Source organism: Bufo gargarizans, chromosome 11 (assembly GCF_014858855.1).
Source record: "Bufo gargarizans isolate SCDJY-AF-19 chromosome 11, ASM1485885v1, whole genome shotgun sequence".
Taxonomy (NCBI): Eukaryota; Metazoa; Chordata; class Amphibia; order Anura; family Bufonidae; genus Bufo; species Bufo gargarizans.
This window is the reverse complement of record NC_058090.1, coordinates 51,686,365-51,747,312: the sequence shown is the minus strand read 5'-3', so window position 1 is coordinate 51,747,312 and position 60,948 is coordinate 51,686,365. Positions and strand designations below refer to the sequence as shown.

The following is a 60,948-nucleotide window of genomic DNA, read 5'->3' as shown; positions in this document are numbered from 1 at the left end:
AGAGCTGGGCCCTAGAGCAGAGGGGACGTCTACTGGTAAGTATAACATCTATTATTATAACACCTTTCCTGCTTGTTACTATATATTTTTTTTTATCTCAAACAACCCCTTTAAGTAGGCTATACATGTTTGAGCCTCCTCCGGCTTGACCACAGATAAAAGATCCATAGCAGGAGTATATGTGAGGAGGTAACGTGGTTAAAAATGCATTAGTCTGATAGTTATGTGCAGGGGCGGACTGGAAACTTAAATAGGCCCTGGAAAAATTACTAAAAGTGGCCCCGTTTTGTAGTTGGGTCCAAATTGATGAAGGCAGGGCCAGGAATACCATATTGTGGCACATTATGCCACCCCAACAGAACCAGATACCACAGTCCATCACAAAATTCTGCCAGCAGCTCAAAATACATCCCCAAAAACGTCCACTGGCCGGCTGTGAGGAGGGCAAAGGCGGCCCCCTGAGCATTGGCCTACCGGGAAATTTCCCTGTAAGATCTATGGCCAATCCGCCCCTGGTTATGTGTCAGACGCATTTTGTTCTTGAGACGGGAAGAAAGTAACTCCCACTTCCACACACTGCACCTTCACCATCACACAGAGCACCTATTTTCAGAGTGCCCCCATAATAAACACAGCCACATGTTCCCCTTTAAAAAGTATTGTGCCAGCCTGGGTCTCATACATATCATGCATTGTCACTATAAGCACCAATCATAGCCCTTCAGCCTGCAGCTTATGTATGACAGACACTTTTTATATTAATTATACAGTGCATTCATTTTCGATTTGAACAGGTTGGGGCATATTTCCCGACCTAAATATGGCGGCAGTATGACACTTCATCGGCCACGTGATGTGAGACCTCAGCTTGTGATTGGCGCATACTCCGCGCAGGATGATGACGCTCGGCTTACGCTGAATTGGCTGCGCCGCACGTTCCATTGAGTGACTGGGAAGTAGCGGCATCTTTGTGTAGTCATGTCTCGGGGGTCGAGCGCAGGTTTTGACCGGCACATCACCATCTTCTCCCCTGAAGGGAGACTCTATCAAGTGGGTGAGTAACCAGAGGCGGCTCCTTCTCTGTTCCGTCGTTACCGCTCCTGCACCCGCAGCTGCTGTGTCATGCTGGGCCCATGTCTAACGGAGTGGTCACCTTAGCCTACATGTGGGTGTATATGGAGAGGTATTACTACACAGCCCCTATGCAAAGTTACTAAAAAGCATGTGCCCATACACACCTGATTATAAAGCCGCATGTACTGGTCACCCAGCTTTCTCAGGCCCCCCCCATAGGCACTGCACCTGGTTATGTATTGTTAGTTGCCACTGCTCAATCTGCGCTGCAGAACTAGTCAGATCTGCATCTAGGAAAGCTGGGTGATGGGTTAGGCTGCTGTGACAGCTCACATGGAGGCGGTCACCCAGCTTTCCCAGAATCAGATATAACAGGACGCTTGCTAGGATAGGCAAACTCATGGATTCATATTTGCTGGAGATTTGCTTTGTCATGATGATTCAGTAAATTAGGAAATGCATATTGGGGTTAAATTAATATTGTGTCCACCACTGCTTGTAGGAGGGATGCGCGTAACACATGACAGCAGGATCGGACCACACACAGGGCATCACATGGGGCTGCAGAGAAGCTGTAAGGCTAGCTTCACACTAGTGTCGTGAGACCCGCTGGGCTGTTCTGACAGGGAATAGACTGCCGGGTCTCTCTGGATCTGGCATTGCAGGACACCACTGCATTCCTGTCCAACTCCATTACACTATAATGTGGACTTGTGGAGATCCGGTCACAACCCGGCAAATGTGCAGAGAATCGGTCGGACAAAAAACGCTGCCAGATCTCCACCGGTCACCATTATAGTATAATGGGGTAGGACTGCAACGCAGGTGCTTCGGGCAATGTCAGATCCAGAGAGACCTGGCAGGCTGTTCCCATCTCACAACACTAGTATGAAACTAGCTTAAAGGGGTTGTCCATGCTCTTACTATTGATGATTTATCCTCATGATAGGTCATTAAAGGGTTTCTGTCATGGTAAATAACTTTATGTAGCTGGCTGACAGCGATGTGCTAATGTCAGCAGTACATAACAGTATGCTTTATAACTGTCTGCCGCCGTTGTCTTAAAATAAAGACTTTTAAAATATGCTAATGAGCCTCTAGGTGCTATTAGGGTGTTGCTTCAGCACCTAGAGGCTCGGTCTACTCACCCTTTGGCACGCCCAGGTCCAGTTGATTGACTGGCGAGTTTTCCTCTTCGTCCAGTAAATCCTGTGCCGTCCTGTTTAGTATTCGGCGCAGTGAGTGAAGGAAGCACTCCGAGCGCGTCCTTTACTGCCTGCGCCGAATACTAAACGGGACGACACCTGTGCAGTGAGTGAGGCCGGCAGCAGGAGCGCGTCCTTCACTCACTGCGCCTGTGCCGAATACTAAACGGGACGGCACCTGCGCTGGCTTCACTCACTGCGCAGGTGCCGTAAACAGGACGGCGCAGGATATACGGGACACTGAGGAGAACTCAAAAGTCAATCAACTGGACCTGGGCGTGCCAAAGGGTGCGTAGACCGAGCCCCTAGGTGCTGAAGCAACCCCTAATAGCACCTAGAGGCTCATTAGCATATTTTAAAAGTCTTTATTTTAAGAGAACGGCGGCAGGCAGGGAGTTATAAAGCACACTGTTATGTACTGCTGACATTAGCACATCGCTGTCAGTCAGCTACAAAACATTATTTCTCATCACAGAAACCCTTTAATTTTAGATTAGCGGGAATCCGACACCCAGCACCACCGACGATAAGCTGTTTGAGGAGACGGCACGCGCAGTTTGTGCACATGCCGGCAAAGACCCTAGGCCGCAGCAGACAGGAAGAGAGACGGCATCTGCGCATTGTCTCCTCATGCAGCTGATCGGCTGGGGAGTCTGTCAGGCCTTTTTTTACCTGTATAACTAAGGTTAGTTTTACACTAGCAGCAAGGAACTCCGGCAGGCTGTTCCAGCGGGTGAACAGCCTGTCGGATCCGTGCTGCCGCTAGTGCACGCGTGCCCCCTGACTACCACTCCGGCCCGATTGACTATAATGGGTGCGGGCTGGAGTTTCTGCAGCACGGCAAACATCCCAAGACTCGGCCGCAATAAAAGTATGACATTTGAAAGTACCCTTACAGCATTGCCTTACAGAAGACTGCAAACTTACAAGTCTGTGTCTGTGTTCCATGTCCAGAAAAGTGCTTTTACTTTGCTGAAAAACAGCTCCCAAGTACCCAAAGCAAACCAGACTGAAGAGGGGTTGGTAGTTGGTAGAGATATGGGGCTGGTGTTGAAAGCTGGCATTTCAAGCTTTCAAACAATACATCGTTATATCCACTATTTCGGAAGATATTGCTGTTAGAAATCAAGTTGGAAGTGAAAGCAGTGAAATCTGTTATTACTTTTACTTTCGGCTGCATTCACTGCCATCCCAATTTCTAACAGCTATATCTTCCGTTGTAGTGGATACAATGCTGTGATAGCTCTAGCTACTACCAATCCAAAGATATGAGCAGCTATGGGCACTTTCACACACCGTCACAGGAGCTCAATACCGGAAAAGAACTGATCAGTTTTATCCTAATGCGATCTGAATGAAGAGCATTCCGTTTAGGATGCATCAGTTCAGTCCCTTTTAAGTTTTTTGGACTGAGAAAATACCGCAGCATGCTGCAGTTTTCTCTCCGGCCAAAAATACTGATCACTTGCCGGAATGCCGGATCCGGCATTAATTTACATTAAAGTGTATTAGTGCCGGATCAGACATTAAGTCTTCCGGCAAAACGGATCCGTCTCTCCTGCCTGCGCATGCGCAGATCTTTTAAAAATGCTAAAAAAATGTAATACCGGATGACACTGGAAAGACGGACCCGGTGTTTCAATGCATTTGTCAGACGGATCCAGATCCGTCTGACAAACGCCATCAGTTTGCGTCCCTATTGCCGGATCCGGCAGGCAGTTCCAGCGACGGAACTGCCTGCCAGAATTCTCTGCCGCGAGTGTAAAAGTACCCTAAAGCAGCCCCCCTCCTCTTTAGTCTGGTTTTCTTTGGGCACTTGGGAGCCGTTTTTAGTAAAATAAGTATTTTTCCTGCACAAGGAATAATGACACCCAGCTAATTTTGGAATGTGTCAGCAATCTTCTGTGGGGCAATGCTGTTAGTTGTATTGGTGAAAATGAGGTGACAGACTCCGTGTAATGACCATCAGTATGGCACAGGGTATGTGCATGTGGCGGATTTTTGTATTAGGGCTTTTTTACATGAACATGATCGATGGGCTGCGTGTCTGCCGGATCTCCGACCCCAGTCACCTGAACCAATGGTATTCTTTATATCTGATCACAGATCTCTTGTACTGAAATTGCATCGTCATGATATGAATTGACAGCATCATAAATCACTGATACATTCAGTTCAGAGGACGAGCTCTGACCTAGGAGATCCAGCAATCCCACTGCCCATTCCTCCCGGAGTGATCATGTTCGTGTAAAACAGCCCTCAGAATAATATGCAGCAGAAATGCGCAGATGAGTTTGCACATAACTGCCACCGGTCTGCATGTGCATTTGCCGCATTCAGTAGGGCTGATGAGGCCGCACACCACAGTTTCCAAGCAGAATACATGTGACAAAAAGTCCTGTTACTAATCTTATTCCCTAACATGGATTTTCAATCCCTAAACAGAAACTTTTGTGCCACAAGGGAATTCCATAGGGATTTCAGAGTATGATTTCTGCCAAAAGCCACTTTGTGCACAGCAGCACTAGAATAAAGGCTGATTGAGCAAGCTATTGTGGGGAGGAGCGGTCGCTATGCCATCGCTCGTCCCCAAGCTGTCTAAAGGTTTGCCGGCAGCAGATCGTAATTAGAAAGCATGATAAGCCGCCGGCAAACAATGATTTTTAAGTAGGGCTGCAGTTAACGATTATTTGAATAATCGATTAGTTGCCGATTAATTTCTACGATCGGGAAAAACGACAAAATTACAAAACAGAGAGGTTTATATGATCTTACTTGAAAAATTATGTTCAAAGGCCATATTAAAACAAATTGTGGACGACACTATTATGGGGGATCTGTGGACGACACTATTATGGGGGATCTGTGGACGACACTATTATGGGGGATCTGTGGACGGCGCAGTTATGGGGGATCTGTGGACGGCGCAGTTATGGGGGATCTGTGGACGGCGCAGTTATGGGGGATCTGTGGACGGCGCAGTTATGGGGGATCTGTGGACGGCGCAGTTATGGGGGATCTGTGGACGGCGCAGTTATGGGGGATCTGTGGACGGCGCAGTTATGGGGGATCTGTGGACGGCGCAGTTATGGGGGATCTGTGGACGGCGCAGTTATGGGGGATCTGTGGACGGCGCAGTTATGGGGGATCTGTGGACGGCGCAGTTATGGGGGATCTGTGGACGGCGCAGTTATGGGGGATCTGTGGACGGCGCAGTTATGGGGGATCTGTGGACGGCGCAGTTATGGGGGATCTGTGGACGGCGCAGTTATGGGGGATCTGTGGACGGCGCAGTTATGGGGGATCTGTGGACGGCGCAGTTATGGGGGATCTGTGGACGGCGCAGTTATGGGGGATCTGTGGACGGCGCAGTTATGGGGGATCTGTGGACGGCGCAGTTATGGGGGATCTGTGGACGGCGCAGTTATGGGGGATCTGTGGACGGCGCAGTTATGGGGGATCTGTGGACGGCGCAGTTATGGGGGATCTGTGGACGGCGCAGTTATGGGGGATCTGTGGACGGCGCAGTTATGGGGGATCTGTGGACGGCGCAGTTATGGGGGATCTGTGGACGGCGCAGTTATGGGGGATCTGTGGACGGCGCAGTTATGGGGGATCTGTGGACGGCGCAGTTATGGGGGATCTGTGGACGGCGCAGTTATGGGGGATCTGTGGACGGCGCAGTTATGGGGGATCTGTGGACGGCGCAGTTATGGGGGATCTGTGGACGGCGCAGTTATGGGGGATCTGTGGACGGCGCAGTTATGGGGGATCTGTGGACGGCGCAGTTATGGGGGATCTGTGGACGGCGCAGTTATGGGGGATCTGTGGACGGCGCAGTTATGGGGGATCTGTGGACGGCGCAGTTATGGGGGATCTGTGGACGGCGCAGTTATGGGGGATCTGTGGACGGCGCAGTTATGGGGGATCTGTGGACGGCGCAGTTATGGGGGATCTGTGGACGGCGCAGTTATGGGGGATCTGTGGACGGCGCAGTTATGGGGGATCTGTGGACGGCGCAGTTATGGGGGATCTGTGGACGGCGCAGTTATGGGGGATCTGTGGACGGCGCAGTTATGGGGGATCTGTGGACGGCGCAGTTATGGGGGATCTGTGGACGGCGCAGTTATGGGGGATCTGTGGACGGCGCAGTTATGGGGGATCTGTGGACGGCGCAGTTATGGGGGATCTGTGGACGGCGCAGTTATGGGGGATCTGTGGACGGCGCAGTTATGGGGGATCTGTGGACGGCGCAGTTATGGGGGATCTGTGGACGGCGCAGTTATGGGGGATCTGTGGACGGCGCAGTTATGGGGGATCTGTGGACGGCGCAGTTATGGGGGATCTGTGGACGGCGCAGTTATGGGGGATCTGTGGACGGCGCAGTTATGGGGGATCTGTGGACGGCGCAGTTATGGGGGATCTGTGGACGGCGCAGTTATGGGGGATCTGTGGACGGCGCAGTTATGGGGGATCTGTGGACGGCGCAGTTATGGGGGATCTGTGGACGGCGCAGTTATGGGGGATCTGTGGACGGCGCAGTTATGGGGGATCTGTGGACGGCGCAGTTATGGGGGATCTGTGGACGGCGCAGTTATGGGGGATCTGTGGACGGCGCAGTTATGGGGGATCTGTGGACGGCGCAGTTATGGGGGATCTGTGGACGGCGCAGTTATGGGGGATCTGTGGACGGCGCAGTTATGGGGGATCTGTGGACGGCGCAGTTATGGGGGATCTGTGGACGGCGCAGTTATGGGGGATCTGTGGACGGCGCAGTTATGGGGGATCTGTGGACGGCGCAGTTATGGGGGATCTGTGGACGGCGCAGTTATGGGGGATCTGTGGACGGCGCAGTTATGGGGGATCTGTGGACGGCGCAGTTATGGGGGATCTGTGGACGGCGCAGTTATGGGGGATCTGTGGACGGCGCAGTTATGGGGGATCTGTGGACGGCGCAGTTATGGGGGATCTGTGGACGGCGCAGTTATGGGGGATCTGTGGACGGCGCAGTTATGGGGGATCTGTGGACGGCGCAGTTATGGGGGATCTGTGGACGGCGCAGTTATGGGGGATCTGTGGACGGCGCAGTTATGGGGGATCTGTGGACGGCGCAGTTATGGGGGATCTGTGGACGGCGCAGTTATGGGGGATCTGTGGACGGCGCAGTTATGGGGGATCTGTGGACGGCGCAGTTATGGGGGATCTGTGGACGGCGCAGTTATGGGGGATCTGTGGACGGCGCAGTTATGGGGGATCTGTGGACGGCGCAGTTATGGGGGATCTGTGGACGGCGCAGTTATGGGGGATCTGTGGACGGCGCAGTTATGGGGGATCTGTGGACGGCGCAGTTATGGAGAGGGGGATATGTGCACTGTTATGGGCATAACAGTGCACAGATCCCTTTCCTCATAACAGTGCACAGATCCCTTTCCTCATAACAGTGCACAGATCCCTTTCCTCATAACAGTGCACAGATCCCTTTCCTCATAACAGTGCACAGATCCCTTTCCTCATAACAGTGCACAGATCCCTTTCCTCATAACAGTGCACAGATCCCTTTCCTCATAACAGTGCACAGATCCCTTTCCTCATAACAGTGCACAGATCCCTTTCCTCATAACAGTGCACAGATCCCTTTCCTCATAACAGTGCACAGATCCCTTTCCTCATAACAGTGCACAGATCCCTTTCCTCATAACAGTGCACAGATCCCTTTCCTCATAACAGTGCACAGATCCCTTTCCTCATAACAGTGCACAGATCCCTTTCCTCATAACAGTGCACAGATCCCTTTCCTCATAACAGTGCACAGATCCCTCTTCCCATAGCAGTGCACAGATCCCTCTTCCCATAGCAGTGCCATACACAGACCCCCCTTCCCATAGCAGTGCCATAGACAGATCCTCCCCCCCCCCCCCCTCCCCATAACAGCCCCGGCCCCGATGCTTGCATCTTTATTTTACCTTTTTACAATGACGCTCCCGCTCCTGTAACAGCCAGGCAGAGCGGACGGCGGCGTAACGTCACTCAATCATGTGACGCGCCTGCTCCGCCCACTTCATGAATGAAGGAGGCGGAGCAGGTGCGTCACGTGAGTGAGTGACGTAACGCCGCCGTCCGCTCTGCCTGGCTGTTACAGGAGCGGGAGCGTCATTGTAAAAAGGTAAAATAAAGATGCAGCGACCGCCCGAATAGCAACGAATCGGCGATTATTCGATAACTGGATTCGTCGACAACGAATCCAGTTATCGAATATAATCGATTACATCGATTAATCGTTGCAGCCCTATTTTTAAGTGTGCTTAAAAATTTACAATTGCCCGATGAGCGAGCGTTTGCTCGTTAATGGGGCAGTTGACGACAGTATTACAATACAAGATTATCACTAATGAACGTTCATACGAACACTCGTTGCCGATCATCTGCCCAAAAATTGGCAGGTGTAATACAGCCTTAAAGGCTACGTACACCTTCGGGGTAAATTTTTTTCATTATTGCATTTTACTCATTTTGGCGTAAAAAGAATTATTTTTTTAAATTGATCTTTATTAAGGTCAATTGGTCTTTTATTGAGTTGTTCTGTTGCAAAGGGTTAACTGTCTAGCTGTTTGAATTTTACTTTTCACTCGTCATCTAATAACCTCTAAATCTTTAATTTGCTAAAAGGTAATTAGCACTTATTTAAGCCACATTTTTAGCCTACATGCACACAAACGTGGTTTGGTTCCTCATCCGAGCCGCAGTTTTTGCGGCTCAGGTGCAGACCTATTCACTTTAATAGGCCGCAAAAGTTGCTCAGTTCCGTAGCCCTGCCCAAAAAATAGAACATGTCCAATTCTTGTCCGTTCTGCGGACAAGGATAGGCATTGTTATAATGCATCCTCCAACAAAAAAAAAAAATGTTTTTTTGTGGATCCGCAATTTGTGGACTGCAAAACACAAACGTTTGTGTGCATGTAGGCTTATCGGTAAGATAAGAACTGAGCTATAATGAGTGTTTATAATGTGCGGAGCGCAGAGCAGAGATAAGGAGCCTGTCAGCTCCCTGCCTGTGGGAAGAGAGAGAAAATTCAGATCCTGCTACTAGAGCATCACAGTTCAGTACAGAGAAAAGGACTCCATATTTTTAATGAAGACCAATTAAAAAATCATATTTTTACCTCAGGTGTATATAGACTTTAAGGTTTCTGATGACTGTATACACAGCCGCACCGCTGTATCTGTTAAGAGTGTTGATGGCTGGGGGTCTCGTCTTCCCTGAATGTGGCAGTTGTCACTCTTCAGGGCTGTTTTCTCCTGTAACTTGAAGACGATATGTGGCATAGGTACTATTAAAAAAATTGTCATAAATTAAATAAAACCTTTTGTGTGTATATCTATCTATCTATCTATATCATTCTGGTCAATAAGGCCCAAAATAGCTCAGGTATTAGGGTCCATTCACATGTCCATCCGCAAAACATGGACAACGGCAATGTGCGTTCCGCATTTTGCAGACCGTACATCGCCGTCACTCTCATCTGGAGATAGCAGTGATCAGCCATCTTCACCTCTCCTATAGAAAATGGGACATCCTAGCGGAATACTCTGATAAGTGGGTTGTTCAGAATGTGCCCATCATAGGTGCACAATGTCAGGAAGGGCACCTTGGCATCAGAAAGATGCCTTTCAGTCAAATAAAACATTGGGGGTCATTTACTAATGACTGGTGCTTCCCATATGGATCTTAGTCCCTACATACTACAGCCATATTACCGCAGCCCCCAGTTTGGACTTTTTCGGACGTGGCTATACCAATTTTTTTTATTTATTATTGTTTATCTTATTTATCTTATTACAAGTGATGCGTGAAAAACATTGCTTATGTACACAGCGCCATTGAAGTTAATGGGTCTGGATTCAGTGAGAGTGCAGTGCATTCACATCACGCATTGCACCCGCGCGAAAATCTCGCCCTTAGGGTTCATTCACACAACTGAATTTTTGGACCAGATGCAGACCGCAAAACAGAATACGGTAGTGTGAATTCTCCTTTTCATGACGTTCAGAGACACATTCTGTCATTAGAACTGCTTCCCAGAGTGCAGATTGTGTTTTAGTGGCTTAGTGCAAATACACGCTGGGCCACATTTATCATACAAATACGCTTTATGGTTATTCTCATAGACTTTACAGTAACCTAAAAAAATTCAGCCAAAAAAAAAAACAGGGTCAGATATACTAGTATGCCTGCTCCTAGAGTCTGTCTAAACAATTTTGGGTCAACTATGGTTTCTACACTTTTTTTTCCCCCCAACTTCCTTTAAAAGGGGTGGACCCCAAGGTGTTAACATTTAGCACAAAAATTACACCCAAATTCTGGTGTAAAATTCTCTTAAACTAAGCCAAGTAATAGTTGGTATAGAGTCAGAGAGAAGTGTGTATCCCTGCCCACATCTATCCTCCAGCCTGAGTCCTTGAGATAAATCTGATGCCGGTCTAGACAGCCGGTCTAAGCCTATGCCATCAACAGGCTTAGCAAATCTGGGCCTTATTTGTGAAACCAGCCTTAGGGCTCCCGTACAAGGTGCAGTCCTGGCACAGGAACTGCTGTGAGGTTACTGGTAATTTTCGGGGGTCTCCTGTACATGCTATTGCTTAAAATGGTAACTACAAAACCTTGATCTCTAAATCCTGGAAACGGACTACCCCTCCCACCAAGTCCACTCTACTGGCAAGGGTCCGTGACTTCAGGTCCATAGACTATCTCGTGGCGTTCCTTAACAACACTGTGGAACAGTTCCAAGCAATCTGGCTTCCATGGAATACCTACTCGATATCCCCCTAAAGACCCCCCCCCCCCCCATCATCCCTGTTCTTACTCTCCCCTATCCGTCCCTTTCCCTTTGTGTTCTGTCCGTTGTCTTATCCGGTGTCCTGAGTTTTTTGTGATCCATTATTAGACGTAGTCTTGGTATTTGTACTTCTGTATGCGCTGTCTCTGTGCCTTTTTTACATCTCAATGGTCCACTGTGGGCTCTGTACCAACTATGCTGGATCCCTTTGTTTTTCTTTATTTCTGTATTATTGAAAAATTTGCAGGTAATGTGCTAATAAAAACCTACAGTTTAAAAAAATAAAATAAATGGTAACTACAGATGCAGCCCAGTAACCATCGGAACCCTAGGCCAGGCCGCTTTGTGTACAGGCACCCCAATATGGCCCAAAACCCATAAAACAGGGGTCAAGCAGCCTCTGGCACTCCAGATGTGAAACGACAATTCCCAGCATTCTCCATTCATTTTTATGGGAGTTCTGGGAACAGTCGAGCAAGTGAGCATGCTGGGAGTCGTAGTTTCAACACAGCTGGAGGTTGCTGATCCCTGCCATAATAAAATAATAATAATCCTGGACTACCTGTATATTGTAGTGAGAGGTGTGTTCATGGGTGCACAATGGAGATAACTGGTCACCTGTGGAGATGTCAGCCACGTCTCCCGGACCAGAAATGACTATCATAAATCACTATCTGATTGCAGGTCTATTGTACTGGGCTCACTTTTTTTGTTGATCTCTGTATACACAGTGCACAATATATGCTGTGTAATAGAAGCAGCAACTGTGTCATCCGTGTGCTTTCCATAGCTGTGCTGCAATTTATGCAACATGCCCTATTCTTCTCAGTTTCTACAATTGGGCCCACGAAAAGTGCGAGACGCAAACAGACCGTATCCGTATTTCGCGGATCGCAAACCGAATACAGTAGTGTGCAGCTCTACACCAGTGTACAAAATAGTTAATAATGGTCTTGGTATTAAGTGGTTAAAGGCATATGCTGATTTAGGTCATGTGCTCAGGATACACGGTGAATGTCAAGGGTCACAACTCTTGGTCTATCGCCTATTGGGAAGGGTGACCGCAGACTGAATGGCGAGGTTGGCTGTATACAGTCTGCGCTCAGCTCTTATCACTCAAGAGTTACAGAAAGAGCCCTGCATGGGTTAAATAAATAAAAAAAATGTTAAAGAAATCCAAGACTGTGTAGAAGTGAAAGTGAACCAGCCATCCTGGAGGCGCCCCCTGGCTTGTATGCACATGAATTACACCTCTACAAGGACACGCTCAGTACAGCAGATGTTACTGTTATAAAAATCATAGTGTGCATAATGATACGTCTTCGGTATGAGATTAGCCTGGTGTCATTTCTATAGGGTACGGTAGAGCCTACTGTAATATTCAGCCGCTAGTTATACTTTTTTTTTTTTTTTTTTGGGTGATCAATATCACTTTTTATAGGTGTTAAGAGAAAACTGCAGATAAAGTTGGTCGGCAGTAATAAATGGCGCTGAGATTTGCCCAACCCTACGTAAGTTCTGGAAACCCTGGGGGTTTGTCGGCTGGTGGAAATGATCTGTGACACCAGGCAGGTTGCATCTCCTCTTACTTCCTTCTCTTGTTACTTTTCCATTTGCATTTGTTGAGAAGTGACGTCGGCAGCGTTTCCCCGTCGTGATAAACCATTAGCATTCAGTCTTTCAGTTTCTGTCTTAATTCTGTAAGGATGTTCTCTCTTTACAGTTCCCAAACTTATTTATCAATATAAAAAGTGGCCTCCTCTTCCAGTCGGTCGTAAATCTTAAGAAAAGTCAAAAAGTCCGCTCACAGCAGCCACATCTGCCCTCTTTAGAGCTTGCAGGCTAGCCATGATCACCGATGGTATTGTGTAAAGACATTTACAAAAATAAGTGCCCCTCTGAGGTTGTGTGCTGAATAGGGCTGCAGTAAACGATTATTTTAGAAATCAAGTATTCTATCAATTATTTTTTACAATTAATCAAGTAGTCTAATAAGAAAATGAATTAATAGACTGTTTTCCTTTATAAAAACTCATCAGACCCCCTACCATCAGTCCCCAACACCCTTCGTTCCTCACTGTGCGATCGGCCCAAGTGCATCAGCCCTCGTTCCTCCGGATCCATCCCCATTGACTTGCATTGGGGGTCATGCCGGATCAGTCTTGCTCCGCATCCCAGGACTGAAAAAAAACTACAATATGTTGCGGTTTGCTCTCTGGTCTGGGAACGCAACTAAACGGAACGGAATGCATTTTGGAGGATTCCATTCTGTTCAGTTCAGTTTTGTCCCCATTGACAATGAATAGGGACAAAACTTACGCGTTTTGTTTTCTGGCATTGAGCCCCTAGGGATCTCAATACCGGAAAATGTAAATGCTAGTGTGAAAGTAGCCTTAGCTGTTCTTAACCGCATTTACCCTAAGTTCAGACCTGAGCGTTTTACAGCGCGTTCCTACGCGCTGTAAAACGCTCAACACGGAGAAACCAATGATTCCCTATGGGAATGGTTCTCACCTGGGCGTTTTACAGCGCGTACGATCGCGCTGTAAAACGCCCGACGCTCAAACAAGTTCTTGAGCTTTTTTTGGGGCGTTTGTCGCGCGGTCCCGCACATAGATATTCGGGAACGCGCGACAATGTGTGCACGCCTGTCTCTGTATGCGCGATTGTAAACGCCCGTACAATCGCGCATACAGAGCGCTCGTTTCAGAACGCTCAGGTCTGAACCCCCTGTTAGAAAGCATTAAGAAAACTGCTTTACTGCAGCCCCATGGGCCATAGACACAATGGTCTGGAAAGACCTCATTGACTTCTATGGCAGTTTTCTGGGCATGCTCTGTGACCTGTACAGAGGTCATTGTACAAGGAAGGAATACATAAGCTTTGAAAATCACCAATTGTGAATGGTGGTCCCTGTCTTATCTATACACACAGGTGATATTGTTACAGGCAGAAGTAGGATGACAGATGAGCAGGTAACTGCAGTAAAGTGATCTGTACAGACCAAGAATCACCTATTATTAGGCTTAGTGGCTAGTGCGAAACTGCTGGATTTTATGCCTTTTTTTTTTAAATATAGATATTGACATGGAAAATGAAAAATAACATAATACATTTTTTTGGTTAAATATGGTTTCTTTCTTCCTTGAATCTGCTGTATCTATACCCCTGGGTGGTTGATCAGTCAGGATCACTTTATTACAACTATGTTTTAGTTGTTTTTTGTTGTTGTTGTTGAATTCTAGTTTTATTTTCCACTGCTGAGTAAACTCTAGTCTTGGAATGTGCCTGCTAAATACATAGCTTTTCTTGTACTTATAAAGAAGCTTTATAGACTTTGAACTTGAGTCTATATTACTTTCTTTTGCAGCATTTTTTTATTTTATTTTTTTAAGGAGGGTTTCAGAAAATCCCCTGGAAAAGTGCCAACAATGGTAGTAAAGCGCTGTAGTTCCGGGAGTACGGTATCTCCTTGTAGTTATGTCGGAGTAACCTCTGAAGCTCAACAGGTTCTCCCAGCCTATTGTACTTCTGCTTGGGGGTTGGAGAGGTTTTTCTTAAATTCTCCTTCCTTCATATTCTAATACCTCCTTCTCATGAGCTCTCGGTGATCTCCTGTGTCGCCGCCGACCACCTTGCCTATTTTATACATGTAGAAGACATGATTTCTGTGGATAGGAAGCAACACATTTCAGCCTAGTCTTGCATTAGGTGGGAACACGTTCCAAAATGATAAAGATTAATGCTGAGGGGCATGTTTTCTGGCAAGACAGTTTACACATATGTACTTGGGTAAAAGCCATTTGCTTGCTAAACCAGTAATCGCGAAGATCATAGTCAATGGTGAGCTGAAAAGGTAAAGCTGTGAGCACTAAGGATGAGCGAACTCGTGTTTTCAAGTTTGGCGTAAATAGTTCGGGTTTCAGTTATCTAAGAATTTCATTATGGAATCCATAACGGCACTCTTACATAACCCGAACCTTATACGCTGAACTTGAAAACACAAGTTCGCTCATCCATAGTGAGCACATGTTAGCGTCCATGCCACAGTCCGACCACGGGTCTGATGATCCAAACTTAGAGCATCATAGATCCTTAGACCCATGATCGGGCTGAGATTTTGCGGCTGTAATACACATATTAAAATGCACCCTAACTGAATCACCCATCACTATTTAAAGGGGTATTTAGGTTAAGATAGAGCGTAACTATTAACCACACCATTGGTTGGGGCCCAGTACCCCAAATGAATGGAGCAGCACGGTGCATGCTCAAACATCTGCTCCATTAATTTTGGGGTACGGTGTTCTTGCAATCGGTATGACGGTTAATTTCTTATAGCCGGAGTACCTCTTTACTTTATCATCACTGCTTTGTTCCTACTCCCAATCCTCTCTGCTTATTAAATGTACATGGCGTGACATCCAAGCAGTATCAGGCGACGATGATAGCAGGTCCTCTCCATGTTCAGTACGTCATCACGTAAATTTTATGTGATGATAATGTCTGTAAAGCGCTGTGGAGTCGGTGCTATATATATAAATGAGCGATAGGTCTGCAAATGACGCTGAGGGAACAGGATGGTGTTGATAATAGTAAGACTAAAGGTCCGATTTAGTATAAAGTGGTGGCATACGCCGCGTCATAACTTATGCAGGCTGTGCGTCCATTACTGATATCTCCCCTGGCTGCAGTAGATTTCAGTGTTTTTTCAATGCCCCAAAACTGGCATAAAATATGATAAATGTAGTTGGGCCCCTGGACCCGCCACCCTTACCACTCCCATTTTTGGGGAAAATGGCAAGGCCAGTGAAGAAATGCCGCTTGAGCAAAAATCTTTGCATATAAAAAATCGCCAATGTGCAGTTTGCCACTAAATCTGCCCCTAAGTCTGTCTTTTTCATATTTTAAGCCTTTAAGTTTTTTCTTGCAACCTCAAACCTCATATTATTTGAATAACGGAAAGATCAATTTGATATTTCACTCATTTCTTAAAGGGTCACTGTAGCGTTTTCTTGTATCGCCATCGCACATCTGTACCACTAGGGTGCATATGTTTATTGCGTAGACAAATCACAGCACAGTTCTTAACCCTTTTTTTTTATTTTTTTTTTTTTATATAGAATATGCATTTAAAGCCATCAACCAAGGAGGCCTCACATCGGTGGCAGTCCGGGGCAAGGATTGTGCCATCATCGTGACACAAAGGAAAGTACCGGTAAGTAAAGTGCACACAGTAGCTTCACATACACTTCACTTGATTGTTTCAGCCTTGGGCAATAAGAAATGGCTGGCATGTATTTGGCTTGGCATTCACTTCTACATAGATGCCATTCTCAACTACCACATGATACTGGAGAATAAGAAAAATGAGGGGGCACACTCAAGAGGGATCACTGGATAAAGTGTAGATAATTGTGTTTAATAATATTTTAAGAACATACCCTTAAAAGCATTAAAACATACATAAAACAAAAACAAAAAGTGCAAGATTTCACTGGTAGTATTAATCTCAGTGAGAGTTATTTCCACAGAGGTATAGGATTAAGGCCTGTGACGTTAGAGCGATAGTATCAGCCCTATGGCTCAGTCCTAGTGGAGCGCTGATGATGTTAATGTCTCTTTATCCAGTATGCTGAGTATGCAGCAGTATATATCAAATTGGAGACTGTGCTCCCGTGTTTAACAAGATGTATGGCAGGTTGGAGACTATGCTCCCGTACTTACAGTCTCTTGTCGCTTGCGGTATTTCCGATCACCCCTCCTGACTGAATCCTCACAGCATTGATGTTTCAGGTTGCCGTACACTCACAGCGTCCCGTGCAGTGTGTTCGGTCAAGACGTGGCGTCCCACGTGACCTAGTAGTCTGGGGTGCCGGCTAAACGCTGAGCTGACGTCACTGGATTGATATTGCACTGACGTCAGTACTGTGCGACTCGTGCTCCGGTTTGATGCAGGAGAAAGATCTCGTATAGCGATGTCTTTAAAGTATAGATGTTTCTTGTTTTTTCCTGGAATCCACGCTCACTCTGTCTCTGCCAGACGCGTTTCTGGGTCATACACCCCTTCCTCAGTGGCCAATGAGGAAGGGGTGTATGACCCAGAAACGCGTCTGGCAGAGACAGAGTGAGCGTGGATTCCAGGAAAAAACAAGAAACATCTATACTTTAAAGACATCGCTATACGAGATCTTTCTCCTGCATCAAACCGGAGCACGAGTCGCACAGTACTGACGTCAGTGCAATATCAATCCAGTGACGTCAGCTCAGCGTTTAGCCGGCACCCCAGACTACTAGGTCACGTGGGACGCCACGTCTTGACCGAACACACTGCACGGGACGCTGTGAGTGTACGGCAACCTGAAACATCAATGCTGTGAGGATTCAGTCAGGAGGGGTGATCGGAAATACCGCAAGCGACAAGAGACTGTAAGTACGGGAGCATAGTCTCCAACCTGCCATACATCTTGTTAAACACGGGAGCACAGTCTCCAATTTGATATATACTGCTGCATACTCAGCATACTGGATAAAGAGACATTAACATCATCAGCGCTCCACTAGGACTGAGCCATAGGGCTGATACTATCGCTCTAACGTCACAGGCCTTAATCCTATACCTCTGTGGAAATAACTCTCACTGAGATTAATACTACCAGTGAAATCTTGCACTTTTTGTTTTTGTTTTATGTATGTTTTAATGCTTTTAAGGGTATGTTCTTAAAATATTATTAAACACAATTATCTACACTTTATCCAGTGATCCCTCTTGAGTGTGCCCCCTCATTTTTCTTATTCTCCATTATTTCTTCTGGGTCCTGAGGGTAGGACCTGAGGGTGAGCACCTACCCATACGCAACAGGGGTGAGCCGCTGTACGTTACACGTTCTTCCTACCACATGATACTACTGGAGGATACCAAATCTTAGTTATGACGTACGACTGCACAAATAATAGCATTCACAATCGTTCTTGAATGAGGAAGATGTCTGACAACCATATAATCATGTAACTTATCACCAAGTCCTACAGTCTTTCTATTTTAGACATACGCACAGTGGAGCCAATGTCACAGGAAGCCAGTCTGGGTTTGATTTTTATTGTGTAATAGAACAGGGAGGACATAAATAATCCATGCCAATGTAGAAAATATATATTTCACCTCACTGTTAAATAATGTCCATATATTACGTATTTCAACTGCAAATCCTCGTTGATGGCATGTGGCAGACAAACTCCACTTGCTTGTGTTATCTTTATTACCTTATGTCTACTGCTACGTAACGTGAATTCAAAAGATTTGAGAATGAATAATCTTCTGCAGGCTAAATGAATAAATATATTTTCTAAGTGTGATTAAATAGAAGATAACACAAACAAATCACATACTGAAAAATAAAAAGTAAATATATCACTAGCCTAAATGGGGTGAAGACTCTGTCGATCATGCTATAACACATAGCTTTCTACCACGTTATAACACATGACCGACGTCACTGGGTGTACAAGAGATGGGGCAAGTCAATGCTTACATCGTACCTAAGATGAAGTTCTTGGTCTCCTAAATGTATGTGTGTCACAGATTTTAAACCTTTTAGCCCCTTCAGTGAGCAGCATGCATGTCTCTGAGATTACTCAGGAATGTGTTCTTATCAGCACAATGGGGGATGGGTACTATATTACAAAGCACATCATTACACAGAATGGTAATAATAAAAGTGAACAGAATTAAAGGGACAGAACCAATCAGTACCATTATAATACAGTCTAGGCTGGTCCTTGTAGTTGTTGAAGATGCTTTTAAGTGGAGAAACAGTCGTCGATGGGATTGTTCATACAGTGATAACACTAGCAGCATAAAACACTAAGCATAGGTCATTAATATGAAATTGGAGGGGTCTGACTCCCAGTCAACCCACCAGTTTGAAAGGGCCGCAGTACTCAGAAGGGCGCTGCGATCTCCTCGCGGCATACCAAGCACAGCGCTGTACTCTGTATAGAGGCTGTGTTTGGTATTGCAGCCCAGGCCCATTAATTTGAATGGGACTGGGCTGCAAATAGGCCATGTAACCAGTGAGCATGACATCACAGGCCTAGAAAGAGGCCACAGATCAATATTTTATTCAAAAACCCCTTTTAAATGCTGACACCTGGGGTTTGCACAGTGGCAACATTTTCTAACCACAGACAGAATTTTCTAACCTGACGGATGCTGTCCATAATGACTGGTCTATCATCTGTTATCTTGTGTATGAGCATCTTTAGGCTTGGTATTACTGTAGTTAGTAGTACTGGTATTGAACGAAATGACTGTACCTATTATTCTTTTTTTTAAAATACTGATGCAGGACAAGTTGCTGGACAACAACACGGTGACCCATTTATTCCAGATCACGGAGAACATTGGCTGTGTGATGACAGGGATGACAGGTGAGGATGACACTTGACGTCCTTCTCCATATCTGTTGCTTTATCTTTAACATTTCAGTCCATTATTTGTAAACTGTATAGTTTTGCAGGATTACTTATAGCAGGGCACTAGCAGGTTTAACCATTAGAAGCCAAATTAATCTTCGCTACCAATGTTCCTACAAAGCCAGATTATCTGTAAGTCCCTGCTGCTGCCAATAGGCTATTCCAGTAAAAAGCCAAAATAAATCAAATTGCCATTCCAGTGTCCCATGGGTCCCTGCTGTGTACTGCTTCCTGCTGATGTTTTGACGCAATCACTAATTTGCTGAGCGTCATTCCCTGCCACATCATGCTGTGTTGCGATATGAGCAGGAAGTGGCGCAAAGAATGGTGGTTGGGGGTGATTTTAAGAGGACCTTTCATCAGTTTTGCAAAACTCTAATTAGGGTGTTACCTTATAGGGCGGCCCCCACTCATGCCATGGCTGTTTTTTGTTTTTGTTCATCCGCTGTGGCCCCCTGTTGATTTTGGCGCCTTCTATTATAATGAGGTGTATCGGAGTCTTTCTTAATGGGCGTCTCCTTCTCCCTGGTTGTAGCATTGTCCAATCGCAGCGCAGAGCGTCACAGCCAGGGAGAAGGAGACGCCCATTGAGAAACTCTGGCGTCTCCTCCTCCCTGTTCCGGTGCTAGTAATTAGCATACTCAGCGGGGAAAATACCGGAAGGCACAGTGGGCGAATGGAGCGGCGCCCAGAAATAATATTAAGTACTTTAGGATCCCTGCGTTATGCTCTACCTAACGTGCTACTTATCTTATAAAGTCTGGATCCATAGAAGGTCCTCTTTTAAGGGAGTTTAAGCTTGTCTAGGTTTTTTAACCATTTAGTGGCCATCTAACAGTAGGTGATTCACCCGTATATTAAAAACGGAGCCCCAAATGTGGTGGCGAGTATAAATATATAACAATATGTGATTTTTCTGTTTTCAGCGGACAGCAGGTCTCAAGTGCAGAGAGCCCGCTATGAAGCTGCCAACTGGAAGTACAAGTACGGTTATGAGATCCCAGTCGATATGCTTTGCAAACGAATTGCTGACATCTCCCAAGTGTACACACAAAATGCAGAAATGAGGCCACTGGGCTGCTGTAAGTATTTCATATGTGATAGCATGACTGGTACGGTTTTGTATCCATAACTCTAGAACATGGGTCAGCAACCTTTGGCTCCCCAGCTGTTGTGAAAGTACAACTCCCAGCATGCTCCCATTCACTTCTATGGGAGTTCTTAGAACAGCCATGCAAGTGTGCATGCTGGGACTGCTAGTGCCAGAGGTTTCTAATCTCTGATCTAGGATTGTGCACATTTTTGTGTGTTTCTTTACATCTTTTGTCTACTTTCATTCAGGTATGATCCTAATTGGAGTAGATGAAGAAAATGGACCTCAGGTCTACAAGTGTGATCCTGCTGGATATTATTGTGGCTTCAAAGCTACCACAGCTGGTGTGAAACAGACAGAAGCTACCAGTTTTCTGGAAAAGAAAGTGAAGAAGAAATTTGATTGGACGTTTGAGCAAAGCATTGAGGTGAGAGTTGCAAAAGACATGTTTTTCCTGCTATATGCCTCAGGAGCTTGCACACAGACTGCCACGACATGTAGTGTAATATGAGCCCATACCACTGATAGACGCTTGGGCATGCATTTTTTAGCTCGATAGTGTGGTGTGTTAAGTGCACCACCATTTCTCTTGGTCCGACTCCTGTGCAATGGTATAGGGCAAGTATAATCTATATGAGGTGCATAAAAACCCTAGATGTGCCAGCTTGCCTCAGACACCTTAGTAAATCTCAGCCTTTATTTGTATTGCCTGTCATGAATTAATGTTGTTATAAAGTTAGAGCATAAACTAACAAATAGGAGTTTTTTTTTGTATGTTTCAGGAAATTAATCTTTTTAACTTTGCACCTTGTTGTCTCTAATCTTAGACGGCCATCTCTTGTCTCTCCACCGTTCTTTCCATTGATTTCAAACCGTCTGAGCTTGAGGTTGGTGTAGTGACCCTTCAGGATCCAAAATTCAGGTTTGTTTCGTTCAAAACACATTCTCATGGGATGTTGTAATTGTACTTGTGGTCTTTGCAGGCTGTAGTGGCGCATATTAGCTGTAGATAAGGATTTTGTTAGTAAGATGCAACGCCACCTTGTTTATCCAGCAGGTCGGGAGCCCTGGAAACATTTTTCTGGGACCCTTTGTTTGGATTGGTGAGGGTCTCAACAGTCCTGGCAAGTTATCACTTCTAAGGGTGCCTTGACACACAGCAGATTTTGTTGAAGAAACTTTCTGCAACTGAAAACCAGTTCCATTCAAATTAATGGGGTGGATTTTGCAGCAAGCACATGGATTTCTGCAAGCCTCATTCAAGTGAATGAAGCAGATTTTCAGTCCCAGAAAATTTCTGCAACAAAATCTGCTGCATGTGAAGGCACCCTAAGGGATTGTTAACACAATTTTTTTTTTATATTTTTTTCAGTGCTGAAAAAAAACCTGATGGGAAATCCACATCAGTTTTTTTTTTTTTCTTTAACGTGGTTTTTAGTGTGGTTTTGGAGAGTATTTTCATTCATGTATTACTTGCTGTTTTGGGGGCAGATTTAAAGCAGTTATGCTGCAGATCTCAACCTTATATTGAAAATGGTGAAATCGTCACGAAAGAACCGCACTAAGAATTGACATGTCGCAGATTTCAAAATCCACACAGCAAGTCAGTTTCTGCTCAGAACAAAAAAAAACGGTGTACACAAGATTTATTTGATCTCATACTTTGCTGGTACTGTATTATGCAGCATTTTTCCGCACAAGAATCCGGGCCGAAAAAAACAGCAGCTAATCCGCCTAATGGAGGTTTCGTGATGCAGTTTTGAAAGCCAAGAGGGATTTTGAAAAAGAGGTTGTATCTGTCCTTAAATTGGTTATCCAGGTTGTGCTGCAATCCCATGCGGCATCACATACCATACATTTGGCACGTGATCCTAGCCTTGCGTCAGAACCCACAGCACATGTGTGAATTATAATTTCTTGCTAGCACTGTGGCAGGAGATTCAGCATGTCCTGCAGGTTCTAACTCCAGTCTAGGATCAAGTACCCAGTAATCCCGAAAGTGGTTGCCACACAGGATTGCGGCTCAACTCAGATAACCCCTTTAGTACTTTATCTCCTTTTATGATCCACTTGATTTTGGCTTCCAAAACTGCATCAGGAAACCGGACCGTGTGGCCGTAGCCTCAGGAATCTGTTTAGATATATTATTTTAGTTGGTGTGTGTGTGTGTAGGAGGGGGGGGGGGGGTGTACTGTAATTTTATGCAATGACAGTTTTACTTTAATACTGCATATGTATAATTGTGTAATATTTTGTGTATTTCAGAATTCTCACAGAAGCCGAGATTGATGTTCACCTGGTAGCATTAGCAGAGCGTGATTAGCATACCGCCGGATCTGACAAGAGACCACAAACCTTTTGCCTGTTGTCCTTCTATGTATCATTTTCTCTGTATGAATAAAGAGATTTTTGAATATTGTTTCTATATTATTTTATTCCAAGCAACGACTCGATAAGAATGTGTTGATGACTGAAAGGCTGAAACGATTACTCGATTGAATCAATTAATTAGACAAAAAAAATAAAAAAATCCTGGATGCAAATTTTTTGCCTTGAGGATTCGTTTGTGTCATGTGACCACGGAGCGGGAGTGAAGCACTTGCTATTACTCACCACTCCGTGGTCACCCGCACCGTCCTTCTGACACATCGTCAGGACATCGTGCACGCTTACGTGCATTATGACCTGACGCTGTGTGATGTCAGGACGAGCTGTGGTGCGGGGCCCCTACAAGAGAGGTAAGTATTTTATTTGACTGGTGCTGGGGACATGGCTAGGAGGGAAAGATGATGGCACTAGGGGGGAGGGGTGGGCAAGCTGGTGGCACTGGGGGAACCTAATGGCAGGGGGGGGGGCAGCTGGTGACACTAGGGGGCTGATTACCCTGGGATGTTTTTATAAAGAAAAACGTTCCTTTTAGTTTTTTATTAGAGTACTTGATTAATCGTTGAGTTAATCAATAGAATACTCGATTACAAAAATAGTTGATAGCTGCATCCCTAGATGACTGTGCATGTCCGTGAAATCATTAATACCTGGTGACAGACTGGAATATCTATTCCTGTTTTATAAAAATATGGAATGCTTTGTTTCTTCTGACATTGTCTAGCAAATCTCATAATTAAAAGGGAGCTCTGCAGGCGCAGAAACAGGGTGGTATATTGGGGTGCAGGGGGCAGGAGAGCCTCATTAAGACTACAGGATGAAGTTGGTGCTTGCTGCTGCTCGCCCTCCAGCTGTGATACGGGTTCCGGTTTTGTCAGATGTTACCTACCTGACGAAGGGGTTGGTCCAATCCTGAATCGGAACAGCCAGCCAGGAATCGCAGTTCTCTGCCTGTCCCCACCCCTACTGCTAAAGGCATATTTGAATTGGAAATTTTTTTTATTTATTTAATCCAAGCATGGAGTTCTGATCTGACTTCTGGGGGTCATTCACATTAGACCAGACCTCCATGACTATGTATTTTACCAGAATCTCATCTCTGCAGAGTATGACCAAACATACTCACTTTTCCCATCACCCTCCTTCTTAGTGCCCAAGCAGTGTTATTCTGTTACTCTCCCCAATGCTGTGCCCACTGTGCTACCCTATAATAAATTAATACTATACTTATGAAATAACAGTTCCATGCGTATAGTCCCTAAAGTGCTCCCCAAAGGCTCATGCACACAAATGTATTTTCTTTCTGTGTCCGTTCCGTTTTGTTTTTGTGGACCGTATGCGGAACCATTCATTTCAATGGATCTTCAAAAAAAACAGAAGTTACTCTGTGTGGACATGTCCTATTTTTGTCCACGGACAAGGATAGGACTGTTCTATTAGGGGCCAGCTGTTCTGTTCTGCAAAATGCGGAATGCACACGTACATCGTCCATATTTTTTGTGGATCTGTTTTTTGCAGACTGCAAAATACATAGTCGTGTGCATGAGCCCTAATAGTAATAATTCTCTCCCAGAGTGCCCTCACTAATAGTAGTCCCCCCAATAGTTATAATGGTCTCGTAGAGTGCCCTATTAGTAGCAATGCTCTTCGTATTGTGCCCAATAAAAATGCCTCCACAGTACCCCCAGTAGTAATAGTGAAGTTATGCCTCCCCTAGTGTTTAAAATACCCCAGAACTGACCCTTATATGTCTTGTGATCCCAGTAGTGCCACCAGTATTTAACCATATCTCTTTTTATTAAGAGTGCATGTGGTCAGGTAATAGCAGACATAAGTAAATAGCCATATGCAAATGGCACAAAGTGAGCTTGTATAAAAATTCTTGCAGACCATTACCAAAATAATTAAGATCGTAAATACAAATATGATAAAACATTTACTAAGAAGAGAAGAAGACATACAAGGGTGGGAAAAAAGGGGGAGGGGGGGAAAGGGGGTTGGAGATTCTTCCACATTACCAAACGTTACGATAGTTTCCCCAAGGGCGCCATAATTTAAGAAATTTGGGGCGTGTGTGGGATTCCCAGTGGGCCAGTTCCTCAAATCTGAACAACTGGTCTGTTTTCTCAGTCCACATCAATATTGAGGGAGGGGACTCATTCTTCCAAAGAAGGGGTATCTGCAATCGGGCGGCAGTGAGGCGCATGGTCGGGAGACTAGTCTTAGATGGTGTAAGGGAGTCATTAGGACACCATAAAAGAACCAGTTTTGCGTCTAGGCCGACGCGAGAAGAGCATATCTGATTAATCGTGGACTCCAATTGGGTCCAGAAAGGGCAGATTTTGCAACAGGACCACCATATATGCGACAAGGAGCCAAATTCTGTCCCACACCTCCAGCACTGCTCTGAAATCTCTGGATTAAGTCTGTGCAGGAATTCTGGCGTTTTGTACCAACGCATAAGCAGTTTGTACGAGTTCTCTTGAATTTTGATACATTGGTTGAAGCCATGAGATCGAGATAAGAGACTTTTTCTGGCTCTGACAGATGAATTGAGAGTTCTTTTTCCCAGCCACATATAAAGTGCAGTGCTGGAGGTGCAGAAGAGAGCAACTCCCTGTAAAGTGTCGAGAGGGTCTTTTTCGGGATTTTGGACACACAAAGCTTTTTTTCCAACCAAGTAGGTGGGTCAGAAATGGGGGAGGCAAGTTAAGTACTTTGACATCTCGGTTAAATGCCATGGCAGAGAGGAAGGAGAGTGCTTTGACTCGAGGTAGAGTGTGGATCTTGTCCCATGCCAAGTCCCCAGATGGAGATGTAATGTCTTGTAGGGTGAGGTCAGATAACAGGTGCCAAACTCCAGTAGGCCTAAGAATATCAGGATGAATGTAATTCTGCAGTAGGTGTAGGGGGGAGGTGAGGGCTCGAGAACCTTAGGTCTCGGGATTTATATAGCTTGGCCCATTCTACTAACATGCCTTTCCAAATGGGTGAAGCATACGAGTTATTAGGGGAACATGTGTGGATTCCCCACAGGATAAGTCCCTCTTTGTAGGTGAGCATGTTACGTTCTCATTGTACGCGTAGATTCGCGGGTTGATGCGAAAGAAGAGAGAAGCATCTGCTTAAGGCCCCATGCACACGGCCGTGTTTCACAGCCGTGTGCGGGCCGTGGAACCGCGGCCTGGATCCCTCCTGAGAGCAGGAGCGCACGGCGTCACTGGTTGCTATGACGTCGTGCGCGCCCTGCTGCCGCCGCAATACAGTAATACACTGGTATGATCTATACCAGTGTATTACTGTACTGTGCCGGCAGCAGGGAGCGCACGGCGTCATAGCAACCAGTGACGCCGTGCGCTCCTGCTCTCAGGAGGGATCCAGGCCGCGGTTCCACGGCCCGCACACGGCTGTGAAACACGGCCGTGTGCATGGGGCCTAAGAGCGAGGCTATGTAGTAAGTGTGAACATCGGGCAAACCAAAGCCCCCAAATCTTTTTTCTCTCGTCAATGTGAAAATAGCTATCCTAGGGGATTTACCCGCCAGAGGAAGAGGGAGAACATACGGGGTATCTCTACGAAGAAAGAATGGGGCAGCCAAATCGGTAATGTTTGTAGTAAATACAGAAGTTTGGGGACTATAAAGGTCTTGAGGTAATTCTTCCTACCTATCCACGAGATAAAAGGGAGTTTAAGGGATTGCAAGTGTGTTCTAATATCTTTGAGTAGGGGGGCATAGTTGAGACCAAATAAGTCATCTTGGTCGGCTGAGATGTGGATCCCTAGAAACGTTATATCGTGGGAGGCCCAGGTAAAGGAGGTGGTGCTTTTAAGGTTCTTAACTACAGAGGATTTGCAAGACCCATTCAGAGCAAGAGACTTACTATAGTTTATCTTGAAGTTAGAGATCCATCCAAATTCTTCAAATAGTGAATAGAGCCGTGGGAATGAAATCATAGGGTTAGTGGTCATAATGAGCAGATCATCAGCAAATGCTGCGGTGAGATGGTTATGAGAAGCTATTCTGATGCCTTCGATATCTGAGTCTTGTCTGATCTTACATAGTAGGGTCTCCATAACGATGACTAAGAGGGACGGGGATAGTGGGCAACCTTGCCTCGTGCCATTAGATATGGCAAAGGCGGGTGAAAGAGTGCCGTTGACCTTGACTGGCAGAAGGGGACGAGTACAAGGAGAAAATAGCTGCGATAAACTGGTCAGGGAAGCCAAATTTTGACAGAGCCGCAGACATATAATGCCAGCTGACCCTGTCGAAGGCCTTCTCCGCATCAGTGCTGAGTAAGGCTAGCGGAGTAGATGTGCTCCGTGCCCAATTCATAAGATGAAGAAGGCGGACAGTATTTTCTGTCCCCTGTCTGCCAGAGACAAACCCAACCTGCTCCCTATGAATTATAACACAAAATGAAGAAAATGACCTGTATAAGGCGCCAAATCCCTTAGAGGTAGTCAGTTGCTGATTTTAGAATAGTAAAAAAAGTAAAAAAGGAGGGGGGGGGGGTTTGAATGTTGAAAACAGGTGGTCATCAAAACTCGCTATAGAAACTCGCTATAAAAAATCCCAGATGCTTGTGTACCTCAGCAGGGTTATTAGAATGGTATAATTGAGAAAGGTATATTAAAAAGGTTTATTAAAAATGTCCCCGTTGGAACCGAAGAATTTTTTTTATTTTTTTTTTATTTTTTTTTATTTTTTATTTTTTAAAAAGATACTCTTTTTGCAAAAAATCTTCTATAAAATGCATTTTTCAAATGGAAATTTTCAAGTAAAAAACTATCAAGTAAAGAAACTCACTTCACCCAGGAGGGGCAGGGTGGGATAAAGCACATAACACCCACTCTGCTTCCTCCTGCGCCTGGGTCGCCTATAAGATCGTCTGGAAATAAACGGCAGTCACAGCTGGAACGTCTGGTAAATTTCCTCTTTATTAGCACAGGGTAGGATAAAGGTAAAGGTAGGCTCAACGCGTTTCGGGGTCACCAAGGATCCCCTTCATCAGGAGCATAAGTAAATTAAAGTAAATTAAGTAAATTACAATGGTTCTCATGTATTTATATTCAAAAAGGGCGCCAAAAACCTGTTTGCAGGGCAGCAGCAGCGGGGAAAGGAAGTGATGAAGGTCCCCGCTGCTGCTGCCCTGCAAACAGGTTTTTGGCGCCCTTTTTGAATATAAATACATGAGAACCATTGTAATTTACTTATGCTCCTGATGAAGGGGATCCTTGGTGACCCCGAAACGCGTTGAGCCTACCTTTACCTTTATCCTACCCTGTGCTAATAAAGAGGAAATTTACCAGACGTTCCAGCTGTGACTGCCGTTTATTTCCAGACGATCTTATAGGCGACCCAGGCGCAGGAGGAAGCAGAGTGGGTGTTATGTGCTTTATCCCACCCTGCCCCTCCTGGGTGAAGTGAGTTTCTTTACTTGATAGTTTTTTACTTGAAAATTTCCATTTGAAAAATGCATTTTATAGAAGATTTTTTGCAAAAAGAGTATCTTTTTAAAAAAAAAAAAAAAAAAAATTCTTCGGTTCCAACGGGGACATTTTTAATAAACCTTTTTAATATACCTTTCTCAATTATACCATTCTAATAACCCTGCTGAGGTACACAAGCATCTGGGATTTTTTATAGCGAGTTTCTATAGCGAGTTTTGATGACCACCTGTTTTCAACATTCAAACCCCCCCCCTCCTTTTTTACTTTTTTTACTATTCTAAAATCAGCAACTGACTACCTCTAAGGGATTTGGCGCCTTATACAGGTCATTTTCTTCATTTTGTGTTGTCCTTCTTGTACCAGGTCCATTTTAGATTAATTCTATCTGGACATTGCACCTGTGGCAGCCTTACACTTCCCCAACAACCGAATCAAATAATAAAAATAAAAAATATACGAAAAATGAATATTTATAAAAAATACAAAAAATAACATACAGAAAGAAATAAGTATTCACCCGAAATATACACTTTTGGACCCGGGATATATCATATTACCACCTAACGGTCCGTTCCCTTTGGCGCCCTGCCTGGATATCCCAGACTCTCTAGACCAGTGTTTCCCAACCAGTGTGCCTCCAGCTGTTGCAAAACTACAACTCCCAGCATGCCCAGGCAGCCATGGCCTGTGTGGGCATGCTGGGAGTTGTAGTTTTGCAACAGCTGGAGGCACGCTGGTTGGGAAACACTGCTCTAGACACCAAGGAGTCTGCGACTAATCCCCTCTTCTTTTTTTCCCTATATCTCTGTCCCCTATGAATTATGTCAGGGAGAATCTGCTGGATCCGCTGAGCCAGGATTTTACATCCGTATTTAATAGGGATATTGGGCGGTAGCTACCACAATTTAGGGGGTCTTTGTTCTCTTTATGAATGATAGTAATATGGGCCAAAAGCGATTGGGGAGGGAGTTGGCCTCCGTTAAGAAGATGCTTACACATGGAGCGGAAGTGGGGGACTAGAATATCTTGAAAAATTTTGTAATAGGTGATGGAGAAGCCTTCGAGTCCAGGGCTCTTCCCCGAGGGGATAGAGACCAGTACCTTCAGAGCTTCAGAGTCCGTGATTGGGGCTACCAGTTGAGCGGCTTGAGCCGGGGTGACATTAGGGAGTTGTAAGGAGGAGAGAAATTTTTCTGTGGCCTCCGAGAGAGTGTTAGTGGACTGACCCGGGGTGGGGGGGGGGGGCGGGAGGTTATAAAGCTCAGTATAGAAGGTGCTGAAAGCCTTTGCTATGTCGGGGGTAGACTTAAGATGGGCATCTTTAATAGCAGGGATAAAGGAATCCAAGTATTGTTTTTTTACTAGTGCCACCATAAGTTTATTTCCTTTGTCGCCATGTGCGTAGAATTTAAATTTAGAGCGAAGGAGAAGTTTGGCCGTGGTCACGTTAAGCAGATTCTTAAGTTTCGCTCTCGCATCAATAAATTCAGCCGCGCCACCTAAGTGCTTGCGATTGTTTGTAAACAAGCTCAAGTGATGCAATATCGGACAAGAGGGTGTCAATAGCTTGGGAGCGCTGTTTTTTAATGTGAGAACCTAGGGCGATTAGCTCTCCACGGATTACCGCTTTATGAGTTTCCCAAACGTTCGAGGGTGACGGTGGGGCATGTCTGGCATTGTTCCGCTGGAAGAACTCAAGGAGGAAGCTAGCTTCTGAGAGTTGGTCTGATCTAAAATAATGGCACCTCAACAATACTAATTCCATTCTCTTTTCGGAAGGGTAGTTAAGGAGATGTGTAAGAAAATTGGGGCGTGGTCCGACAAAGTAATATTACCTATCTTAGCGTGCAGGAGCAACTGAGCATGGTCTGAGGAAAGGAAAAAGTGATCCAATCTATGGTAGGAGGACTTGGCATGGAAAAAGAATGTATAGTCCCTACCTGATGGATTTAGAGTGTGCCATGTGTCAAAGACACCTGACTTCCTCACGGCAAATTTCAGGCGCCTCAAACGTTTATGCGTGATGGCCGATTTCCCAGAGGAGAAGTCAAGACTAGGGTCTAGCGACACATTGAAATCGCCTCCTTAAATAACAATACCATCTTTAAAAGAGGATAAAGACGATAGGGTCTGAGTGAGCCATAGGACCTAGCCTCTGTTAGGTGCATACACATTAACTAGTGTAACCGGTGTGTCTGCAATGGTGCCCTTCACAAACAAGTAGCGACCCTCAGGGTCTGAAGAGGAAGCAGAAACTACAAAGGGGAGTTGCTTGTGAATGGCTATGCTGACACCCCTGCTAGCAGAGCTATGTGTACTGTGAAACCTTTGCGAGAATTTTTTAGGTGGGAGGTTAGGTATCTTACCTGTCCGGAAGTGGGTCTCTTGGAAGAATGCGATGGAAACTTTGTCTTTCTGCAATAGAGATAGGACCTGGGATCTCTTGCATGGCTCATTCAGACCTCTAACGTTGAAGGAAGATATTATGACGGAAGCCATCTTGAAATGGTAGAGAGGGTTTGTGCTAACAGTCGCCCTGTAGACCAGTCAAGTGTGGAAGAGGGAAGGGAAGACACACAAGAGGGAAGGGAACCAAAGAAATAGAGTTAAATGTAACAACCAAAATAACAATCTGGTAGATGGTGGCTCTACCCCGATGTTGAGGTGATCCTTTCTCATAACGGCGGTCGGCCGGGATCCATCAGGCGGGGGGTCTCATAGAGCCCTTGAGGGCCATAAGGAGGCCATCCGGGGACAAGGGGGGTAAACCAGACTAAACACTGGCTAAACCCCAGCTTCTGAGGTGGGGGAAAACGAACCATAGAACTGTAACAGGTCCCAAGGAGAGCGCAAAAGATAGTCTTGCTCGCTTTTTGTTGAGGGACATCAACGGGATATCATCAGTGGCCACAGGCGAGGTGACTGTGAGGTGAAGTGCCCTTGGGAGAGGGCCTCAAGGTTTAGAGGAAATCCTGAAAGTACCGTACGCTCTCAACGGTGTGGAGGAAGTCCAGATTTAGCAGAAAGCTGACTGTTCCGACCGGGTCTGTCCCCTTTACCCGAGGAGACGAGGTTCCACTGATCCACATTTTGAGGCGAGGGTATAGGATCCCCCTAGTTGGCAGGCATCCAAGACGGGATATCCATGGTCGAAATTCCCAGGTGTTCCCAGGCAGCATGCAAGTCCTGAGGAGTGCGTATGGTAATCTGTCTCCCATTTTTCATGATAGCCAGGCCAAACGGGTAGAGCCATCTGAACTGGGTGGCTGAAGCTTTAAAGGAAATCTGTCACCTGCTTTTACCATTTTAAGCTGTCACCATCGCTATGTTCACTAAAGTACCTTATTTCCAGCAGTCTTCTTTTTACTTTATTTCGTTTTGTAGTTTTGATATTAAAGCGCTTCTTATGCTATGCTAATGAGGCTCCAAGGTGCCCGGAGGGGCGTTTTTTTCACTCTCCGGTGCCCAGTGACGCCCCCCTGCAGTGCCCAAGAACGCCTCCTGATCCTCAAATAACCTCCCACAGCCCCGGCAAAAGGTTCCGCCCCCTCCCCACATCATAGTCTACCTTATAGAAATGCCCCGTCCTTCTTCCTGTCTGCGGCCAGAAAACTTTCGCAGGCGCAGTACCGCCTGTGGCCTGCGCGATCATCAACGTCCTGAGGGCAACAGCGCAACAGAGACTTTTGAGGCTGTTGCCCTCAGGAGGTTGATGATCGCACAGGCCGCAGGCGGTACTGCGCCTGCGCGAGTTTTCTGGCCGCAGACAGGAAGAAGGACGGGGCATTTCTATAAGGTAGACTATGACGTGGGGAGGGGGCGGAACCGTTTGCCGGGCTGTGGGAGGTTATTTGAGGATCAGGAGGCGTTCTTGGGCACTGCAGGGGGGTGACGCTTTTATATCAAAACTACAAAACGAAATAAAGTAAAAAGAAGACTGCTGGAAATAAGGTACTTTCGTGAACATAGCGATGGTGACAGCTTAAAATGGTAAAAGCAGGTGACAGATTACCTTTAAGGGCTTCTAGTAGTGGGCGGAGAATTCTGCGTTTCGCCAACGTGGAGGGTGCAAGGTCTTAAAAAAATAGAATTGGCGTACCTTCAAATTCAAGGCGATCTGCCTCTCTACCTGCTTTCAGCAGAGCAGCAGTGTCCACATAGCTAAGTAGGCCGCAGACTACATCCCTCAGTAGGTCAGACCCTTTAGGTCTACGTCTTACCCTGCTTTCACACCTGAGCGTTTCCCAAACGCGCGTCAAACGCCCAGGTGAGAACTATTCCCATAGGGAAGCATTGGTTTTCAAGTGTTGAGCGTTTTACAGCGCGTTTGAACGCGCTGTAAAACGCTCAGGTGTGAACTTAGGGTTAGAGCTCTATGGATGCGTTTGATTATTATTTTCGCACCTCTATCAGGACCCAGGAGATTTGCAAATATTCCATTTGTGATTTTTTCGAGTGCTTCCGGTGTGAATGTTTCGGGCAATCCTCTGATCTGAATATTCCGTCTGCGACTTTCTTGATCTTCGATGCGAAGAAGAGCATCATTGAGCAAGTAGTTATGCGATCTGAGGGCCGCACAGGTTATTTCCTCGTGGCGAATAATCGCGTCTTGCGAATGTTCCAATGCCGCCACTCGATTACCTATGCTGCGAAGATCTTTCTTGATGTCAGTCAGGTCTTGCTTCAGGGGAGCCAGAGCGGAGTCCAGGACTTCTCTCAGAGCCGATTTTGAGACCAGCATACCTCATTTGCGAGCCTTATAATCGGAGGTGCCCGATGCGCTTCCCGCTTCCGAATATTCTTCTGCCTCAGAATGCTGAGGTGCCGTCGGCACCATCTTGGGAGTCTCGGCAGCACAGCTCTTGAGCGGCTTCCCCAAGAATTGCTCCATATCAGGCTGTTTGGAGCAGACCGGGGTAGGTTCTGCAGGGTCCTTGGTGCTGTCTTTCCCCACTTTGCTCATTCGCACCATAAGTCAATTTCTGCATGGAAAATGTCCTCACCGTGTAGATGAGATTTGGAAGTCTCATCTGCTTAGCTGGTACTCCATATATTACGCAGAAGATTTTCCACACGCACCTTGTGCATATACCGTAAGGCTGGGTTCACACGTGACTAAACAGCTGAAGATTGGCCATCGCGATTTTTCATGCATCAAATCCACAGCGTTGTGTACAGTGCCAGCAATGAGATTTTAAGAAATCTCATCCACACACAGGGGGAGATTTATTAAAACTGGTGTAAAGGAAAACTGGTTTAGTTGCCCATAGCAACCAATCACATTCCACCTTTCATTTTCTAAAGGAACTCTGAAAATTGAAAGGTGGAATCTGATTGGTTCCTATGTAACTAAGCAATTTTCCTTTACACTGCCCCAATACTGACTGTGTGAATAAGGTCTAAGGCCTTATTCACACAGTCAGGCCTTGTTAACATTTCCATTTTTTTACTGACCGTGGTTCAGTATAAAAAAAAAAATCACAGGGGCATACACTACTTTGATCCATGATGCGGACCAAGCACGCCCCTTTGAAGTCTATGGGTCCGTGAAAATCACTGACACAACACAGATGGCATCCGTGTTGCATCCATTTTTCACTGAAGACTAGTAGGAGATTCTTTGGAAATACATTTTCAGCTGAGTAACGTCCGGGAATTACGGATGACACACGGATGGTAAAAATGAACACACAAACCAACCACGGATCCCTCATGGACATCTTCACGGATGAAAAACATACCCTTTTTTTTTCCACAGATGTGACAATCACACGAAAACGTGAACAAGGTCAGTGTTTAGTCAGTGATTTCCACCAGTGATTATGAGCCAAAATCTGGTTCAGGATTCAGCCACAGAAGAGGTCTTCCTTTAGGGCTCAAGCACACGACCGTTGGATGTTTTATGTGTATTACGCATTTTGCGGAATTGAAGTGCTGGCCCCTAATAGAACGGTCCTATCCTTTTTTTGTAATGTGGACGACAATAGAACATGTTATATTTTTTGCGGAACAGCCATGCGGATATACGAAAATGAGTCTTTTCCGTTTTTTTTTTTACAGCCCCATTGAATGGGTCTGCATATAGGCCCCCCAAAAAACGGAATGGACACGGAAAAAAAATACGTTTGTGTGCAGGAGCCCTTACACTGTATCACTATGTAGGATCCAGTCCTGGTTTCAGCTGTCATTGGCCTCATGCACACGACCGTTGTGTGTTTTGCGGTCCGCAAAACATGGATGGAGTCCGTGTGCGTTACGGAACGGCACGGACAGCCATTGATATAACTGCCTATTCTTGTCCGCAAAACGGACAAGAATAAGACAGCGTATATTTTTTTTTGCGGACCACGGAACGGAGCAATGGATGCGGACAGCACAAGGAGTGCTGTCCGAATCATTTGCGGCCCTATTGAAGTGAATGGGTCCGCATCCAAGCCTCAAAAATGGCAGCTCGGATGTAGACCAAAACAACGGTCGTGTGCATGAGGCCATTCACTGATAGAAATCACTGAGCAAACACTGACACATGAATAAAGCCTCATTCACACGTCAGTGTTTTGGTCAGTGATTTCCATCAGTGATTGTGAGTCAAAACCAGTTGCAGATCTTTCTCTTATACCTTATCTTTGTGTAAGCTCCAATCCGGTTTTTGGCTCACAATCACTGATGTGTGAATGAGGCCTCTTTCACATGGTCAGTATTTGTAGGTCAAAAACAGGAGTGGAACCTTCAGAGAAAAGGTATAATAGAAATATTTGTGCCTCTTTTGTGTTTTGGACCCACTCCTGGTTTTGGCTTACAAATACTGACTTGTGAAAGAGACCTTAGGGCTCATTCACATGAATGTGCCGTGTTGTGCGGTCTGCAAATTGCAGATCCGAAAAACACGGATGCCGCCCTTTGTGCGTTCTGCAATTTACAGAACGGGTTGCCCATAATAGAAATGCCTTTTCTTGCCTATGCGGAACCGAACCACGTTTATGAGCCCTTAGGGCTCATTCACACTACCGTGGTTTGGCTCGGATGTGGACCCATTCACTTCAAGATGTGGATAGCACTCCGTGTGCTGTCCGCATCCGTTGCCCCGTTCGGTGGCCCGGCAAAAATTATACATCATGTCCTATTCTTATCCATTTTCCGGACAAGAATAGGCATTTCTATAAAGAGCCGTCTGTTCCGTTCTGCAAATTGCGGAAGGCACACGGGCGGCATCCGTGTTTTGCGGATCTGCAATTTGCAGACCGCAAAACACGGCACGGTCGTGTGAACAAGCCCTTAGGCTAGGTCTACACGTCGACATTTGTTGAACCAATGTAGCACGACAATTTTTATAATGATAGTCTATGGTGTCGCACTGCGACAGTCGCAAAAAATCCATTTGAGATGTCGCGTGACATTGGTGAGACAAATGTTGCAGTGTAGTTGTGCCCTATCTGTCGTGCGACTTGCGTCGTCGTGTAGACCTAGCCTTAGGCTACATGCACACGACCGTGACGTTTTTTGCGGTCCACAAACAGCGGATCCGCAAAAAACGGAAGCCGTCCGTGTGCCTTCTGCAATTTGCGCAACGGAACGGGCGGCCCATTGTAGAAATGCCTATTCTTGTCTGCAAAACAAACAAGAATAGGACATGTTATATTTTTTTTGTAGGGGCCACGGAACGGAGCAACGGATGTGGACAGCACACTGAGTGCTGTCCGCATCTTTTGCGGCCCCATTGAAGTGAATGGGTCCACATCTGAGCCACCAAAACTGCGGACCCGAACAACGGTTGTGTGCATGAGGCCTTGGTGTGGTGTGCCACAATGTGCGTTTTCACAGATTGCTAATTAAATTAAGCTGTAACTTGCAGTTTTGGTTTTAGGCAAACTGCACAGGCGTTAACAAGCAGCAGCAGGTAATCTACAGTGCAGGCATTTCCTTCAGAAGCCACAGAGGCCTGGTCTCCAGCAATAGGCACCAGCTGCAGCTTATTCCTGCGGCCCAGCTGTCACTCATTTCTGGGGAATAATTTGGATATTTTAGGTAATTTATCAAATTGAATGAGTGTACAGACGTAAAGGACTTCTTCACAGTGCTCAATATAGCTTTTGCGGGAATCCTTTTTGAAGTGCTTTGTAATCTTTGCATTTTAAGAAACGTTTTTTCCTAAGGTTGTACCACGGCTGATGGCTCCAGCGAGGCGACTCCTTTTACTGCTCTTGTGAGGACCATATCCCATGCCACTGGTTTATCGTATGGAGTGACATAGTGGAGAATCTACAGCTAGTGGAGTATCTGTAGTCATTTTTCAGTTTTAACCCCCTTCAGGACCCAGATAATTTTCGTTTCTGTTCCCTCCCTGCCTTCCAAGAGCCATAACTGTTTTACTTTTCTTTTCACATAGCTCTGTATGGTTTTTGTTTTTTTAACACAATTTGTATTTTATGATGCCACCACAATTTGTATTTTATGATGCCACCATTTAATTTATTGTGCGTTGTATTGGATAAACAAAACAAAAAAAAAATAGCAAACAAATTTTGGTGGGGTGTAATTTTATTAAACAAATTTTTTTTGCCATTGGGGTACATTTATCAAAACTGGTTGCGTTGCCCATAGCAACTAAGTTTTAAACCTTTCATTTTTCAGAGCTCCTTTGCAAAATGAAAGGTAGAATCTGATTGGTTAATGGGCGGGCCTTAGTGCTGCATTAGCCTGTTTTAAAGGCTAGGATAGCATTAAAGCACGCCCATTAGTGCCAGTGACCTCACCGGGCTCACTGCTGGGCAGAAGCCTCCGCCTAGCATTCCCATGGTGAGACCTGATGCGTCAACGGATCTGCTGAAAAAGCCCTTGCCCTATGTGATTGAGCACAGGCCAAGGGAGAGCATCGGAGCGTGCAGTGCTCCATTGCCCAACTCGGAGGGGCTGCCTGGGTGAACAAGGGGATATGTCCGGGTTCAGCCCCTTTAAGTTTTGTTTTCCATTGTGTGATTGCACCAAATTTATGAAATGGTGCACAGTTTTCATGTATTTGTTGCAACTGCATTGTGTTGTATGACTTAGGCTACATGCACACGACCGTATTTTGTTTTAGTGTCCGCTCCGGTTTTTTTGCGGATAGGATGCGGACCCATTCATTTCAATGGGTCCGCAAAAAACACAGACAGCACACCGTGTGCTGTCCGCTTCAGTATGTCCGTTCCGTTGCTCTGCTAAAAAAAAATATAATAAAAATGCATGTCCTATTTTTTTCTAGTTTGCGGACAAGGATAGGCATTATTACAATGCATCCGCAAAAAAAACGGATGCCATACATAACATCATCCTTTTTTTTTTTTTCTTGCAGAACCGCAATTTGCGGACCGCAAAACACATACGGTCGTGTGCATGTAGTCTTAATCTTAAAAAAAAAAAAAAAAATACACCATGGTGCTGCCTGGCGTAGGATGCGACATTTCGAGTGTCGCAGATAGGGGGGCACATTTACTAAGACTGGCTTTATACGCCGTTCTTAGTTACCCCTTGCACTGCCTTTAGATTTGTCTAATTTATGACAATGCGTCCGTCTCGTCATAAATTAGGCCCGTCTGTGGCAGTCCTTGTGCCTGGTATAAATTCAATGCCGGCTCCTGGCTGGCAAAGTTTTTTTACTAATATTTACTCGTGTTTGCAGGAGTAAATTTGTCAGAGCTTGAGTCACGGCCCCACCTCATACACACGTCGTAAAACTGGCCATGCGACAAAATATTGTTGCATGGCCGGTTAGTAAAAGGGACTTCCGAGAATTTTACGCCTACAATAGTGGCAAGTCCCTTAGTAAATGTGCCCTTAGGCCTCTTTCACACTTGCGTTGTGGCGCCCTGACGTCACTCTGGAGCGCCCCGGGAGCCGCACGGATGCTGCTCCCCGCTCCCCACTACACTTTACCATGGCTGCCGGGACTTTAGCGTCCCGGCAGCCATGGTAACCATTGAGAAAAAGCTAAACGTCGCATCCGGCAATGCGCCGAAACGACGTTTAGCTTAAGGCCGGATCCGGATCAATGCCTTTCAATGGGCATTCATCCCGGTTCCGGCCTTGCGGCAAGTGTTCCGGATTTTTGTCCGGAGCAAAAAGCGCAGCATGCTGCGCTATTTGCTGCGTCCAAAAAACGTTCCGTTCCGGAACGGAAGACATCCTGAAGGACGGACTGTCCATTCAGAATGCATTAGGATAATCCTGATAAGTATTCTTCCGGCATAGAGCCCCGACGACGGAACTCTATGCCGGAAGAAAAGAACGCAGATGTGAAAGAGCCCTTAGTAAGTTTGCCATAATCCTGGTCCTAATCTTACTTTTCTGCTGCAAAATGGACAAGAATAGGACATGTTCTATTTTTATTTATGTTTTGCTGGGTAGCGGAAAGGACATGTGGATGTGGACAGCTGTCCGCATCTTTTGCGGTCCCATTGAAATGAATGGGTCCGCATTCAATCCACACAAAATGTGTGCATGAGCCATTAAAAACAGACCACTGACATCATTAGTACACTAAGAACCTGATGCATCTGGTTTGATGAATGTCTCCCTCTGTTTTTACAGCATTCTCTGGGGGAGAGTTATCAAAACTGGTGTAAAGTAAAACTGGCTTAGTTGTCCATAGCAACCAATCAGATTCCACCTTTCATTTTGCAGAAGACTCCCACAGAGAGTGTTTCTTGAATACGCTCATGTGAACTTGCCCTTTATTGGCTGAAGCTTGCAGTCTCCTCATTGAGGGCTTTGACTAATCAGGTCGATGGTTACTCAGCAGTGTGTGAGGTGCCGGATCTGAGAGGTTTCCTGTACCTCACAGCAGAAGCTTTATCCCTCCATGTCCTGTGTGGAGACCAGGGGCCACCACTGATGGTAATGAGGTCTGTTCCTGCTTATTGTATTTCTGTCACCTCACCAGCTCTGTCCAGCTCCTCCATTGTGAGTTGAGTAACTAGCTGAGGGACACACCCTTCGAGGCTCCTAGAGATGGGGAATTCCAGGCCACATCATGAGGGCAGATAGGCCGTGCTATCCAGGACTCAGACTTTGTAACTAATCAAGCCGTTTGTGACCAACCCACCCTACAGAAATGGCCGTTTTGCATTTACAAGCATTTATAACAGACTATGCGCTTCCTCACATCAGAGAAAAAGAAAAGTCTATTATAATCCCCATTTAGTGTCTGTTCCTTCAGCTTTCCATTATTTTTCACAGAGTGGGTCTGCTGTGTGCGGACTGTATCACGGTTGAATGGGTCCGCAATTCAGGAGATACAGTACCGTGTGGAACGGAGGCACGGATCGGAAGCCCACGTAGGTTTTCTGTCCGTGCCTCCGCACCACACAGAAATAGTGAGTGCAGTGCAGATCGCGGACCCCATTCAAGTGGTCAGTGCCCGTGCATTGCGGACCGCAATTTGCGGTCATTAAAGGATAGAAAAGGTACCACAACATTAATTTGTATAAGTCCCAAGCCATACTTGTTGCTATTTTTCTCATTTTTTTATGTTTTAACTATTGGAGGTCATTTACGTACATATTTACACCAGTTTTTGCCATATAGAGATTTTTTTTTTATTTTTTTTTATTTTTTTTATTTTATTTTTTTATGCCCAGGCAACATTTTCTTTGTCCCATTGCTGTTTTTACGCCATCCTCGAAAAAAGCTGTAAATGTTGGTGAAAAACTACTCCCCTCACTCATAAATTATGCGACTCCTCTGGCAGCGCGGGGGGGGGGGGGGTGTAGACTGGTGTAAAGTGCCCTTATTGAGTCCCGCAAACAGCTTGAATGGGTCTGCAATCCGGGAGATACAGAGCTTCAGTGCCATTTCAGTCCATGCCTCCGCACCGCAAAAAATAGAACATGCTCTATGTCTTTTGTGATGCGGACAGATCACGGACCCATTCAAGTGAATGTGTCTGCATCTGTCAGCGAAGGCCACACGGACAGTGTTCTTGCATTGTGCACCGCAATTTCTGATCGGCACACGTTTGTGTGCATGAGCCCTTAGGCCTCATGCACACGACCGTTGTTTTGGTCCGCATCCGAGCCGCTGTTTTTGCAGCTCGGATGCGGACCCATTCACTTCAATGGGGCCGCAAAAGATGCGGACCCTAAATTAGCATGCTGTACATTTCTAAACCAGGCTACTGGTCACTTTTCATGGTGGAATACCAGTTTGCTGGTACACACAGAAATCTGCAGTCAAATCGGACTAATTTGGTGTGGATTTTGTTTCCGCTTTAGAAATTCGCAGTTTGGCCGTACTACCCTAATACAATACAGTGTGGCCTACAATTCTGATGCAGAAATTCTGCAGCGTTTCTGCCACGTGTGACCGTACCCTGATAAGTGGCTCTGTCTGTGCCACTAGTCTTATCCCTTATTATGTCCTTGCATCGCTGAGTCTCTGCATAGTCTGTTGGTCCCCTGGGACAGTCGGACTGAAGTCCTTTGGGCCCACCCTCTGTGTATATAGGACCTTTAAATGGGTATTCCAGTAGGTAAAAGTTATCCCCTAGCCACATGTCTGCGGCCGCGCCATTAATTTGTGTGGGAGTTTCAGAGATAGCCCAGTGGCAGAACCCCCCCACCAATCTAATATCCTGTGGATAGGGGCTAACTTTTACCTACTGGAATACCCCTCTGAAGGTCCTGTTTTATTAGGGGGATTCTCCGGTGGGCCAGTCAGACCCTGCCCTGGTACATAAACATTGTGCCCCATTCCATATTTTTCGCCTTAGTCACTATGTAGAACTCTGACACACGCGACTGTCACACTGCCGATCCAGGTGCAGCTCTTATTAGGGAAATTTTTTTCAGTGCGTTCACGTGTCCACAATAAGGTCACATATTTGTCTTGTGCTAAGCGGCCGCTTATGGAGCTGGTTTCGCACTGTCACAGTGATTCATGCTGGAAGCTTGGGAATGTGTGAGCGCTGGGACGCAGGTAGACACGCCCAAGGACTGCATCCATATCGTACATGAAGTTTTCTATGGATGGGAAATTCCCCAGCCTATACATAACACAGGAACCTGGAGAGCTGGGAAATTCTGCTGTAACAGGACATTGGGGGTCATTTACAAAGGCAGGCGTTGTACACCGGTCTTTGTTTCCCTCTTGCGCCTCATTTAAATTAGGCACACCTGGGGGCTCTGTGCGCCTGGACTAAAAACAACTCCAGCCCTGGCTGGCGTAGTTTTCACTCCGCTTTTACATCTGTTTCCAGGCGTAAAAGATAGTAACTGTGTTGGGGGTCAATGTTACTCCCAAGTGGGATCACAGCGCTAAAAAGGGACTATATTTTGTTGCACGGGTGTTTAAAAAGTAGCAAAGTGGGGTCTTGTGATTTTTAACTCCAAAAAATGGCATAGCGTCCATCGTAAATGACCCCCATTGAGGGTACCTGCACATGCGTTAAATCTACTGGAAAATCTGCATGTGGTACCTGCAGATTTTTCCCGTATTTCAACATATGCACTGAAAATGACATAGCATTTACTTTGCTTCTACTGGTTTACGCTGCTGATTTCGCATGGGGTAATATTTGTGGCGGAAAATTCCTTAGCGAAATCTGCTTGAGTTATTTGCGGATTTTGCTGCAGATTTAGGCCTCGTGCACACGATCATTGTGTGTTTTGCAGTCCACAAATTGCGGATCCGCAAAACACGGATGGCGTACGCGTGCGTTCCGCAATTTGAGGAAAGGCACGGACAGCCATTGATATAACTGCCTATTCTTGTCCACAAAACGGACAAGAATAGGACAGGTTATATTTTTTTTGCGGACCACGGAACGGAGCAACGGATGTGGACAGCACACGGAGTGCTGTTCGTATCTTTTGCGACCCCATTGAAGTGAATGGGTCCGCATCCGAGCCGCAAAAACTGCAGCTCGGATGCGGACCAAAACAACGTTTGTGTGCATGAGGCCTTAACCCTACACATTGCAAAAAGTAAATTTACATGGGGATTTTTTTTTTTCACAGGGTATGGCTACATGCACACGACCAAATGTGTTTTGCGGTCCTAAAACGGACAAGAATAGGACGTGCTGTATTTTTCTTTTGTTTTTTTGCGGGGCTACAGAACGGACATACTGATGCGGACAGCACACGGTGTGCTGTCCGCATTTTTTGCTGACCTATTGAAATTAATGGGTCCGCATCTTATCCGCAAAAAAAAAAAACGGAACGAACATGGAAACAAACAACGTTCGTGCGCATGTAGCTTAAGGACTCATGCACACGACCGTTGTTTTGGTCCACATCCGAGTCGCAGTATTTGCGACTTGGATGCGGACCCATTCACTTCAACGGGGCCGCAAAAGATGCGAACAGCACTCCGTGTGCTTTCCGCATCCGTTGCTCCGTTCTGTGGTCCGCCCAAAAAATATAATCTGTCCTATTCTTGTTCGTTTTCCGGACAAGAATAGGCAGTTATATTTATGGCTGTCCGCGCCGTTCCACAAATTGCGGAACGCACACGGACGCCATCCGTGTTTTGCGGACTTCAAAACGCACAGCGGTCATGTGCATGAGGCCTTAGGATGAGATTTCTTGAAATCGCATCCATTTTTCTGGTACTGTAAAACACTGCAGATTCGCTGCCTGATGATTCTGTGTTTCAGTCCCATGTAGACATAGTCCAAAGCAGTAAAAAAAAAACTACCCTAAAGTTAAAAAAAAATTCTCGTTTGTCAAGTTGTTATTTTTGCATTTGAGTGATGTGGAGACCTTTACAGCTCACAAGAGCTACTCACCCAGCTGTCTTAAACTTCTGCCTAGTTAGGGCTCATGCACACAAGCCCGTGTCCGTATTGCACACCGCAAACCGGGTCCGGAGTGCACACAGTATCATTGACTTGAATGGGTCCACAATCCTCAAGATATGAAGCGGTGGCACGGATCGGAAGCCCCACTTCTGTGGAATTTCAATCTGTGCCTTTGGACCACAAAAAAATGTAACATGTCCTGTTTTTTTTTTGTGGTGCGGACCGTCTCTTGCGGATTGTGGACCATTCAAGTTAATGGGTCCACATCCGCAAATGGCGTGCATACGGACAGTGCCCATGTAAGATTCTCTGATGAAACCAAGATTGATTTTTTTTTACCTCAATTATAAGTCATGTCTGTAGGAAACCAGGTACTGCCTAGTGCAGGCATCCTCAAACTGCGGCCCTCCAGCTGTTGCAAAACTACAACTCCCAGCATGCTCGAACAGCCTACAGGTATCAGCCTACAGCAGGGCATTGTGGGAGTTGTAGTTTTACAACAGCTGGAGGGCTGCAGTTTGAGGATGCCTGGCCTAGTGCAATCCCTACAGTGAAGCATGGTGGTGGAAGCATCATGCTGTGGGGATGTTGGGACAGGGAGACTGGTCAAAGTTGAGGGGAAGCTGAAAGGAGCAAAGTACAGAAATCTTAAAGGGGCTATCTGGGAAAATATATTTCTGACTTATCCTCAGGATAAGTCATCAATATCAGATCTGTGGGGGTGCAACACCCAGGACCCATGGCAATCAGCTGTTAGAAGAGGCTTTGAGTGGCGCTGCTTCTTCCTAGGCCAGTGTCACTGTACATCAGTCACCTGGCCTAGTCCTAGCTCAGCTTTATTCAAGTTGAGGCTGAGGTGCAATACCAAGCACTGCCACTATACGATGTACGGCGCTGTCCTTGGAAAGCTGGCGGGAGCCTCCATCGCTCACCACAGCTCTGATGAGTGCACCAGCTCCCTGAAACTGCTGAGCCACTGATGTGATAATGATGACCTCTCCTGAGGATAAGTCATCATTATCTTTTCCAGTTTGACCCCTCTAATGAAAACCTGGTCCAGAGTGCTCTGAGCCTCAGACTGGGCCGAGGGTTTACCTTCCAAGAAGACAATGACCGTAAGCACAAAGCCAGGACAACACAGGAATGGCTTAGGTATGACTCTGTGGGTGGCCCAGCCAAGAGCCCAATTGAGTATCTCTGGAGAGTCCTGAAGATGGCTGTCTAATTACAGTCCCATCCAACCTGACAGAGCTTGAAAGAATGTGCAGTGGCCAAAATCCTAGTGTACAAGCCTTGTGGCAACATCCCCAAGAAGACTGGAGGCTGTAATCACTGCCAAAGGGGCTTCAACTAAGGCCCGAGTAAAGGCTCTGACTACTTATGTCGGTGCAAGATTTTAGTTCTTCTTTTTCAACAAATTAGCACATATTTCTAACATTCTGTTTTCGCTTTGTCATTATGGAGTATTGAGTGCAGAACAATGGGGAAAACGTGATTTTATTTTTCGCCCATGCTGCAGCACAATAAAATTTGAAAAAAGTGAAAGGGTCTTAAGGTTTTTGCCACTTACTACAGAAGCCAGATATTAAAATATAGTGAATTGACAGAGTCCTGTACTGTGGTCAATGAGTCTGAATAGAGAGACAAAGGGGGAAATGTATTATTTCCCCTACTCCTGTTTTTAGTATAGAAAAGTCACAAATTAACTTTTCTAGCCCTTGCCAATTTTATGAAGGAGGTCTGGCCAGAAACTGGATTAAATAATGACAAACTTATGGCAGCTCTGAGATGCTGCAGATTTCATTCCAGCACACAGGCTGCCAGAAGAGCCATGTAATCCATGACCAGGCCTGCGTCTCCTCATAAATTACATGGCTCCTCAGGATTGTAGGCCCCATTTAGACTACTTTCACACTGGCGTTTTGGCTTTCCGTTTCTGAGATCCGAAAACGGATCAGTTTTGCCCTAATGCATTCTGAATGGAAAAGGATTCCCTCAGAATACATCAGTTTGCCTCCGATCAGTCTCCATTATGCTCTGTGGGCGGACACCAAAACGCAGTTTGCAGCGTTTTGGTGTCCGCTTGACGAAACTGAGCCAAATGGATCCATCCTGGCACACAATGTAAGTCAATGGGGACGGATCCGTTTTCTCTGGCACAATAGAAAACGGATCCGTCCCCCATTGACTTTCAATGGAGTTCATGTCAGATCCGTCTTGGCTATGTTACAGATAATACAAATGGAACCGTTCTGAACAGATGCAGACTGTTGTATTATTGTAACGGATCAGTTTTTGCAGATTCATGACAGATCCGCCCAAGACGCGAGTGTGAAAGTAGCCTTAGACTGACATAGCAAACACTGGTCTTTATGAATCAGGGTAATATTTCTGAATGTCTGCCATGTAATACTACATTGCATCTGCTAAACGGGAAATTTATGGCTGACCACGACTTCCCCTTGCAAATAAAAATTGGGAAGAGCTGGACCCGCAGCAAACCCTTATGAGGTTCATACGGGGTATATTTGTTTTATTCGGCTTCCTTAGTTTAAGGGCTCATGCACACAACCGTTGTTTTGCGGTCCGTTTTTCACGTATCTGTTCCGTATCTTAGGTTTTTTCCCTCTGATTTAAGTCCTTTTCCGTTCCGTTATTCCACAAAACATATCCGTATGGTTTCCGTATGTGATCCTTTTTTTATTTGCGGATCAGAAACCGTAACTTATTAATCACCAAAAACATGAGCAATATGGGATGGCCATAGCATTTCTACAGTATAAATCCACGAAATACGGATGTGTTCTGTGTGCGTTCCGTATTTTTTGCAGACCCATTGACTTGAATGGGGTCTCGGACCGTGATTTGCGGACAATAATAGGACATGCGCTACTTTTTTGCGTAACGGAAAAACGGAATGCACAGTACAGAGTATGCAGAGTACCTTCCGTTGTTTTTGCAGACCCGTTGAAGTGAATGGTTCTGCATACGGTCCGCAAAGAAAAATGAAACCTAAGTTTTGAGCCCTAAGTTTTATAAAACTTCAGTGGCCAGATGTTTGTGAACGAAGGTATGCAGGGGTGGACTGGGAATATAACGTGGCCCTGGAATAAAAACATAAGTGATGTAGGTGGTCCATTTTGACAGAAGATGGGCAACGCAAATAGGTAGGGTCAGCAATACCATATGGCATAGAGTAAAATACCGTCCCAGCAGAACCAAATACCACAGTGTAGCACAATGTACTGCTCCAAAAGCTGTCCCTCTGTGGTGTCCAGCAATAGCCGCCATTTTTTGTCCTCCTCCAGTTTTCCAGATTATGATTTAGAGCACAGGGCCTAGGAGGTTACATGCGGGGCCACAGAATTCAGGAGGGAATGTGTGGTCTCTAGCTGGATACATGAATAACTGATTCTTACAGCGTCAGTTATGGGCAGAGAGGAGGGCTTGGGCAGCCAACCTGGGCATCCGCCCAGTGGGAGATTTCCATGTAGGGTCCATGGCCAGTCCACCCCTGAAAGTAGGAGTTCCCATTCACACAAGTTTCATTTAATTTTAGTTTTGAGATTTTATTTCTCTGGAATATAGTGACCTAAAAACTGGCATTTCTGTGGCCTCACAACTCTTTGACCTCAGTGAGGAAAAAATGATGTGTTATGATTCATTTTTTTAATGCGGAACCGTTTTGTGTTCTTGTTACCAGCTAAATGACTTCACAAATTCACAACCTTGTGATGAACCTGGAAAATGCAGCGTATGTGCTTTGTGTCACTGGAGAGAAAACACTGATGTACAGTATGTAGAGGGCAAGAAGTTATCTGTTTAAAAATCTGCATCAAAATCCATGAGTTAGGGCTCATGCACACAAACATATGTTTTTTCCGTGTCCGTTCCATATATTTTTATTTTTTTGGCAGACCATATGCCGAAAGCATTCTGTTTCCGTTAGTCTGTTCTTCAAAGAAACAGAACATGTCCTATTATTGTCTGCATTATGGACAAGGATAGGACTGTTCCGTTCCACAAAATATGGAATGCACACGGACGTCATCTGTATTTTTCGCGGTTCCATTTTTTGCGGACCACAAAATACATACGGTTGTGTGCATGGGGCCTTACACGCAGATTTGTTGTGTATTTTACCATTGCGTTGCAAATGGTGAAAATGGCAGAGGCTTTATGGATGCTCAGAATAAAATGATTTGTTTAGATCTCATCCACTTTGCTGCCATTATAAAATGCTGTGGATTTCCAACTAGCAACTCCAGGGTGGAAAATCTGTACCGTTCCACCGCATACACCCCATGTGGGGAGGTTCCAATTGTAAAAGTCCACAAAGAATCAGTCTTATGTTTTCCCTTTGCGTGTACTTGAATGAGAACTTCAATGCTCTAGCTCAGGTACTTAGTACAGATACAGTATATATACGCCTAAGGGCTTATGCACACAACTGTATTTTGCATCTGTGTCCAATCCACATTTTTTGCTCACAGACCCATTCATTTCTAAAGGTGTGCAAAAAAATAATGCAATGTGCATCCGCGTGTCCTTTCCACAAATTATAGAACATGTCCTATTATCAGTCTTGCAGATGAGAATAGCTGTTTCTTGTGATGGAAGGGAGAAAAATGTGGAGTGCACACAGAAGATATAAGATATCTGTATTTTGCGGACTGGGCATGAGGCCTTATGCTTTGGGAATGTTCTCATATAGTAACCTACACATTTTGTCACTCTTGCCTTACAGAGTCCTCACATTCCTGTAGAAAACGTCCCGAAATTGGAGATGTGTGAATGGCCTTGAACAGGTAATATACATTATGCAAGCAAATCAAAAAAGTAGATAAACTGTGGCAATCACTAATATAAAATCGCTCTTTTATTTCTTCGTGTATATCAGAGCTTCCTCTTGGGCCAGGAGGAAACGGTGATACGTGCGAAACGGCTGTTGCCTGACTACATGCTCTGTGTCTTATTTACCATGTAACTGCTTTCAAAAGTAAGAAATAAATGGGAGATTTTATATTGGTAAGTGCCACAGTTTATCTCCTTTTTTTTTTTATGAATTTTTTTTTATATATATATATATTTTTTTTTTCCCCGTTGAGCACCGCCATGGAATTAGGGTGAGACTCGAAAGAAGTGTCGATGTTCCAAGCAATAATGGCCAGCAGTGCCGACCGTCTACATGTTCTTATTCTTTTTTGAAACATTGTGCAAGCATTTCTGCTTGATGCCCTTTAAGATAAGTAGGTTTATGTTTTATTGAGCGCACAAGTACAATTTTTTGTATTAAATTCTTTTTAATAAATAAATCACTTTCATATAAAAAAATAAATCATGTACATCTTTTACAGTTTATACATGTTGTAGTTTATTTTCCTGACCACTTTGACACGTAAGAGGTCTAACATTTATCTGTATGTCTTCTTAGCAATATGGCCTCGCCAGGAGCTTTATTAGCTGGAGATGCCGACATGTTATAATGTTAATATATATTCTGTTCTTCACCAACGATGTTTGCCATTTCCAGGAATTAGTCATTCTGGTGAAAGGCCTTTGTATTTCTCCTATTCATCAACTTCTTTTCCTGTCAGCTTCTTTTGAGACTGTGCGTTGGTTCTGGGCTCTTCTAGACTTCTTGACTGGCACAGAACATCCAATGCTTCGGATCAGCACAAGCACCTCAGGCTCACAACCTCTCTGGTGGAGGCACGTCCACAGTTTGAGCTTCGGTAAGCGTAATCACTGGTCCAAGTGCTGTCAGATCTTGCACTGATTGGGCAGGATTCTGTCCATCTACATTATGTTTTGTCCATTAATGCTGCACTGGCCTAACTCATCCTTGGGCCCACAGATATGCAAACATCATCATACATGTACTGTAAAAAGAGGAGAAATAAAATAGTTAAATATAAATAAGTATAATATACAGTATATGACATGCATACAGAAAAATGCCATTTGGGCCCTCATACTTGGCTCGTGTCTTCAAACCCTGATCTAACACTTGCTCCAGTAACTTCTACTTTCTAATTCATTGAAGAAGTGAAGGTCCTCATAACACTCAGTTGGTTCTCCTCCACTCTTACATGCCATGGGAGTCTTGCAGAGGTTCATACAGCCCATGGAAGAAGAGGGTGGCACCAACTTGAGCTAGGGTTCTCCCCTTTCTATAGTCATACCAGCCACAGTTCTGCCTCTATAGAATGTCTGGACTTTTATGAACTTCATATCTAATGTATCCTCCTCAGTCCAATGATACTAAGGAATTATACAAGTAATAATAATTACCTCATCATCTGAATGTTCTGACTCTGAACTGTCTTCGTCTTCACTTTCTGGCAGGTACTGCAGGCTCTTTTCTGTCACAGTTAGCAGGTACTGTTGAATTTTGAGGTCACTTCTCCCCCAGGTGAGCTGGCATGGTGAGTAGCCTTGGTAGGTGACTCTATTCACATCTGCTCCATACTTCAGCAGCAAAAACATGAGGTCGGCATTCTGTTTGTCCACAGCCATGTGCAGAGCTGTGCGGCCATTGCATGGTTCCTAAAAATAAAAAAGGTTGACGTTACTAAACCATTCACAATCCCAAAGTTAATTTTAACAGGCATTTACCATTAGGCCAGTGCTGTGGAAAGGCTTTTTTTTTTTGCAAAAGAGAAACTCACCTGTGCATTAATATCTGCCCCCAGCTTAATCAAGTCCTCCACAATAGCAAGGAAGCCATTACTTGATGCCAAGTGTAGGCATGTGTGACCTATGGAAATTACGACACCATGAGCATAACCGCATTTCTTATTTTTTTTTTCTTTTTTTCATTTACTTCGGTCTTTTAATATGAAGACACATTTAATTGATACTTACCATTATAGTTTGTGTACTGTAGGAGGGATGGCAGGTGGGATTTGCAGTTCTGGACAATAGTTCCAACCCCACGTAGAGACCCCTTTTCACAGGCAATGTGTAGAGCTGTATTTCCCCGATAGTCTCTAACTTCAGGATCACAGCCAGCTTCAAGGAGCTTTGCAGCAATTTCAGGCTGATCGGTTATTATAGCCAGATGAAGTGGTGTCTAGAAATAAAAGGGATAGAAATATTAAAAATGAGTTATTATCCACAAATTTTTATTTCACTTTTCTAAATTCTGTTAATTTATTTTTTAAATGTTGCTAAATAAAAAATCCCCCAAGATGTCCCAATTGAGAAATAAACCCTTGGCTCTTACCTGATAAAAGTTATTTTGCTGGTTCAGGTAAAAAGAATCTCTGTAAGATCTCTTGATGGCCTCTGCTGCCACTTGTTTTTCCTCATGAATAATTGCCAAATGAAGAAGTCTGTAAAATAAATTAAAAAAAGGTAAATATCGATAGAAAAAATAACTAACTAAATAGCTATAAACTAAAAATAAAGTTAAAAAAATAAAAATCTGTATTAAATATATCTAACCGGAAATAATGTGTCACAATTTCATCACCTGCATTTAGCCGATAGTAATATATGTAGTCATTACATTGTGTCAAGTCTGAGTTATTTCCCCTCCCCCTGCAAGAAGTCCAGGATTGTGTAAGTTGGGTTTTTTTCTGTGTTGTCTCTCTAGCTAGGTCTGTTGTTTTCCGCTTTCTCATGTATGCAGTTGTGTTCCTGGCCACAAGCCAGGGACTTTCCGAATAGCTGCAGAGCTCCACCTCTCCCAGCCAGCAAGTCACATCGCAGAACGGTGTGGCCTGGCCTACCCTCCCCCATGTCCTTCCTCCCCTCCTCCACCCCTCTCGGGGCTTACAAAGGGAGGAAGGGAAAACCCAGAAAAGATATATCAACGCCACAAACCCCCCCCCCCCCACTAACTATAAGATATATCAACGCCACAAACCCCCCCCCCCACTAACTATATAGTTACAAAATAACATTTTCCTTTCCTTTTTGACACAAAAAAAGAAAGAAATTGCATTTCAACCGACTCTACAAATTGCACTCTTATCTTTATAACGCAATGCAGAGAAAAAAAAAGAATAAAACCCTGCCTACTACTTAATTCTGCAGAAAGTCGTGTGGTGCATTGCGTTATTCTACTATATTTCCTGTAATTTTGTCTAATTTTGCAGCCCCTGTTCTTGTGGGCGGACAGCAATTGCATAACAGGCTGTTAACAAATATATGTCCGTTTCTGCATTCGTGTTTGTTTTTCATGGTTATTTAAAAAAACAATGCTCCTTTTTTCTGCTATGGTCATGAAAGGTGTTATATAGACGATGCACTCATTAACGATATATAAACTATGCACATTTAACATAAAATAGTTCAATTCAGGATCACTTACGTATCTCCATCCTCGTTTGCCTGCGTTTTCCATGCCTCGGGTTCATAGTCCTGGATGTTTTGTTGTGGAGGGATTGATAGATTTTCCATCTCTTTCACTATATTATTATAGTCTTCTTCTCTCAAAGAGTCTAGTCCGCTGTCATTTCTATCTTCAGTGGCCTGCAACAGCTTGTCTTTCCCAGGCATCCTGAGATCTCCGTCCATCGCCATATTCCCAGAATAATCCATATATCTCATAGTCATCTTGACTAGTAAAATCCTTTTTTTTTTTTTTTAAAGTTGGAGCAAAAAGTTCCCTTCTTGGAACGTTCCTTTTAAAATAGAGGTTCCGAAGAAGAAGCAGTGAGAAGATGGTGGTCTTCGTCTACTTTTGTAGGAGAGAAATAATCCGTGTGATCTTCAGATAGAACCCAAGTGTGATGGGATGAGCAGTGGAGAGATCTGAGCTCTAGCTGTGTGTGCAGGGCTTTTCAATAGTGATTACACATATATGGGGATTTTTGGTAGGCGGGGCTGTTTCTATGGACTCTGTGCTCAGGGCTGGGAAATTCCAAGTAGTCACCCTACAAGTGCAGCACACTGTGAACCAGACTTATCCTGTTCAGAAAAAAAAAATTAAAACCAGAAAACTTCCAGATCTCTTACACAGAGAAGAGAAATTCCCTTTTGTGTGGAATGTTCCTTATTTCACAAACACAAAGCAATGCGTTCTTATGAAGGTGATTTTAACACCCAGTACAATTCCTTAGAATCTACTGCAGATCTGTGATCTTTTCAGGGACTGTACCAAATACCTTTGTTCACAAGGAGTGTATTTTTTGCAATTTGGATAATTTGATTTATACAGAGCTTGTATTGCATGTCGACAGCCAGAATAAGTACTGCCACCATTAGGTTGCATTCATGCCATTTTAAGTAGTTTTCTGCACTCTATGCAAAAATGTAAAAAATAAATAAATGCATCCAAATTGTACAATGTCAAAACGCCTGATTCAGAATAGGCCTATTGTACTCTGGGTGGACTTTACCACATCATAAAATGCTTGGGGCCCCAGAGATCAGGGGGTCCCCTGGCAGCCACAAGTGCTTGGCAAAAAAAAAAAGATTAAAGAGCAGACATACCTCCTGTGCAGCTGCTGCCTGCACAGGGCCCTGGGGGGAATGGGACCCCTTGCCAGCTGGAAAAAGTGCACAGGCTGCACGCTGCTAAGCTGAGAGTAGGACATGGTGGAGCAAAGCAGTGTGTTTGGGGGTCCCCAGACATAAATTTGCTTGGGGCCCTAGAAATTCCAAATCCACCCCTGTTAGTACGTGTGTTTAACAGTTTGCATTTTGCATGTACCCTACAGATTTAGGTATCTATGGCACAGCAAATTTGATTCAGAAGAACCACAGGGATCTGGATGTGACTTCCAAAATATGGACATTTAGGACAGGCACAAAGTGTCTTGGGATGAATTTACAACAGTCCTACTAAATAAAATTTAGATCACTATATAGGGTTTTTAAATCTGCGCTATACTTCATCTATCTCTTAACTTCCCCGTGGGCAAATCCATAGCAAAATGCACAGGTAAAGTGTGGATTTTGGTGCCACTTTTCCGGCTAGTTCCATAGCAGACTTTTTCCACCGTACATGAGCAGAGCAGCTTTACGACTCCACAAGTACTGCAGCAAAAACTCCAAAGCATCCCAGCTTCTTGTGCGGTGCTGAGTATAAAGACAACACAGTATTTCAGTTTTTCATAGGAAATACAAAATAATATTTTCTTTCAGTTCATCCTTCCATAAAAAGGCATTGCTGATTTGGTGTCTGATGATTTGCAGTACCAGGTGTCTAGTCATTCATGGGAATGTGAGCATAACTGATCCACTGTAAAAAATCCTGGAGATAACCCAGACTTTTGGCAGATTTGTGATAGCTGGAGATCCCCTGCTGTAAGATCCCCAACTAAAACTCCCTGCCGGTCGTATATAGAATTGCTGAAGTTAAAAATACCCATTTTACCACACAAAGCACAGGATTCTGCTCACTTCCTATGTCATGTAGTGTTGTTGCTAATGAGCAACCTGTTATATCGGATACCATTAACCACACGGTTGTCTACTTGCTCTTCCTGTGGACTGTCAGGACGTGCTAGGAGGTAGTTCTGCAACAGGTGGAGGGCTGGTGGTTGAGGAACACCACTTGAGACACAGACGTGATCACCATAGCTCAAAGCAGGTGCTAAGAGCATTGTGGGGAGTATATAAACTGCTAATTTAAAGGGCATCTGTCAGCAGTTTTGTACCTGTGCGCTTGCCCGCAGAAGACATCTGTGTTTTCATATATGCAAACGAGCCTCTAGGAGCAATGGGGACGTAGCCATTACACCTAGAGACTCTGCTCTCTCTGCGACTGCTGCACTTTGATTGACAGGGCCAGGCAGTGTAAAGGTCATCACACTTGGCCCTGTCAATCAAAGTGCAGAGGGTGCGGCAGTTGCAGAGAGAGCTGAGCCTCTAGCAGTAATGGCAATGCCCCCTTTGCTCCTAGAGGCTTATTTGCTGCATTTGCAGAAGTGTGGGCAAATATGAACATGGGACCAACGCAGATGCCTTCAGCTGCCAAGCAGACAATTTGGCAGATCAGCCAGTTTCATAGCTACAGATGCCCTTATAAAATAACTAAATAAATTCTATTAAAACCTAAATATATTAAAGGAGTTGTCTCACACGGGCTCCTGACAATCCCTTGTTTCTATATTTTTAGTTTGCCAACATGATTTGATTTACGTATTCACTACGGTAGTTAATTTCTGAGAGGTAAAGTGTTTTGAACTACATTGAAAGGCCATGGTAAAAGGCGTTGGCCACTTTGTAATAATTATAGGTTACTTACTAGTTTCATGTCCCCTCCCCTGTTATCTTCTGTAAATTGCTTCCATAGTGTTTCTGCCCACTTGTCAGAAGGGGCTGCTGCTCCTGTATACAGCGTGCACTGTTTAGGCAGCGCTGGCCCCTCTAAGTGATGTCAGACAAAATGGTTCCAGTCTCAAACCCCATCCTGATGGTTGTGCATGCTTCTCTTCTATTTTCTCCTGCGCAGACTCCCCATCCTGTAATCTGCTTCTGTGCAGTAAAAATGATTCATGTCTCTGGCTCCCGTCCCTACTGTTCATCTTCTCAGTCCTCCGTCCCTACTGTTCATCTTCTCAGTCCTCCGGCCACTAGGCCTGAAACCTATCTGGCAGTGGAACGGAGCAGGTGGTCGTAATGACATCATCGTGACTGCTGGGTCAACAGGTCGTAGTGATGTAATCTTGACCGCCTGCTCTAGGAAGCGGCAATTCAGGCCACAGACTGGAAAAGGCCTGTGGCCTGCATCGCAGACAGCAGTGGAGAGCTGGACACGGGTGAGTATTTTTATTTTTTTTTTAAATATATATAAATGTATAACACGACTGGGGCAATACTGTGTGGGGGGCATTATATATACTGGGGCAGAGCCAGGGGAGGTTTGGCCATAGACCTTACAGGGAAGTTCCTGGTGGGCCGATTCCCAGGGGGCTGCCTGGGCCCTACTCATTGCCAGCCAGTGGAAGTTTTTGGGGATGTATTTGGCTCTGTTTGGGTGGTATAAAAGTGCCACAATATGGTATTTCTGGCCCTGCCTTTCATCAACTGCAAAACAGGGCCACTTTTAGTATTTTTCCAAGGGCCACTTTAAGTTCCCAGTCCGCCCCTGGTCACAGCAATATACAGTACAGACCAAAAGTTTGGACACACCTTCTCATTCAAAGAGTTTTCTTTATTTTCTTGACTATGAAAATTGTAGATTCACACTGAAGGCATCAACACTATGAATTAACACGTGTGGAATTATATACATAACAAAAAAGTGTGAAACAACTGAAAATATGTCATATTCTAGGTTCTTCAAAGTAGCCACCTTTTGCTCTGATTACTGCTTTGCACACTCTTGGCATTCTCTTGATGAGCTTCAAGAGGTAGTCACCTGAAATGGTTTTCACTTCACAGGTGTGCCCTGTCAGGTTTAATAAGTGGGATTTCTTGCCTTATAAATGGTGTTGGGACCATCAGTTGCGTTGTGGAGAAGTCAGGTGGATACACAGCTGATAGTCCTACTGAATAGACTGTTAGAATTTGTATTATGGCAAGAAAAAAGCAGCTAAGTAAAGAAAAACGAGTGGCCATCATTACTTTAAGAAATGAAGGTCAGTCAGTCCGAAAAATTGGGAAAACTTTAAAAGTGTCCCTAAGTGCAGTCACAAAAACCATCAAGCTCTACAAAGAAACTGGCTCACATGCGAACCGCCCCAGGAAAAGAAGACCAAGAGTCACCTCTGCTGCAGAGGATAAGTTCATCCGAGTCACCAGCCTCAGAAATCGCAGGTTAACAGCAGCTCAGATTAGAGACCGGGTCAATGTCACACACAGTTCTAGCAGCAGACACATCTCTAGCACAACTGTTAAGAGGAGACTGTGTGAATCAGGCCTTCATGGTAGAATATCTGCTAGGAAACCACTGCTAAGGACAGGCAACAAGCAGAAGAGACTTGTATTGGCTAAAGAACACAAGGAATGGACATTAGACCAGTGGAAATCTGTGCTTTGGTCTGATGAGTCCAAATTTAAGATCTTTGGTTCCAACCACCGTGTCTTTGTGCGACGCAGAGAAGGTGAACGGATGGACTCTACATGCCTGGTTCCCACCGTGAAGCATGGAGGAGGAGGTGTGATGGTGTGGGGGTGCTTTGCTGGTGACACTGTTGGGGATTTATTCAAAATTGAAGGCATACTGAACCAGCATGGCTACCACAGCATCTTGCAGCGGCATGCTATTCCATCCGGTTTGCGTTTAGTTGGACCATCATTTATTTTTCAACAGGACAATGACCCCAAACACACCTTCAGGCTGTGTAAGGGCTACTTGACCATGAAGGAGAGTGATGGGGTGCTGCGCCAGATGACCTGGCCTCCACAGTCATCGGACCTGAACCCAATCGAGATGGTTTGGGGTGAGATGGACCGCAGAGTGAAGGCAAAAGGGCCAACAAGTGCTAAGCATCTCTGGGAACTCCTTCAAGACTGTTGGAAGACCATTTCAGGTGACTACCTCTTGAAGCTCATCAAGAGAATGCCAAGAGTGTGCAAAGCAGTAATCAAAGCAAAAGGTGGCTACTTTGAAGAACCTAGAATATGACATATTTTAGTTGTTTCACACTTTTTTGTTATGTATATAATTCCACATGTGTTAATTCATAGTTTTGATGCCTTCAGTGTGAATCTACAATTTTCATAGTCATGAAAATAAAGAAAACTCTTTGAATGAGAAGGTGTGTCCAAACTTTTGGTCTGTACTGTATATGGGGGCATTTTACTAGAGGGGAGAGCATTATATAAATTGGGGCACTATACTACAGGGGGGAGTGCATTATATAAACGGAGACATTATACAGGGGGCATTGTACTGCACGGGTAAAACATTATATATACAGGGCATTATTCTACAGGGGGAGAGCATTATATATATATATATATATATATATATATATATATATATATATGGGCATTATACTATGGCAGGAAATTAGTAAAATAAACAAAAGATCAAAAGGAAATTCAGCTTTTTTTTCCCTGCAAATACTGGATGGGATTTTGAAAATGTTAATTTAACCTAAATGGAAAGTGTTTACAATGTGGAAAATACCCGTTCTGCAACTTGTGAATGTACCCTAACCGCCCATTATCATGAACCAATACCAGCTTGTGCTTCTAATCTGAACTCGTGAGAAATTTAAATAACAGAAAAATTGATGCTTATAAATAGGAAAATACATAGACCGTAGTAAGCTGAGCAGTCAGCTATAAAAGTCACATGTGACCAAGGAAGAAGTCATTTATTTCAGTTGAGTTGATTATTATTTCAGCTTTACCTAGGCTCAAACGATCTTTTGGACAAAATGAACACATTTGAAATGCCCTGATAAACTCCTAGTTTAAGCGAGGGGGTCCTTATATACTGGTAGATGAATTGCCCAAATGAGCGCCAAAAGACTATATAGGAAGACTGTCCAGTGTCCATTTTTACTTTAAAGGGAACCTGTCACCGGGATTTTGTGTATAGAGCTGAGGACATAGGTTGATAGATGGCTGCTAGCACATCCGTAATACCCAGTCCCCATAGCTCTGTGTGCTTTTATTGTGTAAAAAAAACGATTTGATACATATGCAAATTAACTGGAGATGAGTCAAGGACAATTCTTCACAAAGCAAATTGTTTAGTAAAATTCGGCGAATCAGCCAAATCAAAACTTTTTCAATACTTTGCTCTATCGAGTATTCTATCGATTTTAATCCAAATATTAATCGAGTACTCTAAATTAAAAGAACGTTTTTCTTTATAAAAACTCAGCTGCTCCCCCATGCCACTAGCTGCCCCCCAGTGCCATGAGCTTGCCCCCCCAGTGCCGCCAGCTTTCCCCCAAGTGCCACCATCTCCCCCTCCTAGCCATGTCCCCAGCGCCAGTGAAATAAAATACTTACCTCTCCTGTAGGGGCGCTGCTCCACAGCTCCTTCATCTTCTTAGCACGCTGCACTGTCGTCCTGACGTCATACAGCGTTGGGTCATAGTTTATGCTTACGTGCACTATGTCCTGACGATGTTTAAGAAAGAAAGTGCAGTGAGGTGCGGGTGACCACGGAGCGGTGAATAATAGCAAACGCTTCACTCCTGCTCCGTGGTCACAATCGAGTAATCGTTTTAGCCCTACTTTTCTCATCTCTAATTATAAACAAAAGTGAGAATAGTAATAAGGCCATGTTCGCATCACCACTAGTTATATTTATAATTCTGCTTCTAGAGAAGTAGAGCAATGAAAATGACGGATGTGCCGGATTCAGCACACAACTGAAACCAACAGGGCCGAACAGATCCCAATGACCTAGGCTAGTTTCACACCAGCGGCAGGGGAGTCCGGCAGGCTGTTCCGGCGGGGGAACAGCCTGTCGGATCCATCCTGCCGCTAGTTCACGTGTGCCCCCGGACTGCCGCTCCGTCCCCATTGACTATAATGGGGGCAGGGGCGAAGTTCTGGCGGCAGCACGGCGAGAGACAGCCGGACTAAAAGTACTGCCGGAACAGCCTGCCGGACTCCCCTGCCGCTAATGTGAAAGTACTCTAAGGGCTGTTTCACACGAGCGGATGCCGTGCATGGTTGTCACTGTGATTTCGTAGTAAAGAGATCACAGAGAGGCACGGAGCATTATCAGTCATGTTAATGCTCCGTGCCTCTGCAGTCTGCATTGGGTTTTGGCACTCTTTCACGGAGCGGATGCCACGCACGGCATCCGCTCGTGTGAAACATCCCTAATGGGGTCAGCAAGTTTTCCGTTGAGATGTCCACTTTTTGCAGGAAAAAGAAAAAGTTCTGCGTGCAGGACTTTTTTTGTCAGCTATGTTTGGCAGAATCTGCGATGGAGGCCTGAAGGAAGACTCCAATGCAGATGTGCACAAGCCTTAATATTGCCAAGCAAAAGAGAACTCTAGTGTAGACAAACAGAATCCCAGCTGATGTGTAAGATTCCTATGAACAAGAAGAGGTAAATAGGGACTTGACCATGCCACGGGTGCCAGGAGGTATTCGCCGGGAGGTATTCGACTCTGAAGACCCCCCCCCCAGCACTAGTGGTGCACTCGTCTCCATACTTACCTCTTCTTGTTCATGTGAATCTGATAACTGCACGGATAACATTTTTGTATTTAAGTAATTGTCTCTTTTGCTGCAGCCCTATTCATTTATTACAATCCATATTTGTATATATATAGAACATATCTTTATATATTAATCTGATTATTTTAGTAATTTTTTAGTTAGAGAACATTTAATCAATTTTCTAGAATACAAATGTTTAGCCCACAACAAACTATCCGCCTCTCCACTTAGCAAAGATCAAAACGTAGACATAATCATTATGACATTCGCAGCATGTACAAACTAGAAAGCAGATTTTGCAAGACATAATAGATATAAGTAAGGAATAAGCTGACAGGTAGAGTTGCCAAACATGTTTTTGACATATAAAAGAAATTATACATATTAAAAAAAAAATGACAGGGTACATACAGCGCTCCATTATTAACCCTTAAGGCTCCATTCGCACGTCTGTGCAAAATGGGTCCGCATCCGTTCTGCAATTTTGCCGGGCAGGTGTGTTGTGGATCCGCAATTTGCGGGTCCGCAACACACCACGGATGTGTGAATGGAGCCTAAGGGTGCCTTCACACGCTGTGGATCTTGTTGCAGAATTTTCCCCAATTAAAAATCGATCCATTCATTTGAATAGGACAGCAAGCACATGGATTCAGGTGAATGGGACTAATTTTGAGTCGCGGAAAATTCAGTAACAAAATCCTCAGCATGTGAAGGCACCCTAATTCCTTAGATATTCCCAAAAGGCAGTTTCTCTCAAAAATTTTTATATTTCTTTTTGGTAATTCAAACATGCATTTGTTCCATTTACATTTACTCATAGTTATTTGCTATTAGTTGTATGTGTACTGTTTTTTTTTTTTCTAACACATCATAAAATAAGACAGGTCCATAGAAGTGAACTAGATGGGGGGGGGGGGGGGTTGCATGCTATTAGCAGAGCGGAGCAAGCAGTCGCAGGGCAAAAGCTCACATAAGATATCGCTCCTCTGCTTGTGCCCACTCTACTAAAGCCTGACATAGCAAATCTATGCCAGGCTTTAGTGAAGCTGCACTGGTACAGGCAGGAGCAGCGATGCTCCGGCCTGTACAGTGATCAGTGTGGCTGCAGAGGAGACCATATTCTCATATGCAGCAGTATATGGGAGTATGGATTCTAAAGTGCAATAGGCACCTGTACTTCAAGTGCCTATTTCACTGGTAAAACATAAAAAAAATCATATTAGAAAAATGTATTTCATGACATTTACAACAGTTTTAATAAAGTGTATATACAGGTTTAGAAGGTGTAGGTCAGTGGTGTATCTTGGTTTTGTGCTGCCCTAGGCGAGACTAAACTCGGGCACCCCCCTAATATAAATTTGACCCACCCCTTCCTGTCAAGGCCAAACCCCTTTCTCTCTAAACCCCACCCCTTTCTCTCTAAACCCCACCCCTTACTATGTGCAATCCACAGATCCCCCCCTAAAGAGTGCCACCCATGGATCCCCCTCCCCTAAATGGTGCCATCCACTGATCCCCCTCCCCTAAATAGTGCCATCCACGGATCCCCCTAGCCTAAATAGTGCCATCCACGGATTCCCCTCCCCTAAACAGTGCCATCCACGGATCCCC

The 60,948-nt window shown here is 45.0% G+C and overlaps 2 protein-coding genes across 3 annotated transcripts; one reads left to right on the top strand and one right to left on the bottom strand.

Moving 5' to 3' along the window:
• The first annotated feature begins 899 nt into the window (after positions 1 to 899).
• Positions 900 to 23,100, top strand: PSMA6 (proteasome 20S subunit alpha 6). 2 transcript variants are annotated; one of them, XM_044271942.1, is made up of 7 exons: positions 900 to 1,054; positions 16,237 to 16,331; positions 19,462 to 19,543; positions 20,515 to 20,670; positions 20,930 to 21,108; positions 21,509 to 21,603; positions 22,947 to 23,100. In XM_044271942.1, the coding sequence occupies exons 1-7, from the start codon at positions 979 to 981 to the stop codon at positions 23,002 to 23,004; spliced, it is 741 nt and encodes a 246-aa protein (XP_044127877.1). In that variant the 5' UTR covers positions 900 to 978; the 3' UTR covers positions 23,005 to 23,100. The 2 variants fall into 2 exon arrangements, with proteins under 2 accessions (XP_044127877.1, XP_044127876.1); XM_044271941.1 differs by having other exon boundaries at positions 19,456 to 19,543.
• Positions 23,101 to 48,579: 25,479 nt separating this feature from the next.
• NFKBIA (NFKB inhibitor alpha) lies at positions 48,580 to 52,090 on the bottom strand. The gene is made up of 6 exons (XM_044271835.1): positions 51,617 to 52,090; positions 50,525 to 50,633; positions 50,164 to 50,371; positions 49,968 to 50,056; positions 49,591 to 49,845; positions 48,580 to 49,178 (listed from the first exon to the last, which is right to left on the bottom strand). Exons 1-6 carry the CDS (start codon positions 51,859 to 51,861, stop codon positions 49,131 to 49,133), a joined length of 954 nt encoding a protein of 317 aa, XP_044127770.1. The 5' UTR covers positions 51,862 to 52,090; the 3' UTR covers positions 48,580 to 49,130.
• Between the last annotated feature and the right edge of the window lie 8,858 nt (positions 52,091 to 60,948).

Excerpts from the sequence above, each read along its gene's own strand:
- PSMA6 (XM_044271941.1), top strand. The coding sequence starts at position 979 with ATGTCTCGGGGGTCGAGCGCAGGTTTTGACCGGCACATCACCATCTTC. Across the intron at positions 1,055-16,236 it reads AGGGAGACTCTATCAAGTGG|AATATGCATTTAAAGCCATC; the intron begins GTGAGTAACCAG and ends TTTTTTATATAG. Across the intron at positions 16,332-19,455 it reads TGACACAAAGGAAAGTACCG|ATGCAGGACAAGTTGCTGGA; the intron begins GTAAGTAAAGTG and ends TTTAAAATACTG.
- NFKBIA (XM_044271835.1), bottom strand. The coding sequence starts at position 51,861 with ATGACTATGAGATATATGGATTATTCTGGGAATATGGCGATGGACGGA. Across the intron at positions 50,372-50,524 it reads AGCAAAATAACTTTTATCAG|ACACCACTTCATCTGGCTAT; the intron begins GTAAGAGCCAAG and ends TTTTATTTCTAG. Across the intron at positions 49,846-49,967 it reads GGGCAGATATTAATGCACAG|GAACCATGCAATGGCCGCAC; the intron begins GTGAGTTTCTCT and ends TTTTATTTTTAG.